General features: G+C 38.1%; 1 long non-coding RNA gene across 2 annotated transcripts; it reads left to right on the top strand.

Moving 5' to 3' along the window:
* Window positions 1-37,382: 37,382 nt before the first annotated feature.
* On the top strand, window positions 37,383-54,068 carry LOC124293576. 2 transcript variants are annotated; one of them, XR_006903442.1, is made up of 3 exons: window positions 37,383-37,440; window positions 40,199-40,450; window positions 53,954-54,068. It is a non-coding gene; the product is annotated as an uncharacterized LOC124293576 (long non-coding RNA). The 2 variants fall into 2 exon arrangements; XR_006903441.1 differs by lacking the exon at window positions 53,954-54,068 and adding an exon at window positions 43,583-44,116.
* Window positions 54,069-72,089: the final 18,021 nt, after the last annotated feature.

The raw sequence follows: 72,089 nt of genomic DNA, 5'->3' as shown, positions 1-72,089 counted from the left end.
CGAAATCTAGTAGATTCGTCCAATTTCGCTCTATGATAACTCATGTTATTTGGAAGACTGTTTTGTGCAGATTTAATGAAAATCTTTTTGTATATCACGTTAGCATCGTTGAATACTCGATAGTACAATATTCCACCGATGTTGATTAGGATTACCGAATCACAATGTTTAATCGTCTCCTAAAAGTAAACTTCCGTTTCAGTCATTTTGTCGGAAATCATCCTCTGAATAAAATGGATAATCGTAGAATGCAATCGAACGATGTATTAAATCTTTTTTATAATTTTGAAGCGATTTGAAATGAAGTATCAATGTCTACATTTTCATTTGGAGTTCCAGAACTTTCTATTTTTTGTATTTTTAAAGAAATCCTAGAGAATTTATAATGGGCGTCCTTACAGCTCTTTTTTACACCTCTCCTCTTCAACGAATTATTACTAACTATAAGGCTGATGCTTGTACAATGTTATTCCCTCAGCGGGTAATACCTGCGATTTTCAACGAAAAAGTGACGTATATCGCACGGTCACACTTCTGTTTACCGCAGGCCTAGAAATTCCCAACGACAGAAGATGTAGAATTGGAAAACCACGGATCCAGTCACAGCGATAGTTAGATTTGAATATTCAATTCACGGAACCATTCCGATACACCAAGGGAAGTTTTTCAAGAATGAATCCAAAGGCGGAATGAAGTCAGATTCAATTGCATCTATTCAAATGGTCGTATTGAATAAAAAAGGGGATGAACTGTCTTCAAATTCGAAGTAAATCGGTTGAGCTGTTTTTCAGATATTGTGGGCTTTGCAAAGGATATCACCGAGTAAAATGGTTGACGTTGTCATCGATATCAATGCTTTTCATCGACTGATTTTTCCGAAAAAAAGAAAAATCGTAAATGAAGCTGGATCAACGTACTTGTGAATAAAACAAACCTCAATCAAACAGAATGATCGGTTGTCGAGTCCGAAATTCCCCAAATACACCCAATTTTTCGAAATCCATAAATCCGTTCAGATAAAAGAAAAAAATAAGCACACATCAGAACGCTGTGTGATTCAATTCACGTTAAATTTGTAATTGAAAAGCCTCGAATTCCAACCGCGTGGGAATGCCAGGTGAAGCAGCGGGTGTAAATCATCGAATTAATATTAGCCGGTATATGAATACACCAGATCACCTAATTAGCGAAGCAGCGCGCGTCCTGAGCGCATAAAAGAAAATAGAATAAATCTTAGCCACCGCGCGCGTATCGAATGATTATAATGTTAATAACGGAAGGGTCTTAGCAACATGCGGTTGCCGAGTGCAGCTGCTTCTTGTGAGGTATTGGTTTATCACGGTTCTTCTCGGTATTATTACACACAAACACACACACACGCACACTTTATTATATATGGGAATGAAAGCGAGTCTTGTAGAGAAGATAATGCGCCGCGATTACATGTTATTTATGATTTTTTTTTTTTCCCGATGCATCACCTCTCAATATACCTTGCGCTGATATATTCTCGCGGCACCGTTTTTCCATTTTATTTATTTTCACTCGAGCTCGCCTTCTTGTTTCAAACCCCCGTTTCACTTTTATCGTGCGTTCTCCTTATTAGCCGTAGGTATACCTTCTCGATGTGTTTATTTTTCACTGCATCGAATCTGCACGCGAACCGAGATCCCGACCCACGCTTCGAACAAGGGAAATCAGCGCGCCGCAGGAACTCTGATTCTTGTAAATGATTTGACGGAGCTAATTTTAACTAACTATCTGGAATCCATTTCAATTAGGCGGGCAGATATTCCGCACATGCATGTATGAAGTTAACCTTGCCACTCGCCTTCCCTCGACTTATCCATACGACTTAACCGTACGAGGATCTGTTTCATACATTCTCGTGCAGCTTCGAGAACATGATCGCATAAACTTCACCTATACTTATATACTCTCTACTTTATGAAATTAATTTTCCTTTACTTTCGTTTAGTTCCCAATTTCGTTGCCTTATAGCGGTATTACTACTAAACTGCCACAAGCGTACGATTTTCAGCACACTTTTAAAATAATAGACTGAATCTGAATTATCTTAGCAAGAATTACACTTTATTGTTTAAAATTTTCCATTTGCTAGACAACCGATGTCGTGTCTTTTCTGAAAAGTCCGTGTAAGCACTGTACAAAATTGAAGTCAGATGAACTGTATTTTCGCGTTTCATGATAATTGAGTCATTTTGCTGAAAACGTGCATCATAATTCGTGTATTAAATGAATTTCAACAAGATTGAATTTTCATCGATTTATATGATCGATTTTTTCAACGTTTAGGCCTAACAAGTTGAGTATTCTGCAGAAAATAATTGTCAGGTACATAATTGGGCTCGTAATTCCACCATTTTCAAAAGTTGAATATATCAGCTGTTGTTGCGTGGCATTTTACCAAACTTGTTGAACTGCACGTTACATTCATTACTGTAACGATTATTTCAGTGAGATGAATAAATTATAAAAACAAAAGATGAACGTAGATTTTGCATCGTATTATTCTGGACAGAAATCAGCCTAATATTATGCAAAGCTCGCAAGAAATAAGGGCGTATGTTTCGATAGAACAGTAAATGATCAGTGAAATCGGTTAACGATACCGTCACGTTTTCAGCAAAGTCTGATCAAAGTTTCCGATCGTTTTACTTCGGAGCGAATGGCGGGAGGAAATCAGTTGCGTCAGAGAATTGTCCTTGTTAATTCGCGGTCGTTGTGCGGTGAGCCCGTTTGGACTCCTGGATCGCAAAAAGACCGAAGTAAGTCGTAGCCGCGGTCCAAAGGCAAGGTGGTCTCTTCTCGGTGGTTCGTAGTTCGCTCTTCGCGTCACGTCGGTGGTCGTTAGCAGGAGTGAAACGAATCAGGGGAATCCTGCGGAGAAGACCGGAAATGGTAGCGTGGACGTAGGTCCTTTTTCGTCCCGTTTCAGGCTTTACCTCCGACGTCAAAATCGTCGGGATGTCGTCGAGACTCTTCGACCATTATAGGTATATGCGATTCTTCACCGATCTGATCCTCGTATGGTTAGGCGCCGTTAAAGTTCCGAAAATCGGGCAGCGTTTTCGGAAAGCATTCGTCCGGTAAGGAAGACTGGTTGGCCAAAAATCGGAGCTTTTTATTGATTTTATTGAGAGATAATCGTACGCTGAATATATGTCAAATTGTCATATCTCCATGCTTTAGAGATTTCTTGAAATAAATTAGAAACAAGAGATTGATGCTTGATTACAAATCGCTTTCAAAACGATTGAAATCTAGAAGATTCGTTTGATTCTACTTGATGACGGTTTAGTTTATTCGGAAGAAACTGTATTTATGACGAGTTTACTTAAACACTTCTTCTATCTTACTGGCTCCGTTGAATATTTAATTTTAGAAACCTGTAAATCAACAAAACGGCAGTATGGAATTGCCCAATGAAAGAAAACTTGTTTCAGTGATCGTTGATTGTTACAATCGTTGATAATATCTTAGCTTGTACTGTTCGAATCTGCTGGCGTGTTGTTTCATTCGTGTTCACTATTAACGTCGCAAATCACATTGCTGGATAAATAATGGACTATTTATTTAAGATTTACGATTCATTCTTAAACATTCCGACGAAATCAATTACTGTTTTAAAAATTGGCTCTCCTGTTTCGAAGGTTTAGCTAGCTTTTTATCTGGTTTAGATGGATGATCTACGTTAATTGTATGGTGTAACGAAAACGATGCATCTGTTTGAAGGATTGTAAGCAGTAAGAAATTTCATAATTGCAATGTTAATTATTACTGGAAAATCACTCGTATTTTTTCAAGTATGAAGGAAAAGCGTTTGAAGTTATTGCGGACTTCAATTATGCACGTAACGATAAAAGTGGTATTTCATTCTTACGCCTTATGCAGATATCTGTGTACCACGAACCTACGATCATTAGATGACAACCAATGACGTTGAAATAGGTTTAAGGAAGGTAGAGTGTCTTTTCATATTCCTCATTTCTTTTGACGTTTCGAAAAATGAGTTTTTCTAGAATATACGTATTTTTCATATTTGTCAATATTTCTACATGATTTCCTGCACAGAAAAGCAGATTCATATTCAAACCTGGCATGTAGGATTTTCACATCGATAAATGTCACTTATACTCATACGGGTATTCACGAGTTACGACATTGGAAATTAATATGCAGAGTCCTTATCAATTGATATTGAGGAAATGTTGAATTTAAAAATAAAAAATTACTCGTACATTAGTTATTTGAAAAGCCTGTTCCTCACTGTTTCGCAGACGGTACTTTATAGATATTGAAATTTCTCAATACCGTTTACCTTCCAGTCCGAACCCAGGCTAATCATGGATTTTTCGGAGGCTGGGTCAAGGGGTCAAGATAGCTGGATCGGTGGTGTGGCGGAGCGGCCGCAATTGTGGTTGAATTCCCTTTCCTTAAACGGCCTCTGGAGTAATAACACGCGGTGTGCAGTTGTGACTAAAACGTTCATTACGGGCGCAGCGTTACTACAGCGAGTCTCGTTTCGCATTCACAAATGGAATATTTCTGCAAAGCAGCTGCGGTAACGCGATTTTAATGTGCTCAGTTAGACACCGGTGGATGCAGTTTCTTATTAGCAAGCGTGTAACGCGGCCGGAGTGGATGCAAGGAGGCCTAAAGTAGCTGGACTCTGGATGGCGGTGGCGTGCCGCATCAAGGAACACCTACACGCGCAGGATCAGGAATCGTCCACCCTAGGACCCGAAGGATCTCCCTCGGCGGGGTTTATTTTTCCCGATCGTCTGTATGATGCGCGTTTAATTATCCTCAAGCCGCTTCCTAATGAAGGGAATCAATCTTATTCATGCGTCTATACATGTATAGGTATCGGCGCGTGCATTCGCGCATTGGCGTTACATTCGCCGACTTCAGAGCATCCGGCGAACCCTCGGGAATCGTTGCGTGGCCCTGATCACCTCCCGACTTCTCCTTTCCCTGGAGCAATTCTCACCTTCAACGAACCCCACCCACGTGTTTGTCCACATCAATCTGGATAAGTGCCTGCAACGGACAACCGAGACTCGGACCGTCATGTGCGAGCAGCTCCTTCGAACGAGGCGAGCGTGATAACCGCGTATCATAGAAGATGCTCGAAAGAAACTGTGAGCGTGCTGTCCGGCATCTGCGAGGCAGGGCTTGGAAATAACTTTGACAAGATTAATCACCTCGGATCATAGAAAAATCACGTCGCGCTTAACGGCCTGTCGCTTATTTTTCAACGCTGTGCTGTCCAGGACTTGTTACTCACACATGTCCGGGAGGAAACGGTGAAACTTTGCAAATTAAGCACTAGCGCGAGCTTTATCGGATTTTCACGCAAGCTGGCCACCTCAAAATTCAGCCACTAGACGCGACTTACGGAGGTTATGTAGGCGACGAGAATTTTTTTGGTTCAAACGCATCTCGAATAGTTGACGCAGAGATTTGGGAAGGCTTGAAAAACTTTTATCGTTTCTCAACCGACGACTGTCGTGTGATAATTTCAATTCGTCATTTGATAAGGGCGAGTTTTTGAGATCTCGTGTACCGTTTTAAGTAAGTTGGCTTCCCTGATTTGCAGATCAAAATATTACCGCGGTAAGATCTCGACCACCAATGGATTTCGATTATTGCGGGCATGCGCGGTCGGTTACCGAGTCTACTTAGAATTAGTTTCGTTGTTTCCTCTCTGTGTATGCTTGTGCATTCTCTCACATTTCTGTGTCTGCGCGAAACTAGTGGGAAATTATGCCGGGACGTTAGTACGAATGATAATCAACAAGAAGAGTTCGTCCAGCGTCGCGCAGAAGTTCAAACGTTTTCGTAAAGATTTATTTTTGTATCGCGTAGAATATTTTTTACGCTTTTAAACGCTTTTAAACGTGCAAGTATGAAAAACCCTTTTATTCTCAGTCAAGCCAGTTTATTCGAGGCAGTTGTATGTACCTCAGCCGATATTACGATCGATTTTTCAGCGGTGGGTCACTCGGGTTTATATTCCCCGGTTTCGTGACTAACTTTATTCTCAACCATATGGCGACTAAATATACGTGACTTCCCGCTTCTTACGTCAGACGGTAAATTCCAGCTTTTATATCTTTCAGGCGTGTGCTTGCATATAGAAGAGGCTTTCCTATTACTAACAATAAACTAAATGTTTCGCCCATATTTTCGCTTCAACACGTCACCAGATGTTTCGAAATCCGATTTTACACTTGCCATTATATCTGTCCGTGTTTGGAAATCGCGTATCGTTGAAAATACGTTGCTGCACCGGCATAATACTCGCGTTAATAGACGCAATGTGTGTAAAAAAATCGCACGCTGCGTTAAACATTATCGTGTTTAAATATACAGAACTAACATGAGCACGCTTTGTAGAAATGAGGAACAAACAACGCGCCTAGTAAGTGTTTGAGCGTTATCCTTGCCAGTCTTTTTGCTGTTTGCTCGATCAACGTGCCTATTTAGGATACGTTACAGGTTCCGTTTCGCTAATGATGTACAAGAGAAAAACACCTCGTTTAAAATATCGCTTGCAGATGAATCATTGGGAAGTTTTCTTTCACGCACTGAGAGATATTTCTAGTTGTGCATACATAGAAAGATTTGTTGTATTTACCAAACTTGGGTGTCCAGTTCTTGTATGATTTCCGTATTTTCCCCGTCATTTTATAAAAATTCCCGGACATTCATAACGTTATTTCAAGCTGCATAATTGCTGAATATTAGTTGTTTTCAATAATAATCTTTAAATACACGTGATACTTATTGTAAATAATATGATCGTCGATGAACATAAATTTCTAAATCAGTTGAATTTCCCGAAAAAGTGGTATTGAATATCCCTATGCCCTGCTTAAGGTGGTCGATTTCGGCGTTGAATTTGATGAACGAATTCTCGGTTGCTACATGAAATTCCCGTATATTTCCCGGATTTCCAAGGGCACTTTCAATTTCTCGTATAATTCTCCTAGTTTTCCAGGAATTCCCGGACACTGGAGACCTTGTAAATATGGCAATCAATTACGGCGAAAGAAATATTAATTAGATTTAAAGAAATGTCATTTGATTCAAAAAAAATTCATTCGAATAATCATTTGATTTATTAAATGTAACCTGCACATTTATTTGAATCAATAAAACCTTTTCTTAGATAAGTTTGATTCCACAATTGATTAATTCGACATGTATTTGTTTATGTGTGATGTCTATCTATATTAATTTTTCACAATAATCTGAAATCAAAGTTATGGGTATAAAATGAAAATTAGATTTGTAGTTGTAACGATAAAATCTAGTACATGTCACTGTTATTTTTTATTATGGTTACTCGTAATATATTTTCTTGTAGCCATTGCGATAATTTAATATTAGTGTTGTGTAAAAATTCTCAGCAATTTTACGTGACTTCTAAGATCTAGAAATTAATTGGTCGTATTAGTTGGAATATGTGAGCTTACAAATTGAAGAAAAACACGCAAGCAGATTCTTGATAACTGTGACGGTTTGAAATCTGATTAAATGGTTGTTTTTTTTTTGCGAAGAAACAATAATTTTAAAACTCTTTTGTTTACTCATGTTATTCCACGAAAGATGAGATCAGTAGAAATTTTTAACCGAAGATTTCGTGACAACATTATAGGTATTTTCACACCGATTTTTCGTAGCAAACTACATCGCGTGTTTAATGGTATAAGGACGGAGGCACCAAACGGCAAACTTGGTGGTAAAGGGTGATTTTTTTCGCGGCATTCGCTCCGAAAGCACTCAAAACGTATATCTACCCTAAAATGAACCGAAAAAATAAATAAAGGTAAAATACCTTATGTTTGGCGGATACGGCCTTTCAGCATCTCAACATATTTTTATTGATCACTTTTATAAACGGTGTAATGTCCCATCCGCCATTTTCGTGGTTTTTTTCGTAAACGACGCAAAAACCTTTAAAACATAAAAATTTATCGATTACAGGAAGAATTCAAAAAATATCATACTATGTCAAAAAATAATATCGGACGTAATGATGTAAGGTCGTATGTGGGCGTGATTATTTTCCATAAATTTCGCGATGAAAGAGTTTAATCGACCTTACGACCTTTTACCGTTGATTGATCCATTTTTGATTTTCAACGTTTCTGAATGCATCTTCAGGTTTTTCGCGTAAATGGAAAGGGGGAAAAAATACGTCTTATTACCTGTCTGCGTGGTGAAAGGTCGTATAATGGCGCATACCTCCTTATACCATTAGACACGCGACATTGTATATGAAAGTAGCCGAAAACTGAGCAAAGTAAATGAAAGGCTAAGAGCTTGGCGTGTTTAAGTACACTTTTATCTTCAATGTACCAAAGAAATATACGAAGGAAAATGAATTGTAGGTGTTTATGATAATTTGATCAGGAGTAATAGACGTTCCCAGCTCGTTAACGGCTAATCTTCGGATTACGGGAAATAATCGTGCAGCCTTGCCCACGCTGCAGTACGATTGTTGCAATTTGTACGGTTCTGCTCGTCAGAACTCGTTGCAGGTCGTAAAGATATCAATGTCGTACACGCAGTGAAATTTCATCTCGTAACTCCCGGCGGCGGCAGTATAACAGCTGGTCATTGTCTGACACTTAAACAGAGCGGTGAACAACGAGAGACTGCACGCGTCCTTTGAGAATGCAAATTCTAAAGTCGCGCAGAGTCGTCGTGACAGTCACGTAGGCGCGGCGCAAGGACGATGCTTCACGATGACGGAATCCCGTGTAACCCACGTATTCTACATCGATTTGGATACATGACCAGTTGCTTCTTGAGGGAAGATTCCGGCGAAGTTTTGATAATACCGAGTTATTCGTTTTTGAAATGACTGAAAGAGATATCTTAAAAAAATTCTTCCGACGAAACTTAGATTACGGTATTATGTAAACTGAAAAATGCATTTAACCTTCTGCGATGAAAGTGTATGCGCAAAAAAAATTTTGGCTACGGTGGGCATGAAATGTATTGCCAAATATTAATAACAAATATCTATTTGGACCAACCTAACCTCCTAAGAGTATGCTATAGTCATTCTTTACCGACCGACTAAAATGTCAGTTATTTGAGCTATTTTACGTACAATGTCAAACGAAAGTACATATCCAAAGAACTAGTCTGTTGCATGCGAAAATAACATTTTCTGAATCTAGCGTTGCATGGTCTGAACCTCGCTGCGACTTTTTAGCGCCAACGATGCGTAGGCTTTGATATTAGGTAACAATAATAAAAGTAAGTGACATTCTACTCAGTCGGTAAAGATTGACCGCAGCATCGTTTTGAGAGCCAAACACACATACCCATTTTTTATTGCAATACATGTATACTCATTATACAACTGATATTTGTGGGTAAGATTTTCTGTTATTAAAATTGAGTTGAAAGTGAAATTATACTTCAGCAACTCGAGTCATCATTTTTTATATATAAGTTTTGAAAATGAGTGTAAATCGAAAATAAAAATACAAGTGTTTTTAACAGTGGCCATTTTGAATTTTGAATCCAAGTTTGAATCCGTCTAACGTCTACCGTAAAAAACAACGTTTTCCTCAATAATGCTAATCTAAAATTGTCGGACGTTATTTCATACAAAACATTCTCACCGAATGAATAAATAATGTTTTTTTTTTCTCAAATACTCGAATAAAATTCACTCGTACGTACGTAAACGTATCTCAAGATGAAACGAGTACGATTTACTCTTAAGGCCTGTTGGTACACCTTCGTATGGGATCTCGACGCCTCGCCGTCATCCCCAGGGACTCGAAAGACGCGGAGGCCACAGACCCCCACGCACGCGTCTAGCCAGTCACACTCAAGGTCGTAGCTTCGTTAATTAGCGAAGTCAATCTTTTCTCATTTTCCAAACTCGATTCCGATCCTTGCGGCACCTGCTTTCGTCGCGTCATCCTTCCCCCTCGGCAGCCAGTTTTTTGCCTGTCCGACGTCCATTCGTCATCGCCTCGCCTACCCTCTTATATGCAACGATTCAGCGTGCTCCAATGCATCCACGCGGTGTATAGCTGCTTAATTAATTGCGGCGAGGTTCAGAGGCTTCGTTATACTCGTGCACTGCTGCAGTCGCTTCACGTCTACGAAACGTCACGACGATTCGTTCATGGCTTTTATATTATTATACCTCTACTGGTCGTATTATGATTGCATGGGACTGTCGTTAATCCGTTAGGTAAACATCCTTATCAATGATCCTTAATCGAACTACTCTATGCAGAGGTCGTGGATTAATTATACGCTGCGTCAGGACTCTTCGAACGATTCACTACTTTGCGTCAAGTTTTCACACTCTATGAAAAAATGTTTGTCTAACTAAAGCTAATACCTTCGTCGAAATATATTTAAGCAAGTGTGTTCACTTTTGCGTCGTAATATTCTTTGAATAGGTGACTCTGTAAGAGTAATTACTTACCAAATACGAGGATGTGTAACTCAATCTACACATGCAGAGAAGATTTGTTGAATTTACCGAGTATGGCGAAGGGAATATTTGTTTCTTACAAAGAACAGTAATTGGGGTTATTCAGTGAAACCATGTTTATTTGGATTACCAAAAAATATCTATCGCCATGTTTGATCGCCGTATTTGGTTAATTAAACAAATAATTCCTTTCCTATGTGTATGACTACATGTCTTTCAATTTACCTTACGATCACTAAGTATATGTGAGTAATAGAAGGGGAATTTGACAGGAAAATCCCAAATTTGCCATGAGTTATATAGTGTTGTAAAGATTCACATTCGCCGTTCCCTAAGTACATAGTTGTTCATTCTGGCCCATTCAACTAACATAGAAAAAAACGTATGTACTGGATTTAAACCGGGATTAAACACTTAACAAAGAAATCGACGCATAATAAACGGCTACTACTAGAAGCGAAGCGCCATCTGTTGACGATTGTATTCAGAAACAAGGATCGCGCTCATCTAAAATCTATGTAGTTTAAGTTTAGTCAGCATAAATAATTCTAAAAAGTCATCCATATTTCGTCACATCTTTTCAAGTCACCTTTATAGATTAAATAAATATTACTTTCTCTTTCGAAAATTGTATTTTCGATCTGTGTATTTCCAACAACCTAAGACTAAACAGGCAGCTAGCACGCTGAGACAACGGAGAGCTTTCGACTACTTTGTATAAGGCTCTGAATCTTGGACGTGCGGTCGGTTCTCAGCTTATCGTTAACTCGTCGGAGGATTCTCTGACTTGCGAAAAAATTTGAAAACTATTTAAATAGGTATGCAGATACGTGTATTATATTCTGCCCAGGGTTGAGTATGGCGAGGTAGTGCAGCTCCAAAAAGAAATCAAGGGTTGCCGAGCTAAGACCGCCCACTTCCATCGTACGGGGAAATGTCACGGAATGATTGATAGATTGAGATAGCTTGGTGCACTTGGGTAATTCGCGATGAGAGTGATGATTCCGGTTAAGGTCGTGGGTTAACTGTTACCGCGTACCAGAAGAACTACCAACGTTACTAAAAGACGCGATTCGAAAACTGTGGGTATAAACGGGTCCAGCAATCCTTGAGGACGAATGAGTCAAAAGTTAGTATTGTAGGAAAAATACTGTTTAAAAAAACTCCCGCTATGTTATTTGCGCCAATGATAGCGAACGCAAATGAAATAACATCCCTGTTGTGTGACAGAAATGAATTCCGGTAACCTATTTTTTACCCCGAACTGTACGCGCTATTTATCTTTAACTCGGGGCCTCAAATTGGCAAATCGGTTCTCAGTGACGTCTGATTTTGTTCTGTGATATTGTTTATCGGGTTCAAGTTTTGAGGAAGGATAAGTATAACAGCTTCCACATTTCCATGGACATTTGAAATCACGAAGTTTTAAGTCAAAGAGATTGACATCGCACACATCTACGGTGTGTTGAGAAAATGTTCGTGCATATAAAGGACACGATACAGAGGTGGATCCATTAAGGACTGAAAATCGAAGCAGGATCAAGAATCGGATCGAAGGTTTTCGATTTGATTAGAAGTTATCTGATAGGCGTAGCATTAATATCCTATGTGGAAATTTTCTATTTTTCATATAATTAATTCTTGAACGTTCGTTAACTATCAATTAAGCAAATATTGTGATCGCATGTGGTCTTGGAGTTAAACCTATTCGAACGATACCACTTAATTAATTAGTCACGTGAGTTAATTAACCGTGAAATGTTAATCGTACTACCGTAATATAACCAATGACTCGCTCGATGACAGGCGGCGGTCGATGTTGCTGCCTACGGGCCTCTTTGGGGAGAAGGGAATCTGGGAAGCGATAGGGTGAACAAGGGACCCACCTGCAGGTACTTCCACCGAATCATTTCCACACAATGCAGACGATCGGATGGCTATTTTTGGCCGCTCATCGACGGAAACCGTGTCGGGAATTTGTCGGCACGTTGTTCACGTTTTACGATATTTTTTTCCCCCTCGTGAAAGAATATTCTAACCGTTACTCGCCGACTCCCACGAGGTAAGTATGTACCAATCGATAGACTAGCAGCCTTTGCCAGACTCTGTCAGGATCGCAATTAGAATGCCAAAGTTAATTGCGTAATGGCACAGAAATGCCCATTGTTTCGTGAGCAAGACGACCTGCTACTGTTGTATCACGTGGCTCGTGTATAGCGCTATTTACTCTTGTCGTTAAACTTTACGATGTCGAAGCGGAGTAAATGTTGTGTGTGTATAATGCCCTATACTCGAAAGAATGCAACCAATAATTTATTTTATATACCCACAAATCCCCTCCGCAAGGTGAGAGCAGTGATGGGAACAGACAGTAGCTGAACACGAGTTATCCCAGCGATCATTCTTATACTTGTATTCTTGTACGAAATTCAAGAGCCTATAAAGGTTGTCTGATCTGTAAATTTTCTCGATTTTAGACCGAATAGCACACAGCTGTAGCCTTATTTAGATGCTAGACTGAAATATCGCGATCATCTCAAGGAAATGAACACCTAAGTGCGCATGCGACAAGTTCTTCATCTTTTTAGACAGGCCGGCCAACTCCGTCTGATTGAAACTTGGTGGAATCTGTAAATACGCGCAAGTGTTTCAAGGTTGCGCTGAGTTGAGCACAGCTCCATTACATTTTGACTGTCTTAAATTCTCAACGCAACGTAACCTCGAGACACCTGCGAATTTATATAGCCAGCGTTTGGTCGAAATTGAGTTGGTCAACCTGACGGGCAGTCAAAGAAATAACGTAACTTCACGCATGCGCGTACGGTTAATCAGTTTCCTGAGACTGGCACGATACAACTGCAGCCCGAATTGATAGAAACGATTGAATTGTCGACTGTTGTACGTCGATGATCAATGACTTACGGTTAGATAGGTGTGGCGTTCTGCAGTGCTAAAACTGTGTTTGCTGTTCCGGAAGCTCATTCAATCATGCTTTTCAATTACGAATGTGATCTATTGTAGAAAAATTCTATTCGCACTTTCGATCAAAAGATCGACGTACGCCTTTCTGGTACCTTTACTGCTACCAGCTTTCGATCGTTCTATGAGTTGCTCAAAATCTTTTTAAGGAACAGGCTGCAAACCGGGAGTTCGTTGTATTCGTATAGTTTTTTCTGACTGCTATGGCAGGAACGTGTTTGATTTTATTCCGTGAGAGCTGAAAGACTTCACAACGCGACGAATGTTGTATAATGGAGCGTTGTGCTTCGCGTTTATAACGAACTACGAGAATCGAATGATGAGAACGAACAACACGCTGCAATTCATAAGAAATATCCACCTACCGAGGTTCATCCGAATTATCCAATGTTACGTGATTGTGTAATAGGCGCTGCTCCTTGGATCGCCAAACCGCGTCAATGAACTGCGATATAATACCGAGAGAAAGTTGGTATTTGAGTCTGGTGCGAAACCTCGAATCATATAAACGTAGAGTCATTTGATTCATTCGCAGATTGCCATCGCGTCATTATTGTTGTTATTCATCATCCGACACTTTACAATTTACCACCTACGTCCCGGATTCGAACATCCAACGCCCAGCACTCCTACGCTCGCTGCACGCGAAGCATTTTAGAACTTTTGCAATTGGACATACCTAGACTGTAATATATTCGTAACATCGCTTATAAGAGAGTGAAGCAATTTTGGAATACCTGCGTGCTCGTTATCTAAAATATTCTTCTCCGGAGCATTTCCTTGTCATCGTTTTCCTAATCAATTAGGATTTTTTCTTAAACAAAGCCATTACTTAAATACGTTCCTACGATGCATTAACCGTGCGCAGTCGCACTGGGTCGATTTCGTCCCAAGGGAAATTTTACTTGGGAATATCCGGCAAACCAAAAAGGAGTAAGGCGCGGATTCCTTCCTAAAAAAAACGTAGTACAGGAATGATCCTGCACGCGTCATCTGGCTACCCTTCGCCCGTTAGTCCTTAAGCTACAGCGGGTGTAAACTTGTCGAGCGAACGAAAGTGATTCAGTGTGATCGGTGTGAGAGTAAAAGTTGCGATTTAAAAGTTTTTTTCTTTTTTTGCTTATCTAAGGGGCTTCTAATCGTGAATTAAAGTATGTAAATAAGTATCTTAATTGTCTGATTTGCTATTGTCCAAATAAAAGTTACGAAATTTTTTTATCCTTTTAGTGGTAGTTTTCATTTCTAATCTTTTGTTTGCATAAAAATAATATTTTTTTTACATAATAAGGATCGTTGATGTATTTTTCATAAGAAACTTTGATTTTCCTCCCTTTAAAATTGTGCGTTTCCAAGCTATTCAATAATGATACTTTTTTCGGCAGAAACGATCAAAGCTCGGTTTTTTGTGAACATCAGGGTGTCCATTACCACAGTTAATAGTGATTTGTTTATAGCATAGCGCATTTTTTACTTGTTGAAATTTAGGTCAAAACACGTTTTTCTTGCCTTTTTGGTCAGATACCAATGTATAGTATAAGATATAATAACTTTTGTACTAAAGTAATCGTGGATTCACATTCTAGACAGATTCAAGAGTATCGCACGCATACAATCAAGACGATCGATTATACGAATGTCGAAAAACAAATTTCACGTTGAACACATCTCACCGTAATTATGATTGATTACTCACACATGCCAAGAATTTGATTGCCATTCGTTAATCGCGACACGTCCCTGAAAATTTTGTACGTTGCACAAGCATTCCGCGAAACCGTAATATATTACGCTCGAAACATTGAAACGGAAAGTACGGCTATAAATAATTGTATAATGGAATCTGATCTTGAGCTTCGATACGAAACATTTTACTACGCATCTCTTTGACACATGACAAGGAGAAAAAAAGTAGGAGGCAAACTATACGTGGGCTTAGGTGGAAACGGTGTCATAATGACTGTTGCGCAATCCCAGAGACCATGGACACCTTGAGTATTCGTACGTGTCTTTTGCCGCTATATTATACGCACGTAAACGAATATTCATATCACATATTAAACGTGAGCGTGTCTCTTTTGAGTGGACAGTAGCCGTTCGAGGTCTAAGCTAATGGCCGACTTTCCCCGCGTGAATGAGACCAACGATACTTGTTGCTTGGGGACGTTTCTATGCGTATGGGCGCCATATTCGTTCCACGTTTGAACTCCAAAAAAAGGAGAGCTCCGATTATTTTTGCTAAAGTCAAGAAGCGAAAGTATCCCTATCCCTCGTCACGATGTTGCATCAATCTAAAAATGAAGGTTATTTGCTCAGAAACGGACTGAATGAATTTTTGAGAACGTGAGGTGTGTGACTGAATGATTTTTTTAACTAGTAATCTGCTACTGCTATACTACTGTAGATGCAATTTTGTCTTCATAGATAAAGTCACAGGTGCGAAATACTCGGAAAATATTCCTTTTCGTCGCTACCATTCAAGTTAGAAATATATGGAAACGGAAACATGAAAAAATAGTGTAAAGGGTGCAACTTAAATGAATTAAATTTGATTTGATTAAAAAAGTCTCTGTGATCCAGAAGATATTTGAAAAACACTGAATTTGAAATATATAAACACATTCTTTTTAACAACGTCAGACATATCCATATAGTTCGTCCGATTCTACCAAAACAAAGCTGATTTTATTTATAAATGAACTTCCTACAAATTGTTTATGACAGATTTTTCCTTGAGTTTGTCAGTGAAAAATGAATACGTATCTGCAATAATTACAACTTACAGATAGGTTTTATACTTCAAATTCAAGATTAAATCTTTTTTTCCGTATTTCAAGAACTTTTTTGTTAGATATAACTAAATCAACTTCAGAAACACTGTCTAAAGCTCTGTTCTATCATATTTTTGTTTCAAGGATCTTCCAGCTAACCGTCCAATAGGTTCTTGACTTTGGATCTCGATTCATAACGTACACTTGAGTTTTATAACACATACAGTAAACCAAATTTAAAGTAGAAACAGCTTTACCATTTCAGTCAACTCGCATCTGCTTATCCTATCAATATCCGCAGGTATATAAGTATTTTTTTGCAATCGCTAGTCTTGCAGAGATTAATTAAGCAATGAATTTCATGTCGTGTCAGTGGTTCGGCGCTGGAATTTTCGGGGTCAAAGCTAGCGATAAATACTCGTGTCACGAACGAATTTTATCGGGAGGAGGAATACGGTGTGCGATGCTAGTTTTCAACTCTTGGTACGAAATTGGTAGGCAAAAAACGAGTGAGTGATGATCAAATTCTACGGACTAGACGCTAACATAGCGCGGGTAAATGGTCGAGTAAAGGCCGCCGCAGTGACTGACTGTATTAATAACTCGGGTTTCTCGAGATCATGATGCCCGTTACCAACCGGCTCACCGATTTCAATGAACGCCATTTGCTCAAGTGTACCTCATATTAATGGCGTACCTGCATTTAACAAGTGAATATACATTGCGAGACTCATCAACGTTTGCGGAACTATTCGTTAACCGTATTCTTATAATATTATGTAGGTACGTGTTACGAGTTATATTCCGGACTCGTTACACGCCCTTTTTATCTTTGCGAATGATAGCATCCGCCGCTGGAATGTAATTGTTAAATAAATATTGTTGCTATGCCACAGTAGATAAAAAGTTTCGCAATTGTTGCATTCACATGATTCACAGGTAGAATTTGTACTCTTCTTACTGGTTTACTGCGGCAAGTTTATGAGTTCTTGGTTCGAACCTGATCGTTCAATTTTCAAAGAAAATTACTTCCTCTGAATTGGTTGATTGCCTCTTTTTACCGCCGTACAGTATTTCAGAGGAATGCTGCTTGTAATACTGGCAGGATCACGTCTTATACATATATACTTAAAAAGACTGACTTGCTGAGCAAACGATGATACGGATCTTTTATAGTAAGTATAAAAGCTTTGGGTATGGGGAACTTAGCGCCATTAGACCAAAAGGTTTTATACGAGATCTCTATTCTGTATAAAATGTATTCAGCATTATTCGTCACTTCATCAATGGCACTTGTTAGAGCAGCTGATCGCGACTGTAGGGTCCTCGAGAGATTAAATACTCGGCTATTTTTTGTACCGACAATCTGGATCCCATAATGGTACATTCCTTTTCTTGATTTCTGAACGGAGAATCTGCAATTACCTTCGTGCCTGCTCGCGGGTCAGTGGACACGTTAATGATACATGTCGTGAGCACGTGAAAATCGCATCTTATAATCGGCTCAAGTCTGAAAATTGCAGTTCTTCATTATTTTCCCGTGCAGAATCGCGGTGTGTCCATTATTCAATTGATCCGACTGTAAGTAACGATCTATATTTAAAATTGTCCCAGTTGAAGTAAGATATTGAAATTACGAAATCAATGGCTATACGAAAGTCATTGTTTGAAATGTTCTGAAAGTATGATAACGCTACAGAAGCTTGTCTTCGAAGGAAGAAAACACGACAATAAGGCGATATAACGAGAGGAAACGGTGAAACTCGGCAGGTCGAATGATCGACTGCGCACGCGCACAATGATTCTTGTCTGCAAGGCAGGGGAGCTTATTTACTCGAAATGGTGTACATGAGATGTCAAACGCTCCTACCTCAAATCAAAAATAAATGATGTTGTTTTGATGATTCTTTATCAGTCGTCAGTTAGTCAGCAATAAAAGTTTGCCAAACTTTTCTGAACGATTGCCTCAACTGTTTCAGATCTGCTTAAACTAGAAAATTTGCATCACCTATGTAACCTCCGCAAGTCGTGTTTGACGGGTGAAGCTTGAGGTGGCCAGCCTGCGTGAAAATCCGACAACGCTTGCGCATGCGCAGTCGGACGCTGAATCTGTCAAATCTCAACGTTTGTCTTCGGCATATGCGACGAATATTCCGAGACATAGGTCTTACTATCGCATATTTAAAGCATAAAATTTTTGCGCTGAGAAATGAATTGTTGCAACGAATAAATATTGAAGTGAATTGCCTTACACTAGTAATACGGGTGACATTCGAGGAAACATTTCGATTATAAATTAAACAGGTTTCAATATATGGATATTCCATCAATTCCACACTATATCATTTTCCCATTACCCTCGGTAAGCTGTAGGTAAATTATTCCACGTCGAAGATGCAATCCCCTAGCTTTCACGCGTTGGTTTAATTATCCCGATGAGGCCGCATTGATCATAATTCGTTAGTCGATGCGCATTCGTGGGATTTCCATCGGCTCCGCATAGGACGAAATCGCGTGGGTCGCATTAGTCAGTGTGTATTAATTTGCGTTCCTGAACCTTCGGTGCATGAATATGCAAATTACGTCCACAAGCCGGCGGTACGCAAGTCGTGCGCGTATGAGAGTGCGTGCAGTTTGTGGGGCGGTAAGTACGGGGTAGACGTTGCGTGTTGACAGAGACGTCATAAGTTTCGCCCCGCTTCGTCTCATGGCATCATTCGCAGACCTAAGACTAGTGACGCAGGTAAACGAACGAGCTGTTTGATCTTTCTTCTTGCAGGTCTGCCAACACTAAGATTCTGTGTTGCAGTTCATTCGATCAGATTTTTGAACAGCCTGTACCTTCGAGCAATAAACAGAATCGCAGAAAATCATTTGAAAACACTTATACAGAATCACTTGTGTGATTTGGAGGCTTATAGTTGTTCAGTCTGTCTCAATAGTCGCTGTCACTGAGATCGGATTTCTCTGCATGAATGCAGGCAAGTCTATCACTGTCAAGGAACATTGTCTATTGAGGCCAAAAGTACACCTATTACGGGAGTGGCCTCGGCAAAAAATTTTTTTTTTCCTCACGTAGGACTCACTTTGACTCACTACCTCGAAACCATTTGGCACAAATAGCATCGTTACATAAATGGCACAAATCACTTTTGCCAAACGCACTAGCTTCAGTGTACTGTATAGACAAGTGTGCCTATATTTATACTGCTGTATGTTGTCGCAAAGGCTACATTATGAATTCGTTCAGACGTTTGAAAAAACAAACAAAAGACACTTATTTACGACTTTATTTCTTTTGCTACTCGCGTGAGGATCATCAATATCGCCTAGCCCAAGTCCATCTCGGATAGCGACGATAAGCTTCGGAACATCTTAACCTTATTCTATTTGCATAAAGATATTAATCTCCATGCAACTGACCAAGTATATAGTATCGTATCGTAGTACTATCGTATCGTGTCGTTTGACCCTGCTCGATTGATGTTATCTAATGAGGCATCAGACGTCGCGATTACAGATAGAGGAAACACGTTATCATTGTGCCTTGTAACTTTGACGATTGGTATAAGAAGAATAAAATCTTGCACGGCCCTTCATCAATTATCAATCAAGTGCATTTTGTTTATTACACAAACACATTTATTAAAAATTTCATGAATTGTACTATGTACATAACACTCCAACGGTTCTTGCAATTCTTCAATTTTTTATTCAACAGGTTTTAATTATAATGTGACTACCCCGAAGGTTGAGCTAAATGGAAGAGAAAGAAGATCACATGGAAAGAATAGGTTTGAAAAGTTGGCGAATTGCTGTATTCTAAGAATCGGACAATTCAGGTGAAACCTGACGACCATGTCACCAGAAGCGCTTACGAATCTTAGACGAATAATCGCGGTCCAGGGAAAATCGTCGTCGAAGAAATCATGGTGATCAACACATGACGGCACCTAGTCGATGTCTCATCGATGACGTTACTTTGCGGTAAGTTTCGGACTCGAACGGATGCTGCGTTTTGGTATTGCACATTCAGGTCCACGTCGACTTCATTCCGTGGCACTCGACTCGACTTGACACCACTCGGCTGGTCCTCTTTCTTCTTCTCAGTTTCTTCGGACGCTCGAGAGGACCAGGGAAGTGTCGTAACCGTAGCGTGAAGTAATTCGCAAAGACTAAATCAGAAGAAAGGTTCGACGACCTCACGGTGTGATCCACGCGGTCCATTTGGAGTTGGCTCTCTCTGTTCAGCCTCGGAGAGCGCGTGTTCCCCGGTCTCTCCGCCTGTACTTGGCTCTGGTTGCGAGGTCAATGGACCAAGGCCGGTCCTACCTGTTGTCCCTTTGTAACATCTCCCATTCCCCGCCGTCGTTTCCCTTCCCCGCCGCCAGCACTCACCTACGGGGTGTCCGCGGATGTCTTCTCTCTTCTTGATCCTTTCCCTTCTTTCTTTTTTCTCTTTTTCTTTGCGTTTCTTCCGTGCTACTCCGAATTCAAGAGTTACGCGTATCAGGAGGTCTGATATTAGGTCCACGGCAGAGCAAAATATTTTTATAAACGCATTTGAAATATGAAATGAAAATTCTTCTGAAAATGTCATTTAAATGGTCAAATGGAAACGTATTCTTCAATTCTATTCCAAAATGCGAAATTAATTATAATATGAAAAATGGCATACAAACCGTAAATATTTATATTTTTTTCTAATAATCGAAATATGCCTTGTTGCTTGACAATTTTTCTGTAAATGCATTGTTTGTCTTAGCCAGCAACTGCACTTGTTCATATTATTTTTTGTCGTTAATGTGACTGTTACTCGGCATTATTATCATTCCACCGTACAAATGACAGAAAACTGCAGTTTTAAAACTATTTGCTAGATCTGGCTAGTCATGGTTATTGAAAAGACATCGCAAGCGCTGCAATCACACGCTGTTGATTTGCGGAAAATGACTCAAAACGCTCTCATCTCTCTAGAAAGAGAAGCTATATGTATATGCAGGCATGCTTGATCTTTATCCACAACTTTGTCCAACCAAAAGGATCGTTGCATTGATAAATATATTTTCTGTAAGTTAAAAAGTATAAGTAAAGTCTTGGCTGTTCTAACATAACAATTCATTTCAATTGGAGAGATTCGCTCTGTCAATTGCTCATCAAATAAGAAAAATCTCTTTGAACAGAAGCATTTGTGAAATGGCCAAATGCATACGTTTTACTATTTTAAGTAAAAAATGAAAACTGCATTTTTGAATTGATTGAAATGGAACACGCAATAAACTGCATTTCAAATTTGAAATATGCATCGTTAAAACGAAACAATTTCATTTATAGTACTCAGCCCTGATCATAGTATGTGTGTAGTATTGACCGCCGATTTTTTTTTTTTTGTTTCTATCAAGTTTATCAACCTCGAAGTAATACGTTTCTCAACAAACTGGGATCACCAACTTCGACATCGTCTTACGAGCAATCTTGCTAATCGAAAGAGTGCAATGACGAATAGGGGAGAAGTTTCGGGACACCCAGTTGTTGGCGCTGCTTTCTCGACTCCGGCATCTGTCTTACAGTACACAACAACCCCATCCTTCGTTTCTTCGTCGGTCCACGGAACTCTGGAAGGTGTTTGTCTGTATAACTTTATCCCGGAACGGTATAGGCAGATACTTGCTCTCGAATTCTTCGGCCCAGAACACCGACTCTAGGATCCATTTCCGATCGGAGCGTGCGACTTTCGCTTTCTACATTGGTTGCGTGTATTTATTATTTACACTTTTCTCACGACAGACTTCTCACTAATAAATTTTTCTTTTTTTAGAAGTGTAATTTGCGGGAAATTAATTCTACAAAAAAGGTTGTCAAAATTGGCCGGTGAGGTTTTCATTGAACAATTTTTGTGGTCGAATTTTTGTGGCATCACTCGAATCGAACCATGTAACGGATGCAGATGTATAATAGTGAAATTTCACAGATTTCTCCGATCGCTTGACCGGATGGATTAATTAATGATCGCTATTTTAAATCGCTTGCAACTTCGATTGGAAAGAAATAGAAAAATTAGTTTGAACTTGGCTTAGCGTTCGTAGATAACATGTGCTGTCTTCTTTAGCAGAACACCAGTAGTAGGAAACGTCGCATTGATTTAGTTCAAGATGTGCTACGTGCTTCGCGAACGAGCTTCCGCCTCGAACGAGACAACGATAAACAAAGAATTGAACCTGCTACTCTGAGTTAGAAGCTGCAAGCCACCTGCAGTTCTTATAAAAGCGAGTACACTTATCATGCAGATGAATTGATGCGTTTTGCAATAATCGAGAATTCCAAAAAGATATATAGAAAGTGAAATTCAATAGGTGATAAATGATGGCTTGCACTTATCAAACTACTTTTATTTATTTTTCTGGCCAACAGCTTTGTTAATACCTTCTAAGAAATGTTTTGAAACGTATCATACAATAAAGCTGTCGAAGTATCGAATTCTACAATCGAATAACAGCTCGCTCGTCACTGAGGGATGTTTTTTTCTATCAGCAGACGATTTAGTGTTGATATTCGTTGGTCGTAATCAACATTTTAAAACAACTTAAAATTAAAAATTATGCGCACGTGTTTGATTCGTGCTGGTAATAATAGCGCCACATATCGGTTAAAAGACGTACGGAAGTGGTGGAAGACGCAACACCTATAAGTAGATCTGAGTCATAAAATTCGTGCAAGTTAGCAGAGAAGAAAGTCCAACTCCGGAAAGGCCAAATTATTGCGCTCTTATTACGTAGAGATGTAATTGTTATTCATTTTTCCGATAATTCCTTCAAGTCGGCAGATGACTTTACGTTACGTGATTGGTACTTCTTTACGACACTTTTTCGGTGGCTTTGGATATGATATATTATATTATATCCAGCTTTCACATTCAAATTAAATAACCAATTATTTTGGCCTCAAATTAGGCTGAAGACATTGCGTGAGATTGCTGCTAGCTTTCTCTCTCAAAACTTGAACGTTGTCTCACTATTCTTAAAATTGTTTAACGCAATAAACAATTAAAATATAGTTTATGTTCTAATTATTATAATTTATAAGTATTCCGAATGACATATGAATTGTTGAAATTATGTTCTCGTGTAAATTCAGCATTATGTAAAATTATTTGTAAATAATTCATTCGCATATGGTATGATCGTATCAATATATCCAATATTTGATGTTGTTTATCGCGTTTTTGTTGTACGTGAGCATTCCAGCTAATTTTCCAGCAATGAAATTCCCAAAACGCTGATTGTAAGGTAATTAAACCACACGTTATCCTCAACTGTGATTCGTCATCTAAAATATTAAAATCACCGGTGGCAGTGATCTAAAGTATCCGATTATATTAAAGCCACAGATTCAATAAACTACCGATTGTGATTTGTTTACATTGTCAGATTTAGATTCTAACATCTCCAGAGATCGAGGGGAATGAAACCCCTCAAAACTACCTGAGGTGATCGATTGGACCAGGAATCTACCGAATGGAGATTTAGGATTTTGAAACTTTGAAACAAATTAATACGTGTTTGCTGTATTATCATCAATGTTCATTTGGTATTTAGCCTAAGCTTCACACCCACATAATATAACGAAACGAAATGTTATTGACCTAACTGAAATACCTAAACATTTGTTCCATCGCGCCAAATTGATTAAAAAAAACATGAACGCACGCGAGCCGACCATAGAGCATAAAGACATGGATTGGCCTTTCCTATATAATGAATTCGCGGAGCTACGCGTGGCTGACTGGATCGAGAGAGAGGTAACGATTCTATCTCTTTCATTGTTACCAGGCACCAGACGCGCATGCGTTACAGATAACGCAGGCGCACGACCATTGTTTACAATCGGGAAAAGTGAAGAGGTTCTGGGTGGTCTGTTGAGGTTGTCGTAAGTGTATCATTGCGTTTGCATATTGCGGACGTATGAAATGGGTATACAGTGTTTAATTTGTCATTGTCGTTATTAAAAAGGATGCGGCGAATATTGATAACCGTTTTTCAACTATTATATCGAACGTCATTACCTGTATTATTTTATTATTATGCTTGTTACATATTTATAGGTACTTGTCTTTGTTTCTGCGTGATTAAGAAATAAGGAAAAATACTAAACTTGAAATGTTTACAACGATTAACGAATCTCTTTCTCAGCTAATTCAAGTAATAGTGCTCGAACGCACGCGCAATAAGCGTCCGGCATAAGCGAGAAAGTCAGAATATTTTGCTCTCTCTCTCACTCTATCCAACCTGCCACGCTGTTCGAGTGACCAAGGCCCCTCCATGTCCGTAAGCTTTATAGAGTACGTACAAAATAAGTTTTCATGTAGGAAACTGCCTTGTGGACGATTTAAGGGCTCACATTTGTCCGGAAGTATTCAGGCACTGCTATTGTAACGAATTTTAATTTCAATTTTAAAGAATGTTTTGTGACGAGCGTTACATTTCATTTGTTGTGTAAAAAAAAGGGACTCTCCTCTTTGCATGAGCGCTGCACACGTATGACATGGGTCAGGAAGAAAGGAAAAAAAAGAAATAAATAATAAAATGCCAACTATCTAACCTAAAATCTAATCGCCAACGAACATCGAATGTTCAAAATTGTGAATATGAAAAACCAAAACCAATAGAGTCCGTACGGAAAATTGAAACTAAATAAATATCAAATAAATTAAACATGTCCAATACATGCATAGATAAAATTTTCACAAAAGAGACGTCCTACTAACAGGAACAAACATATACTAAATAAATAATAAAAGGGACAACACAAAACAACGCACATCTACTGGGAGCGATTATTATTATTATTATTATTGTTGTTGTTGTTGTTGTTGTTGTTGTTGTTGTTGTTGTTGTTGTTGTTGTTGTTGTTGTTGTTGTTGTTGTTGTTGTTGTTGTTGTTGTTGTTGTTGTATAAACTTCAGGAGAATCATGCAATTCTTGATTGCTTTTGAACGTCGAACAAGTATGTAAGGAAAGGAAAGGATCACGTTACTACATGCCTGATGATAGTTAGACCGTGTGATTTTGGACAATTTACGAATAAGTTAACGGCGCCATGAGAATATCAAACCTGCACGTGCCGATAGAACGAAATGTAGCCCCGTATACTTGTAACGACCGAATGAATGTTTCGACTGTAAAGTCTCAGAATTGAATAATATTCTACGTATGCGATACGTAAAGAAAAAATTCCGACTTTATCGGAGGTCCTCAGATCGAACGAAACTTCTGGAAAGCTTTCCGGAAGTCATTCACATATTTCGAAGTATTTGTCTCACCATTATCCTTGTTTCTCAGGCTCGTTTTTCCTCTCTGCGCTCGGTACGTTACGTGCGGAGACGTTTCGACGACTCAACATTCGTGCTTTTCGAAAAATTTCGCTACCTGCACCTGAGATTAGTTTTTTAAAATGATTCGTGAGTATATTCGACGACTTAAAGTAGGGAAGTGAATTCTACTTGTATATTCAGGGCGAAAAGCTACGAGGCGAGTAGAATTTTTTTTCGTAAGTACGTTTGAGTCGGATCTCCTTGCCATGACCGGATCTCTCTTACTTGTTTTCTGCTCACTGCTGTACAGAAGCACTTATTGTGCGTATATGTATATATATATATATATATATATATATGGGTACGTCCAATACTTTTCGACCACAGCCTGCGGGCGAGGGTCAGCTATTCGGCTGCTGATTTTTTTCAAGAAAGTAGGTTATAAAAAAAGACGATTTTCCAAATTTGAGCTTAATATAAGAAAATCTGGTGGCTATAGAAATTTTTGAAGTTTCTAATAATTCAATTTTTTTGTTATTTTCACGATTTTTTCATGGGAGCTCTATGAGACTTAAAGACTTGAATCAAACGGCATTCCCCTTCTCTGACCTTGCATTTTTAAGAAAAAAATAGTTTTTCACTCCAAAGCAAAATCCAGTTTAATTAGGACCCTTTTCATGAGCTACTATTTTAGCAAAATTTCGCATAACTTTGAAACGCTGCCAAGTCAAGAATTTTCCAAGTAGACGGCCAATAGACGGCTCAAATTTTTCGTCTAGGTATACTTTATCACTAACTACACGAATTATTATTAATTACCACGTTCCTTTTTATATACGGCCTCGCAAAACCAACTGATTTCTGAAAAATCGCTGTTTTCAGATAACTTTAACTTTTTTCTGTCAACTCGAAATCGCTTGAAATTTTCAGGGAATATACTTCATTCTATCCCCAAATAACGCTGAAAATTTCCAGCTAGGAGTCGAAGTTGTTAACGAGCTGCGAATTTTCAAAATGTTCAAGATTCCTACATAATATTTCGTATTTCATGGCATTATCAACTATGTAACAATTATTGAGTATGACTTCATGGGACAATGAGAAAAAAATATTTAATTTCAAATAAATAATTACAATACGAATGATAAATAAAAATATTTTATACTACTATAAATATTCTATTCTAGCAGTCAATGTTTTTTTTTTTTTAAGGCGATACAAATTATAGGGATGTAAGCCATATTTTTATAACATTACTTCAGTATGTAGTTTTGCAAGCTCTTCATGTTTTTTTTTTTTATTTAGGTTAATAATCGATAAGTGTAAATTTTCTACGCGCAATTCAAGAAGTCGTTGATAATGCCATGAAATGCGAAATATTATGTGGGAAACTTGAACATTTTGAAAATTCACAGCTCGTTAGCAACTTCGACTCCTAGCTGGAAATTTTCAGCGTTGTTTGGGGATAGAATAAAGTATATTCCCTGAAAATTTCAAGCGATTTTGAGTTGATAGAAAAAAGTTACAGCTATCTGAAAACAGCGATTTTTCAGAAATCAGTTGGTTTTGCGAGGCCGTATATAAAAAGGAACGTGGTAATTAATAATAATTCGTGTAGTTAGTGATAAAGTATACCTAGAAGAATAATTTGAGCCGTCGATTGGTCGTCTACTTGGATAATTCTTGACTTGGCAGCGTTTCAAAGTTATGCGAATTTTTGCTAAAATAGTAGTTCATGAAAAGGGTTCTAATTAAACTGGATTTTGCTTTGGAGTGAAAAACTATTTTTTTCTTAAAAATACAAGGTCAGAGAAGGGGAATGCCGTTAGATTCGAGTCTTTAAGTCCCATGGAGCTCCTATGAAAAAATCGTGAAAAATACTAAAAAATTGAATTATTGAAAACTTCAAAAATTTCTATAGCCACCAGATTTTTTTATATTAAGCTCAAATTTGGAGAATCGTCTTTTTTATAACCTACTTTCTTGAAAAAAATCAGCAGTCGAATCGCTGATCCAAGCCCGCAGGCTGTTGTCGAAAAGTATTGGACGTACCTATATATATATATATATATATATATATATATACATATATGTGCATGACACAGTTCCAGGATTTCGTAAATCTATAAATATCGTGCCAAAAAATGTAAGACGGTTTCGATGATCTCACGACAATTCTGAACAACGCTCTTCAGATTTTTATTGCCCACGAGTTGATCAGTCTGGGTGTGAATTTGGCTAGAAAGATTTTGCAATACAATATAAATGTTTGTCAGAAGTTCGTTCCACTTTTGTAAAGAATTAAACATTTCGCTTCGTGATCAATCCTACCTTGAAAACTGTGATGTAGCATTCTCACTGTCACTAGACACAAAGGGAGAGTTTATTTTAATTTTATTTTTTTTTCAGCAGTCGAGTGAATTAAGTGGATTACTATCCACTAGCAAAAGTCGGGTGCATGAAAATCTTTCGTGAGAGATGATCATTATAGACGACAATAACATCGATAGCGAGGAAGCTTGTAAGTCCCTTTGCAAGTCCCAGATCCACCGCAGCGTTGTTTTAGCTGCCACGAGAGGCTTTGAAAGATGGTTAAATCAAGAGAAATCATGAAAATGATTGATTCAAAACCAGGTTCGAACGAGACGTGGACTCGACGTCGGTACGTCGTAAAAAATCGCTATGTATTCATCTAGTCTAGCAGAGTAAAGTCGCTGTCGAAAGAACGCACCAGCACTATTGATGATAAAAACCATCTACCTAGTTTGATACGTCAGAAAAAGTGGAACCCGATCGCTGCTTCGTTGTACCGGAGAAGTTGGAGAATATTCGCGAAGAGCTTACGAGTAATGAGTATTCCGGAAAAAAATCGGATCACAACGTGGTAGTTGGTGACGATGAAATGAGTCTGGAAGACTTGGAGATTTGGAAAGACTTTAAAATGGAACCCTGCCGTATTTCAGGCGATTTCACGGTTTTTCAGGAACTTTTAACACGTCCTAGAAAGTTGGAAGGAAATGTTGAGAAAGGCTTGAGAAAAATTACTTTTTTGTAATGAAAGTAAGAAAAAAAAAAAAAACGTAATGATACCGGGAAGCGTCTTTGATTGCGATGCTGTGATGACCTCTGACAGGATATTTCTATAACCGACAAACAAGTTACCGAAGTTTTCGAGAACGAACAGACTTCGAGCCTCGAGGTGAAACTTGAAGGGTGATCAAACCTTGGGGAATGATAGTTTTAACGCTGTTTGATAAAGGGGTCAAGTTGTAAAATAAACGGGGTTAAAATCGTGAAAGGTTTTAGTGCCGAAATCGCTTCACGGTAAAATATAACGCGAAAACGATCATGGAGTTAAAGTTTTCCTCAAAAACTTTCGTAATTTCCGTTCCATCGGTATAATTTACCTATTTTATTATTCGACTTGACATCCGCGGTTTTTTGCACACAGCATCACGACGAAAGATATATTTTCGCCTTTTCGGAAGCAAGAATGTTTGATGAAGTGCTTCAGGGCGATTCTCAATTTTCAGAACTTTCAGCCTGGGTCGACATACTAATGACAATGGTGGAATACAACGTCAGAGATGCTTGGAGATTATTGTTATACCTCCCAAATCCAAGGGATTCCACCTCCGCAGTGATGTTGCGAAGCCCTGCACAACGGAGAATAACAAACCCCAACAACAAGAATAACGAGGATGTAATGATGAGATCTTTATCATCGTAATTTGACGGCGAAAATTTGACGTTCAAAGTGATTAGGAACGGCTGTATGTATTCAATTAATCGAGCTTAGAGAAGCTCAATAAATGCCGCAGTTGTACTTGTAAAGCTTTACTACATCGTCATGCGGCAGAGGGAGCTTTTTTCGTAACACGGTGCGAAAAACTTGGACTAATTTCGAGATATTAGAATATTTCACTGGGTACCCAAGCTCAAATCTCACGACGTTGTTTTTAAAAGCCAAAAAATCTATCGTATTGCTATTTCCATCAGTCTCTATGCTGCGGCTGCAACTGAATTCGTCATGACGCAATTTCACGCCTCAGTTTCCTCCCCATATTAGAAACTACTTTTCAAATTCGGTGCGGATCTCAAGTATTCATTACAAACTGAAATTTTATTTACATCCTACTTGCTCTGTAATATTTGGCAATATGGTAATTTATAGACTGTCACACCATGTTCGACCGTGTTTATTTAATATCATCATCGTGTCACTGGTTAGATGAACATATATAGTGACGACCTATGATGATGTAATTATGTTCCACATGGCACCCAATGCAATGTTTGTAGAATCGTACGCGTGTTGGATATGTTGAATAAAGGACCCCGCATTAATCTCATGAGAATTGGGTTTGAGTGAAATCGTCTGAATTTTTGATACGTTGAAGATTTTGGCATTCTGAACAAAAATCTCTACGGGCACGACTTTCCGCTATGAACAGTTTGGGCGCTAGAAAAATGTTTATCCTATACCCAGTATTCCTTTGTGCAAGAAAAATTACGAAAAAATTATTATTTCTTATAAATATGCCTCAGGCATGTAACCGGAAATGGCCACTTCAAGTCTGTGGACTTGTCCCCTCCTCCAATCTCAATAACTTTACCTGTAGACAATGTTACCTGGTGGGACCTGGTGCAAGAGACGTTTTTAGTTTTTCGATAGAAAAACGCAGATTAGAGAATGCAGATAACCGATAATACAATTACTGTTACTGTTATTGTCCTCGTTATCCTGATTATAGGTATACGATTGGATTGTAAATGATATGGAGATTAGGAGGTACATTGCATTCAACTATTTCTTTGATTTGATCTAAAAAGATGGAAAGTAGATCCGTTAAAAAGCACCACTGATGTAAAAACCTTTCGCGAAGTACATTAAAAATTTAGTCATTACTGTTTCGGCAAAATAGCGATGTTACAGTTCAAGTGAAAGTATTATATCATGCTCATTGCAGTTTCATGTCAATCGCTATTTCAAGTCGTCCTCATACATGTACTCACACTTGCGTGCAGTGTTTACCAGCTCATCTCTACCTAAAATCCTGCCACTTGCCATGTCGCGCCACGAAATAGATCGGCTATGTATTTCATGCGTCGTCTACTGTCTCATCAATATCTTTTACGTGTATCATCTACGGAGGGTAGAGGTTAGAAGGGCGATGTCATATGGGCTTTCGACTAGAAAAGTAGCCGCGACAAAGCAGCAAATACTGGTTCGATAAGTCACCAGAATGGCGCTGATAAGCAATAAGGGTTCAATCTGAACTTGGCCATTATAGACGACGTGAAGTATGTCAAAGGGACGTAGCAAAATATAGAAGTAGTTATAGTAATTAGATTAGTTGATAAAACGTCTTAAATGCATGGTCAACTGCTAACGTAGTGATATGAAAATATACTCGAGATAACCTAAAAACTTGCTACAAGACTTTTACGTTATTGATACCCAATCCTGAATTTCAAATTGTTTAACGATAGATTTAATGAATGGAACAAATAACTTTATCTAATCGGAGCGTGAAAATATCATTCAATAAGTTTTTTGAAAGTAGCGCCTTCACAAAGCGGATATCTATCTTCTTCTATTGAATTCTGTCCTGCTCTAACAATTCTTGGCGCTTTCTTTCAAATGTTTTCCGTTTGCTACAGCAACGCGATCTCATATTTACTCTACTTTACGAACACTTTCTGTATAAGGACATAGTCCTTCTTACCTCTACCCTGCATAATATTATCTAAGTATTCTCTGGCTTATGTCAAACCTCAAACCCCTTTTTTCAAATATAATATCCTTTATCGTTAATTAATCACCAACTATCGTTAATCATCATCCCGCTTTACTCACTCCTGTCCGTCATCACTAATTCGCGGATCCCACGTCAATGATCCAGTATCTATCACTATCTCTCTAAACAATTATCCTAAAAAAATACCTCCTCTGTTCAAAAATATATGCATATAATCATCTTATAAAAAAAAAAAAAAAACATTTCACAAAATACATAGCATACACAAATATTTTCATCCTTTATGAATCCCGTACTACTGCTAAATACATATCTATTAATTCATAATAAAATCATGATTGAAACTTGACCCTTAGCTTCTCATAATAGTATTGAAGATCCAGAAGAAAACATTAAATTAGTACGCGAAACTTGGCGTGCCTCTTTCAAGGCATGGTGCATACATGATACGATAATAATAGAATTTGATTTAATCCTAAAGTTATTTTTATAAAAAGCACGCCAAGTATTACTTACTAATTTAATTGTTTTTTTGCATTTTCAATACCATTATGTAGCAGTTGCCAAATCCTTCACTTGCAAGTACGCAGCGGCAGCGGCGTTCGGTACCATACTTACAATTGGGCGTCAAAAGCACAGACGATATTCCCTGCTTATCTCTCGGTCGGAAAGTTTTATTAACTCTTGACCGCCACACTGAGTTCTAATTGAAACCGCCCTATTTTATCTGTAATTGAAAGTATGCCAATTTATGAGTTATTCTCTTTTTCATTCACACTTAAGTATCCCTTGTAGTTCGATAAGTTTAGAGTCAGTATCGCCCCAGTGTGGCAGCAGTGTGATTCCAGAGAGATGTAGAAGCTAGGAGTCAAGTTTCAACAATGCTTTTATTGTGCATTAACACACATTTACTTGAAATGTAGTATGTGATTTGAATGTTTTTTGATAAAGGGTGAGAATGTTTATGTATGGTGTGTTTTTGTGAAATGTTTTTTTTGGCATAAAGTGATTACATGCATACATTTTTGATCAGAGAAGGTATATATATAAGTAATGACCACATTTTTAATAAACTTGACGAAAGGTTTTTACACCAGAGGTGCTTTTTCGGGGGATTTGTTAGACTTTAGAATGTACAAATTTTGAAATTTCGTCTTGGATTTGGGCTAAAAATTGATATCGATTTTGTTGAACTACTCAGCAAAAATTTTAAAGAAAATCGACACTGTACTAATATTCTAAAAAAGGTTATTATCTGTTAAAAAAAAAAAAAAAAATGTTCACTGCAAAGTTCAGTTTGAAAGCGATAATTTTCATTCCTTATCAGGAAAACCGTATTTTTTCCAAAAACGAATACGTCTCAAAGGCTTTCTGAAATGAATCTGAATAGAAATGTGAAAGCGTACTTCGGCTCTAATTGTAAGTGTAACGATATAGAAAAGAAAAATAAAAATTATTACGAAATCGAAACACTCTAGGGTCACGGAGTATATGGCTGACCTGGGCTGAAATTCTACATTTGGATCTTGTCTTGGCTTGTTAAAAAAGCAGTACTTAAGTCTCCGTTTCTGCCTGTCTATCTATTCAGCCGTAATTCGTTGATCCAAAGCGGTGAAGTGCTGAAGGATTGCGCGAAAGATGGACAGGAAGATTCCTCTTCGAGGTGTATTTGGGCAGCGGAGAAAAAGAAGAAAGAAGAAAGAATCTGGCGCTTGTACCGACGAAACTCTGCCCCGAGATTCGTCTTGTTTTATTTTAATCGGAGGTGGATGCGTAATTGAATTTGACCAGACGAAAAAGGTCAGAAGTCAGGAATCAATGGACGAGAAACTGCCAAGCGCCGGATCCAATCGCTGGCGGTGATCTCACGCGTAAAATATAGAATCCTCGCTGGACCAGAAAGAATTTTCAAGAAGTTTGACGATACCAGGAGGTATCTTCCTTTCGCAGTATTCGCAATGATTCTTTTCCACAACAATAAGCTGGAATTTACTAGGCTAGAGTAGTTCCAATTTTGGCTAATATCACTTTATATAATAGCAAAATAATTATCTGCCCTTATAATGATCTACGATTTTTGTTCGTGCATCAATCATTTAATCCAACTGTAGAAATTGATGGTTTATGGAAAATTACATGTCACGTCAATCAATTTTGACAATTACTGTTTTTGATCCTGTCCAAAATTTTTTAGGTGATATCAGCGTCCCTGAACAGCCTATGAAAAAAAAAAATCAGTGAAATCACTTTAACTTACAAATATTCAAACCCCATGTCTCGTAATATCCTCCAAAAATCTAAGTATTCAAATTTTCTATCGCGACTATTTTAGTTAAATGGTCCCGCAATAGCATGTTTTTTTCTGTATTTTTTAAGCCCTTGAACAAATATTTAATTATTGGAACTGAATTTTTCGGTCTCTTTCAAAATTTTTAAAAGGTATACGCTAAACTGGATTTTCAACGCTGAAAATTACCGAAGTGTTCGAAAAAAATTAGTAATTAAATTTATGGCAAAGTTTTTCGCAAATTGATTGAAATATAGAATACAGTTCACGTGGGTTGATTTAAAATTTTCGAAGATATATAAAACAAATCTACTAACTCAAAGCAGGTACTTTAGGAATGCTGTTATCACTTGAAAAAGTTTCACCAAAATCGAAAATCACGAGGGTCAGAATTGGATGGATTGGCAGGGAATGCACCGTATATAACCGATACAGTAAATGGCCAACAACACTAGCCCTATGGGCGTTAGGCTTGCACGAACGCCTTTGGTAATCGATACATTAATTGGTCAACACGAAAAAAATAAGATGAAAATAATAAAAGAAATGAAAATGAACACGGTGTTCCGTGTAACTTGGCGATACATCGGCTTGCGGTTCACCGCAGATAGCAAATGAATCATTGCAAGCGATGCGCGGTTATATTGGGTAACGAATTTGCGCAGGCGTTCTGGGCGCTCGGCTAAAACTTCTCGACATCGTCTTGTCGAATGCAAGTATTCGATTACAAAGTTTTTCCAATTTTGAGTACCTACCTTTTATCACGGAACTATTTAAATGTGTAAGAATTCAAATCAAATAAAAAACTATCGATTTAAGGAGTCTTTTTGTCAAATTTTATACGATTTATTAAAACGTATTAAAGATCTATATTTGATTCATAATTTTATTACATTCATTAGCTAGGGCGTTTCCCTTAATAATGCATTAAAAAAAAAAAGTAAGAATTATATATGGACAAGAAATTTGGTATCAATTAATTATTTCGAACCGTTTTAAAACGGTGCAATGTATAGTAGACTCGTTCGATTTCACTATACGATGAGTATTTTACTCACAATTAGAAAATTATTTTCCACTATCGTGGCAATTATGACAATTTTTTTCACCGCATTAGTAACATTGAATATTTTATTATTCAAGGCTGCATTGATAATGAAGAGTAAAACATTTGGTTTGACGAAATTGTGATGATCAGTTTTCTGAATGAAACGAGCCATAGTTTATTGAAACTCATGATTCTGCTAAATTTTTCATCGTTTTTTGAACAGTTTCGAAAAGAAAATCAATGTCGAAGCTCTTGTTCATAATTTTAATCTTTTTTTGTCACATTTCCAGGGCGAATATAATAATTTGATCAACACGTGACGTAGGATAATCTTAAAAAGCAAATTAGCAAAAAGTATTGTCTCTTAACTTTACAACCCCCTCAAATAAAAAATTCTGAGAATGTATAGGACTATGGTGCAGTTTGGTCGGAAAAAAAGTTGAACAAAAACGTAATGCAACGAAGATTTAAATAGTAGGCCAATCTAGTTAAGTACATCCGACTAAAAAGATTTCCATGATACAGCAAGAAATTTTAAGACACTGAGTGCAAACCGTAAGCATGGCATTATTTTATCTACATCAGAGAAATCACATTATTATACCTTATTTTTACATTCTTAAGAACGTAAGGTTTCGGTACCCTATCATTAATACCTATTTATACACCGTATTATAAAGTAAAGTATATAAATATCTTACAATTTGGTATTTTTCAACTACGATGATCAATGGAATGGAATGGAAGCGGTGGCCCGAATGAAATTGTAACAATCAAGCGACGTACTTTTGGCCGGTTTTAAAAAGTGAAATTTTTTCAGATAACAGATTTTTCTTCCTTTAAAAACTTGGCGTTGGATGTTGTTTATTGATCATTGCGTGATACGAACACGGCAATTGGAATTGAAGAAAAACGTCTAGATAATAAGTAAATTATGCAATCGTGTTTCAAAGCTGTTCCGAGCGTAATCGGTCGATTAAAAGACTACTGCTGATGCTTGCGGGAATTAAATACTTAATCGACGTATTAACTACAATAACGATTGGAGGTATCGTAACGAAAGAAAAAAAATTGTGCCAGCAGGTATTGTAAATTACGTGATTATAATAATTTCCGTCAAAATTTTACCGGAGCCCATGATTAGTATTGATCCGAAACTTTACTCTGCGTGTTTCCTCGAATCTGTTTATCTATGCGGGGAACACTTCATTCATATTTACATCTAATGTCTGTACATGCATGATAAATACGTTATGAGTATTCGATGAGAATTACACAGCTGCGTTTGACTGATAAGTTCCGTTATGTTTTTGGGGCTTGAACGAAGCTTGGAAAATAATTCGTGCAAATGTTGACTATGATACATTTTACGACTGCATCAAAATTGACGGGTTTTCCAAAGTGCGTTTTGTACTTCGCACTTGCACGATAAGTTCCTAAAATGTATCAAAGGATAAATTTAACGTACATTAGAAAATTTTAACTCCTTATTAGTCGAGTATTTTACGTCTTTGTTGCTATATTGAGTCGACACAAGATACGAGTAATTAAAAAATATAAATTACAAGATCTCTTCAGAGATCACCCAGAAACCAGTTTGACTTTGAGTATTTTGTTTTATTTCTTGCTGCCTATTCAGCTGCAAATAGGTTCTTAATGAGCATTCGTTTCTTTCTAATAGAAATTATCTTCGAACGAAACATAGATTAACATTATTATGACGAAAACTCTCCAATATAACGAATACCGGTAGCTGAACCAACAATTCATTCTCATCGTTTCAACTTAGGAAATTATTCTACAGGTATAACGTACACTAAAAAAGTGTTTTTTTTTCCAACAATGAATTTCGACAGTTTAATGAAACAATCTGGCTGTATCTGAATTGCAATAATTTTATACTTAATTTAAATAAATTGTTCTCCACTTACTCAACACGCCAAACAGTAAATGAATTTTTGAAATAACGAACAGTTTCATTGATCTCATAAAACAATATCATTGGACGAAAGAATTTCGCTAACCAGGTGATAAAATAACGTAAAAATTTCTTCAAGTCATCAAAATTTATGTCAAGGCAAATCAGATCAAATCACGTGATGACAAAACCAATGAATCACATCGTGTATTTGAATTTGTTGTATAGAAATGCGAATGAAAAAAAAATTTACACAAAGTTTGCATGATCACGTCAATGGCTTGGTATATATAATAAAACGTATTACGTAACGGTGGCGCAGCTGCGTTTACGCTAAAGCAGAATTGAATTTACCGGAGATATGAACGCCTGGATCGGAAATGGCCAATGCCACTTACAATACGTGACGCTTGTGCATGCTGACAAATGATGTGAGCAATCGAGGTGGAGGAAGATGAGATGATGGTAATTAGACTGATGAACGGATATGTTCGATTATACCTATACATGTATGTAGATTGCGCAAACCTGCAGCAGCGAGAATTGGACGATGATGTAATTTGCGTATGCTAAATGTAAAAGTCTAGCTTACTTAGCGACACGTCCTGCGGCGTGCGAGGCGGAAAAGACGCGTGGAATCCATACTTCTGGATCGCAGTTACGTAAGATACGCGTTCGTTTCACACCACGTGTAAGGTTGGATAGAGTGTATGGGGCATTCCATCTATAATCTACCTCACGAAGACCTTGACGAAACTTGTTTTTGTTGGTTGACAAGAATATCCACGTTTAGTGCAGATTTTTATTCGCAGACGTTCAGTCGTTACAGCTGCCGATAGAAAACGTCATCAATCAAGTGTTCACGTAGGTAATATAAATTCAAAAATATAGGTAACACGGAAAGGAATTGAACAGAAGATAATTTCGATTTTGACTTAAGTTGGAGTATGATGATAAATATGGAGGATCCAAAAAGATTACAAAAAAAAAAAAAATAAAAATTTCATGGCTTGAGGTGAAACAACGTGTGTTAATCCCTTTGTTGGATCGGATTTAATTTGAAAGGTTTGGAAATTTGATAGCTTTAATTGACAATTATTAATATCATTGGTCGTATATAATCGAATTATACAATATTTTTAATTAATGTATATATTGGACGGGTTTAAAAAATCGACTATTTTTTTTAAAGTTACACATTTAATAGACGTAGGAAGAGAAAATAAGACGCCTGTGAAAATTTGAGTCCTTAATGTTGATATTTAGTGGTTCCTGAACGTCATTCTTCATTTTCCATTTCATTAACACGTGAAAGTAGTTTTAGTTTCATTTTGAATTTTGTAGCTCAGTAACGAGGCAATCTACATAAAGTTCCGATACATTTTTTTGTAGACAATTCAACGCTCTACAAGAATGGTCTCTTATAATTTTTCGATATCGCAACTCTTTCAAAAGATACTCAAAGTTAAAGTTGAAATCATGTAAAAAATCCCTTTTTTTCGATTAATAGCGAAAATACTAGAGTTATCACAAAATATTTTGGGTTTCTTTTGTGAAGCATTTCAATCACTATAAAATCATGTCACGTGACATTGCAGTTGTTACGAAAATTCGGAAGGAAAAAAATTTATAATTTCCAAACTAAATCTGATCCCATATTGAAATTTACACACGTTTTTTTGAACCTGGCACTGAAAGTATTCTGTAGAATGTTGAGTCGAAAAAGGATATGATGTTTAAAAATCCAAGGAACCAAAGTTTAAAAAAATCTTTCATGTATTCGGGATCCTTTATACTTTTTTGCATATTATAACTGCTAAACTGACTATAAACTGAATTTTTTTTTTCGAGCCCAATTTTTTTTTGTACGATATACGAGTTTCCGAGCGATATTCAACTGCAACTCCGACATTCAACGTTTTCTCGTATATTTCATCGGCTGATAACGTTCAAATGTCTTTGAATGAAAATTTACAAAAAATCACGCATACTCTTATCAATTATCACAATAACATTTCACAATGTTCGAGCCTGCGCTAATAGAGTGCGGTGGCATTGTTTCGGTCAGGTCGATTATCTGTAGAATGTCCCATACAGACACGGAGACGAATTTGTGTTTTGGACTCGAATCTGGCGATAAAACACGCGGTGAAGTTATGCTTGAAGTATTGTTTTCAGGTAACAGAGAGGCGCGCGTTTAGAAATGGCGTGCGAATTATTTCCCCTGGGGTTCTGTTCGAGAAGAGTAACGTTGACTTATCTCGAAAAAATCTCCTTTAAAGGACAAACATATATATATGTATATATATATATATAGACATTTAAATATATATACAAGATGGCAATTAGCATAGAACGGACAAGAGTCGACGGAGATTATTATGGCTGAAGTCTGCTTTTTACGTGGCCAAGACGCGCGGAATTACCATTTATGTTAATACCAAAAAAGAAAAAAAATGTACTATTCGTATATATCCAGCACTTTTTATGGATATATATTCTCGATACGTAGCGCTGCAGGCTTCCTCCGACTGAAATATTTCGGCGTTCTTGAATTTCTGAGGTAGATCGACAACCGATTGTTAGTTACGACCTCTATGAGATGGAAAAATTTCGCATAAAAAATTGCGCTAGGCTTGTAGTGCTAATGTTTACACATCTACGCTGCGTACACAATATTCTACGTTTGCCATGTTAGTTATCTCTGACGAGAACAGTTTCTGCGAATATATTTATACCTCACACAAACAAGCATCTATCGTAGAATCTTATCATGCCGTCGCCACGTGGATAATCGCGCCTTAATACCGCCGGTTAAACAAATCACGGCTATGAGAACCGTGAATAAATTCCTATGAAGGAAACTGATTGGCCAAAAATGGATTCTTTTCATTAATTTTAACAGTAGAATAGTCGTATATTCGATATGTACCGATTGTTCAATCAGTAGTTGCAAAGATCTTATTGAAAACACGAACATAGGAAATATTGGAATGGCAAACTGAAGGTTATAGATAAATGCTTTCTCAAATCCTTTTAAAATGGTCAGAAATATAGTAGATTCGTTCGGTTCCACTCTACGATGGCTAATTTTATTCACAAGATCTTGCTACGAAGAACCAAATATTTTTACAGCGGTCTATTCGCTATTGCATCTATTTATTGATCATAATCAATGCTGAGGCAATATTGAAAAATTGAATAATTAACGATTCCAACGTGATAGGAAAAAATTGTTGCAGTGAGTTCGGAGAAGATAATCTTCTGCATAAAGTGAGTCATCGTATGGTGAAATATAAAAATGAATTTATAACTAAATTTTCAACCATTTCGAAGCTTTTGCTTATAAATTCATGTTTTCTATTTTCATGTTCTTGAAAAAACCTCTCCAGCATACGAGTATAACGATTAGACGAATATTCAATGCGTGACTATCTCGAAGTAAAATTAATCAGAAGTATCCATTTTTAGGCAACTTGCAATTTCCTTAAACGGCTGGACGATGAATGAAAAAATGAAGAAAAAAGTAACCAGCCCCGTTGGAATTTGGTCTCCTTGATTCCGTCGCGCGGTTTATCGCATCCTTTAATCAAGAAAATTAAATTTTATATGTTTTATTCAGAGCATTAAAAAATCTAAACGGGCGCAGACGCGTGACGATAATGCCAAGCATTAGAGCTGTGCCGCCGCACTGTATCAGAGCCATGTGATCTTTGGCGCCGGAAATGGTTGGGATGCTGCGAGTATAATCCAACCACAACGCCGGTAGGTACCTGCAGACCAGCTGATGTTACGTGCGCTGCCTACGTAGCGTGATTTTGCCGGGAGAACAACAAGAAGTAAATCAGAGGGACGCTGACCTTACGAGCGAAGGGTGAGTTACCGTTGCAGGAATGCTCTCACCCACGCCTAGTTAGCTGTTCCAGGCTTCATTGTGCAAACGCCAATAGCACCGAGTTGCATCACTGCAGCTAGTGCAGGCGCAGGCGTAGGTATGCCGCATGCACATCTCTACACCTACCGCATTCACAGCCGCCGTGAATAGAGAACGACCCAATACCTCACGAAAGGACCTGTCGAAGGGAGATAGTGAGACTTATCGTTAGCGGATTGAATGCTCTACTGCGCGTGCGCGAGCTTTGTCGTCTTTACGTGCAGGCTGGCCAACTTCAACCTTCCGCAGTTCTCCAAGCGTCAACCGTCGATCGCGGCCTTTGGAGGTTATGTAGGTGATCGGAATCTTTTAAGATCAACCCCAGGTCTCGAATGATTGATGCAACGATTAGAGAAGATTTGGCAGTCTGCATGATAATAATGTAATTTCAATTCTCCCAATTGACGCAGGAAAGTTTTCACATCTCGTATCCTGTCTTGAGTAAGTTGGCTCCCTTGACTTGCAAACGAAAATATTGCCATGATACGATGGCGTCTCAACCGACTCGATGAAATTTTTTTTTTTTGCATTTGTAGAGAGTCTTTGCTGGAGAAAATTTACTTTTTTGTTGACATGCGAATAGTTTGAATTAAATTTTCAAGCACTGATAGAATTCCATATACATTCTTTGAATATTGACACTTAAATATGACGAATATCAATGATTATTTCTGCATTTTTCTACAAATAGCGAAAAATCCTCGTCGTACCCAACGTTTTTTTGACGCTATTAAATTCGGTGAACCAAAATCATCCCGTCAATTACCAAGAAATAATTTCTCATTACGTGGTGTTAATTGGTCACATTGACGGAACTATTCAGTAATAATTGAAATGTAGAAACAGAAAAATAATTCAAAAAATTAAGCTCAATTGCATTAAGGTTCCATTGCCATCAAAACGGTAAATTTCCTTGCGATCACATTTATGATTAATTAGTGATTGACTCTCAACCGCCGTTCATTGGAACTGAATGACATTTCGAGAGGGGAGAGTACAGAAAAAATAAAAAAAAATTCGTCTCTCGCAGCCGGACGATTCCACTTCTTAGTCGAACGTGATTGAGGATACATGTGTGCATGTCACGCTGCAGATTGCGATTGCGGAGAACTACGTAGTAAATTATAAAGATACCGGCACAGACGTGACTAATAAGCTGATCGTGAATTAGAGACGAAGATTGATTTCAAAAGCATAAGCATATTTTGAATACCTACTCACGCCATCTTTGTTGTGCGCATGGCACGCTGGTCTTACGTGCATTCATGCTATATGAACGTATTACACCTGTTTTTTCCTTATACGACTCTGCTTGTGTTACGTACAATTATGTACCTACACTGCGCTGCATGTTGGTTACGTAATCATATGATGTATAGTTTGTGGCAAAATTTAAATATTTTACGACGACGCGTTCGGAGTCTGCGGTTGTACCTTTGCTGCAATGCTAATCAACCTTACAAGTTTTGCTGGTAATATATTGTACATGTACTCATTTTATTTGCCACTGAAAAAGACGGACTCGCCTCGCTTCAAATCTCAGACGTTCTTATAACTAGGTGTTGCTACCTATATGTATAATATACGTCATTTGTTATTTCACCCTGGAAAACAAAATTATTTCTTACAAGACCCTCATGGCCTGTGGGTGCTGCGAAAAGTATAAAGAATTTTAAATATATAATCTTTTTTATACTATTGTTATTATAGTCTTTTTTTACTATTGTTATTATAATCTTTTTCTACCTGTTCATTTGTTTGAAACTTTTTTATTAGATAGAGAGATTTCGTACCGAGAGAAAACGGTCAAATTTGTTAGCAGGCTGAGCGAGTGACTGCGCATGCGCAAAATAATGGAGATCTATTGGTCGGCGAAATCACATCGCGGCGATATTTTCGTCAGCAAAGTAGGGCAGCCAACTTACTCGGAACGACGCATACGATGTCAAATTCATTGAATTGAAATTATGTTGTTATATTTGAGAACGGGTAGAAGTAGTTAGTCAGTTGATAATAAAAATTTGGCTAGTCTACTCGAATCGCAACATCATCTATTTGAGATCTGGTTATCCGACAAATTCGCCTCGCTATACGTAACCTTCATAAATCGCGTTCGATAATTGAAGTCTTAAGGTGGCCAGCATGCATCGACTTATTAGAGGAATATTGTAAGAAATATTGTAACCCATGCCTTGTACGTTGCATGTTGTATAGTCTATGGTTTTTTGGCGTGTGGTAGCAGCCCTTACTTGTGTGTGAAGCCACACTGAGCTTCTTCGTAATGATAAATTTCCAAAATTTACGTTAAAAGAAGACGTGAGAGTTTCTTTTCTGATCTATACCTCTCCAACAATTATGATCGCAATCCGAAATATCGTATTTTTCACAGCTTAGCTGGTTGTATAAAAATCTAAACGTTTGTCCTTTCTTCAGAAAAGGATCGGTAACCTTCTGAAATTGACTCACCCTTACATTGATTTGAAGTATCTGAGCTCTGAATATGAATCAGTTGAATCCTACTGATATAGGCGAATAACTATTAATTTCTGGTTACAAACATATGCAACAAGAGAAATTTGTAATTGTAGTCACTGTATATTCCGTAAAATTATTTTAATTTTTTTCCCAAACCGTAAAAAACATATGGTTCTGGGTAAAAAATAAAATGATTTTTGAAACTGTAACCACCGAGTCTTACCGTTATGGCTACTCATACAATATTTTGACGTAACTATTGTAACAAGTAATTGTGGTTGGTGCAACAATAAACTGTCGTTGAGACTCTACTTATCTGAAAAAATGTAGTGAGCTTTAACAAACAGATTTAATGCTGCAACAGCCAAGAAATGAATCATCGAAAATTATAATTATACATTGAATAATTGGGTGCCCAAATTTTCTTTGTAATTCGAACAATACTTGAACCGTTATTGTGACGATCATACACATTCCGCTAAAATTATCTAACAAATGACATTTTTCTTAGTATGCCACTGACTTTTCCAGCGGTACACTTGTAACCGAAAACCGATACCTTTCCCTGATATCGATGAATTGAATTCATGTTTATAGAGCGAGTTGCGACGATGCGTCTTCCGCTGCAGAGCAACTGATTGTGAAATTGACCCGCAGTCGTCACTGCATTTGGTCCAGCATAGCCGAGTCAGTCGCATACCCAGAAGTCGTTCTCGGGATGTTTACTCTCGTGATGTAAAAAGCTGATCTTCGGGCTCGAGTCTCATGCTTCTCACCGCCGTCATAGCGATCTCGGAAGGGCTTTGTCTTTGCTCCATCTCCGTCTCCTTTTCTTCTGCACCTCACTTAACTCTCTCTTTCACCGTCTTACGGCAGAGACAGCGATCGTGATCATATTCTCCGTGTCCATTAGACGTTTCCGTTGTACGCGGAAGCGCCGCGCCGCATCGGCCGCCTGGTGTCCCCGTCAAGGGAGGAAAGATTCACGGATTGGAAAAAATCGGTAGACGATTTGAGTCGTCGGCGTTGCTTCTGAAAAAATTTTCACAAGTTCCGTCGCACTTGATGAAGCGGCTGGTTCTTTTGGATCAAAATAAGCCAGAAGTTTATGCATCCGCAGTACGGCGAACATTCAATTACATTTTGTAACGAATTATTTTTAGTTGAAAATCAGCTTTACAATTGACAGTTATTGACAACTTTTACTTTTTTTTTTATAGAAACGAAATCAATTACAAAACACTTTTGGAAGGTTTGTACCTTTGTATATTGAGAAAAACTGAAAGTCAATTATTTCTGAAAATTGTAACCGATTTGATCGTTTCAGTTAGATAGTTTTGTAATCTGTAATTGTAAAAGAATCTAAAACCTTATTATTATTGTAATTGGTAATCGTATAAGATTTGAATATCTATAATTACTTTTCTAATTTGTATAATGGAGCAAAAAATTAATAACAAATTACAAAAGTGACTTTAAAATAATATTCGGTTATTTTTGAAGATTGCAATTGATCTAGTATGTGATTCGTTATTTAATTACCGAATGTGAAAGTAATCTGTTATTGGATTACAAAAGTGATTTGTTATTGGAATAGAATCAATTACAATTCCAATTAATTTATGTAATTTGTAATTGAAAATAAAGTGATTACTTTTCGTGATTTCTGATCGAAACGGAACCAATTAGAAACGTAATTTGTAATTTTTGATTACTTAGCTACAAATTTGCACAATATTGCGCTGCTAATGTAACCATAAATCGATACCGAATATTATCGTAAAGAAAACAGTGTTAAGATTTCAAAATCGTACGACGATGCGGCGAACGCGTGCCACTTTTCCTACATGCAAGTTAAATTTCTAGTTATACAATACGCGGAGCATCCGACGGTGTTCACGTCATGCGGATTCAGGAAGCAGTCGCCTTGCGCAACCATGCGTTTCAGAGATGCTTCACCATCGGAATGGGAAGGATCAGGCGTGTAAGTCTGCGGGAATACATGCGATGACGGTTGCCGAGTGAGAACACAAGCTCGTTTGACGTATTTGTGTACGTAAGTCACTTCGCTCTGCGTTGTTACTGCTCGATAAGTATAATGAAGAAAGTTGCTCAGGAATTTATAGCTTTTAGCGCCGACTGTTTTCATCTCGTAAAGTACGCATCGACTAGACATAACTTGTCGAAGATATAAATTTCGTATTTGCTACGTACGTATCGTTATGAGTTATACGTAGGTATGCGAAAATTTTCTCGAAATTCTTCGGCACCAAAAATCCCAATGGCGAAATTGAAGCATTTGTCAGTATATATGAATGAAACACATGGCATTTAAAACTTGACAATCAAACTCGTTTGACCGGCCTCGTTTATGATATATCCACAAAATACTAGTTTTACCACGCACGTAATTTGACCGTCACATTTGTTTCAGTAAAATTATATCTAATTAGGTCATTTTTCTCGTAACAACAAAAGTTTATAGTTGCGGTTACTATGTAACGTCCTTCACGTTCATTTTTCATCGTATCCGCAAAATACAGTTCTGAGTACAGAATGAAAATGAATTTTGCTGCTGTAACTAAAAAATCTAGTCCATGTCAGGCACGATTCTTTGCGACTTTGGACACTCAAACTTTATTTTCTTGTAACTGTTTCGGTAATACAATCTTGATATAACATCAAACATATTTTGAGGTCTATTAAATTGAAAAAAATTTCGTAAGCCAAGCAAACAGGGTTTGACGTTGCGTAGGATGAAAAATGTAATATTCACAGCTGTAATCCAATATTTTACAACAAATTTCGTGATTCTCTTGTCGGTATGAAGTTTCCTTTGTAGCGAAATGATAGTCTCTAATCTTCGCGATATTTCCACGTCCCACGCCTATGTGTGTTTGTGTTTGAGAAGATGTATGAAATCGCAGCAGCACACAGGTAGAGACGATGAGAGTATATACGATTGTACGGCGAACGAGTCTGACTACCGCGTCGTCATCCTCGAGAGAATTATCGTAAGATTTCCTCCATCGTCCCTCCCTTCTACTCGTACATTCTGCACCACGGAAGCTGATTATTATTTACGATTGTCATTCGTTCGTCGCGGTCGGGTAATAAAATCGATGACATAAGCGCAGAGCATTATAAACGGTGATTGTAAGAGGAAGGGCTGAGCGAAATGAAATATTGACAAACGAGAATACAAGGATAATGTATAAAAGTCACACAAGCCGACTGGAACAAATCATTCCTTATCCGGCTAATTAGTCATTACCAAATAATTGCCTGATAATTATTCTCTTGCCGCTTGTATATCGTATCCCCCAGCCTCGAGTGTATGTTGATATTGCACTTTTGCCACTGCACATGCAGGTGATCGTGAGGCAATCAGCTTTGGAAATGATTTGAAATTTTTTTTTAATTACAAGGTATTTGCTTTTTGATTTAAATCGTCGGAGTGTTTTCCTATATCAAAGAGAATATTGTGTTTAAGAAGGCCAAAAAGCATGATTCCAGAAATCAAATCCAGATGTTCAATTTGACAGAAATTTGGTTCAGACGTTTTTTGAGCTAGTGAAATACGTTCGGTATTCGTTCTATGCCAAAATGCAACGCACAGCACTGCAGATTCGTATAATGCCAATGCTTCCTCGCAAGATTGATGGTGATTTTTCCCGAGAGTTCCTTTCGTGATCATACGTCGAGATTTGAATGTCACCTTGGAAAGGACGTTGCAGCGTTCTTAGATATAATCACTTGTTTGCCAGAAGACTAGGTCACTTGCGTAATGGCCTTTTCGTTATTCCATTGTGTTATTATTCTTCTTTCTCTTTTTCGCGGTGATTTTAATTGAAACTAAACGATATTGCTGCCGCATGTTGACGATGTACGGAAAGTGACGTGACTAAATTCAATTCTTTCGTTTTTGTAGGTTATGTATAATTTGGCACGGTATGCACTGTGTAATTTTATAGATTCTCTATGTACGTTATACAATATACACATATTATGTTATTTTATGAATTTCTATAGTCTATAGTATATCATGAGAATTAGGATTAACAAGGATTAAAACACACGAACACCAAAAATCGAGTAACCCAAGAAAGGGAAAACCTTGTAAAGAAAGATATATCGTTATGCCTCACTTTACAGACAAAAGATATTTTGAAATCATGTTTTTCTATGTTTGAATAGTTATACAGTACACATCAAGATATATATGTATATTTATACATATATTGACATAATCGCGAACTGCAATTATAATAATGAATCACACTACTGAAACATCATTGGATTGATCATAAATGACCGAAAAGGACGTGATGGAATTTGATAGGGTTAAATCTTATTGAAACAGTACCTATCCATTCAACACGAAGACAAATTAAATACCGTGGAGGTAAAATTATCCCATCATCTCTTACATATAGTATCAAATGTAAAATAAACTATTCCACTATTCGGTATAGTATCAAGTATATATTAATTGTTTCTACAAGTTTTTAATTCGTCATAGTTCATTGTATTGAATTTTTTCCAAATACCCCGAAATAGATTTTAACTACATCTTTGTAATTATGTATTAAATAGTGGGTAATTTATGTCTGAAGCTATTGGACGTTCCAAAACACGATAACTTTGGGGTACATTAAGAATTCGGAAATTTCATCAAAAATATATATTTTAGTAACCCCATATAATTAATTTTCCAAATATGTCAGTATGGAATAAAAAATTGGACAGTATTGGGATGGAAAATATATTGCTGTGACATCTGGTGGAAAAATAATGCCTTACTCTAAGTGGGCTATATTTACTTTTAAAAGCTTCTTTCATCGTATTTTTTGCGGTACATCGATTTCTTGCCAAATAACTAAGGCTTCATAACTTGCACCGAGTTCCCTGTAGTTTCATATTCGCGTAATTGACCAAATACAATTTGCTCATAGCCCAGTTCTTGTCGCCATATTGCTAAGCTACGCTTCTATTTTCGTCCTCAATATCAAACTTCTTGTTGTTTTTCAGTCTGAAATACATTTCAATATTTTACCAAGCTAAACTCATTTGATTTCAGTAGCATGAAATTTCCATTTTCCATTACCTATATTGAATCACTTTCCTGTTTACATGGCTGAAGAGTGAACGGCGCAGTTGTCGAACACACATAATATACGTACGATTGGTGAATAATATTCAAGCACACATGTGTCCCAAAACGGCGTTTATTCGAGGTTTTATCTCGCGTTTTCAAGGTCTGCGGTGTACGACGCTGGTTCAGGCTTCCAAGCCTGCGGCATTTCTGACCGGTCCGAGTTCAGCTCTGATCAAGGGGGCTGGTCACGAGACAAGCAATTTTCGAATTTCCGGAGATTATCGAATTCCTGTATACATAGAGGTGGGAGTTTGCGTATGGCGTTCTTCCAGTGAGGCTGCGGTAATCTTTGCTAATTTCTTCCTCGCGTAACATAACTTGAAGACTCCCCCAATAGAAAACAACTTTACGTCAATTTAAAATACGTGCCATAATAAGACTGTTTTAAATTTGGAAATTATATATTTTTTTTTTATCGAATACAAAGTAGAGACATCAATTGTTGTAGTATATAAAGTAAATCCGAGTTATATTAAGATTTTCAGCTCAATTGTAAGAGGTGCGTCATAGCATGTGAAAATAATTATACTTACTTATTCTAGTTTCTTCGCAATATTAAAATATGATAAGTTTTTGTTGCGTTGGAATAACCAGAAACTAGATATTAGCAATATTAGAACGTTTGTACGTTTTATTCAAAATCACGGACTAAAGTTGACTATTCGAAGTCTACGACAAGGAATATGTTATTACTTATATTCAAAAGAAGTGACTTTAATTACTAGCAAAACGAATATTTTGGAAATTGTACAAAGAAATTAGAATAAGTGTACTTTTTTTACTCCGCGTTATTCAATATACTTTAAAAGGATTTTTAATTCGGTAAAAACTAAGGTTCGGACTTTTTACAGAAATACAAGAAAAAAAAAAATATATTGCCCTAATCTGGAACAGTTTTTACCTAAATATTACAATGTTCCCGCGACTTTTAAATTGGGAATTCCGATATTTTATTCAACAAGGCTGATTTCTTTTGTGCATAACCTGATTTGATTACTTTCGTCGTTCAGACAGCGCCGACGTGAAGAAGCGATAAAAACTTTTAACGCTGCACGTCACACGGTTTTTCCAACAAATTTATACTGTGTAATTCTGAGTGTCTAGTTTTTGTCTTCAGCTACAGAATTTTTGTTTAGGAAAAAATTATTTGAAGAATAAAAACACGGTGAAAAAAGAAACAACAGGAAAAGTATTACGCAAGAAATGCACGTGAAAGGAGAATCGAAGTACGTCCCAGACATCTGTCGTAACGGTGGCGTTACACTTCTGAAACAATTCGTCGCATCTGAATAATTCATGAAAAATTTTTGCTTACGTCATGGTTTAGATATACAACACGAGAGGCGTAAGTACGTGCAGCAAGAATGATATCGTGCGAATTCGTTGACTTGAACCAAACTCGGTTGAGGCTTATAAATTGCAGATCTGTAGTGTAAAATTAAAATACCGCAGACGGTACTGAAAACACACACACACACACATATATATATATATATATTAGACTGGGCCAAAAAAATTGACTATTTTTTTTTTGAAATGAATGAAATTTTGAATGAAACTTGAAATTTCAATTTTTTCTTCAATTTTAATTGAGAATAACTTTTGAAAAATTAAATTGAGGCAAAAATATTAAGAGATCTTTCTTGTAGAACGTTAAATTTCCTTTAAGAATCTGTCGTGATCTTTTTTATACATTCATTGATTCGTTAGTCACGAAATTCCAAATTAAAAAAGTCAAATCGAGAAATTATATCAATTTATTAAGCTTAATTACTCGGAAACGGCTTGTCTGACAAAAATCTATAATCAGACCTTTTTTGTAGGGAATTTAATTTTATAAAGGGATAAGTGAATATAAATTTTTTCACTTCAATATTTCGACAGTTCTGACGTAAAACATCAAATTATTACTAAAAATCAAAAACAGCGATGATAGACCTCTTAAAGTTAATATTAAGGGCTTAAAATTTCATGAAATGTTTTTTTTGCCATACTGAATGATATTCTCAATATATTTTTCAAAAAAAAAAATAGTCAATTTTTTTGGCCCAGTCTAATATATATATATATGCATCTACTTTTACATAAGTTTTTTTTTCGAGTGACTCGCAAGCCGCAAAACAGGATCAATTCGAATCTGCCACCTGACTGCAAGAAATCTATCGTGGGTGGAGAAAGTTGTATAATATAAGGAATAAAAAAAAAAAAAAAAATCAATAAATTTCGAACATATTTGTAACGCAACAACTTGTTTCATTATGTAATAGAAAATCGAGTGGTTTTTTCTCACGAGTTGGACGCTTTTTATTATTATGACAAAATTTCCGAAAATTCTTCTATAAAAATGAACTGCAGTACCAGCCACGACCGAAGATGGATATTACTTTTGAAACGTTTTGTTGAAATAGCCAAACTTTCAGTTAATTATTTATGGAATGTGTGCCACTCCAGGGTACTGAATCTTTTTCACCATTTTTCATAGTAAATTGGTCCGTGTTGCGGCAAAGATAGCACAGTTAGAAGAGAGGCCAAACGCAAACTAAAAATAACAAAGTCGAGTGGCAATGGCAAGAAGTCGAGAAAAAGACTTTCACACATACTCTGAACCTTCTTCTTATAATTTCTTGTGCCAATGATCAAACAGTACAATCATATTTTTTTGCGCAGATAATTTTCGAACGTCCATTTTGCTTGCTTATTTTATCTAATGGTGTCACTGCATATGGGCGTCTAATGTATTGCGTCATGTATCGTCCACAAATGGTCGCCAAAGAAGCAATAGAAAATGATTGCGTTAAGATCCACATATTTCAAAATTAACGACACGATGTCATACATACATAATGAATTTAAGACTTTGCCAAAGAAAAATATTTCGATTGTAACTTTCACCATAAAATGAACTCTTACTGAAATCTGCAGGATTGATTGTACTTGTTGCAGATTGTTAAGTTTGAAATGAAATTCGGTAAAAAGAATTGATAGAAAAAAAAGGCTCAGCTTCTGGAAATCTGAACTTGTGAGCAAACAGTTTCAAGTTGGTTTCAAAAAAAATTCGTCACTGAAATCCCCGTTAAAATATTGTGATACATTCCTTGTTAGACTTTACGACTAATAAACTACGCGATGGAAATATTTCATTATTGAACGTTGTTTGAGGCAACTGCAGCAGCGCAACTCTTATACGCATGTATAGATTTCGCGCGGCGTTTCAAAGTAAATGGTAACCTGCATCCAGCAACCGAACTTGGTTGGCATAAGTGCCAAGCCACGTTTAGTTTCCTGCAATCCTCGCGCGCCGCAGTTTCCAAATGACCAATTAAATTTGCATATCAGCTACGTTGATTAGTTTTATTAACGGGAAACTCGGTATGTCCGTGTAATCCGATCTTTTTCGAAGAAAATATCTCTTATAAAACCCTTATTTGACGACGCTATAGAGGCTTCTACGTAGGATTTGCACGAGTTTCTCGCTACATTGAACATGAGAGTAAAAAAAAGCAAAGATTTATATCTATTCCTGATTCCCAAACACGTTTGTACACACTAGATCAGTTCATATTAGGATCGTCGGTTTCAGTCAAGTGGATGCTGATAATTCAACTATTAGATAATTGTGATAAGGATGCACGGTAACTAGGGCTATTCAATCAGGGAATTAATTATTCGTAGGCTCCTATCAGTTATTTTATCAATCAATTGATTCATGGCTAAATCGTTCTTCCATCATTTTTAATGAAAAATCTTTTCAGACACATAACTTTCACCGTGTAAAAATGTGCCACGTTAACAATATTTCATAACTCGAATACCTGTACATCTGGTTGTTGGCGGTATCACAAAGAAAGAATATCTTCGTAATCGTTGAAACCGGTTAGAAGTTTAGTGCCTTGGTGGAAATATGCCCAGAGGAAATGGTGAAACTTGGCAAATTGAGCGTTGCACTGCGCTTGCGCGAGTTTTGTCGTCTGCTCCTGCAGGCTGGCCACCTCAAGCTTCAGTTGCCGAACGCGGCTCGTTGAGGTTATGTAAGCGCAGTGCATTTCTTTAAATTAAGTACTTCTAGCAGTTGCAATGTTTCGGAAAGATTAGACAGGCATTCATTATCAACTGACTGGTGGCTGATAACTGCTACCAGACATCGTAATAATATAATTTTGGTTCGTTAGCTGACGGAGGTGTGTTTGACATCTCATGCCGCTTTTTCAGAGAGTTTGCTCCCCTGGTTTGTGAAGGAAAATATTGCTTGGCGACATTATCTTATACGCGCGCAGTCGGTCATTCAGCCTGCTTAGTTTCACCGTTTCCTTTCGGTATGTGTACTTTTTAACGGTTTCCGCAGGCGTCGAACCGCGTGACAAGCGTTCGCCACAAAACGCTTGCATCTCACTGTAATGACTCGAGAATATAGTGAATTTGAAAATTATACGCCAACGGTACTCGTCGCGAGAACTAGGCTAAACATCTGTATGAACCTGAACTTAATTTGTCCGCGCATTGTTCTTCGGTCGCGACCCGGTGAATGGAGTGCAGGGCGACCGGAAATAACTCGACTCGGAGTTTTACTCCGATTGGTTAATCTTCTCCTTTCTCCATACGTAGAAAACCGCAGACAAATTCAATTGTCAAACAGGATTTTTCCGTCACAGTATAATAACCAACAGTTTGGTAAAATAATGCACCTTAACATTGCTTGTACAGTATTCAACTTGAATGACAAAAGCATTTCATTTGTAAGCATATTTTTTGCAAATATGCTCCAGAAAAAACAAGCCAAACAATTGCGTCATCGATTATTAAAGTAGATGATGTACAGTCAGCTGAAGTTGGATAAGTACAAAAAAATGAAAGAAAATAAAAGAAAAGTTCAACAATCTCTTTACATTACCTTCATGCAAAGTGTAAAGTGGCCAGAGTGTCCCTGCACAGTTTGCGAATGCATCAACTCCGTTGAAACCATTTTCAAACATTATTTGCCTTGTTTCTCCCGGGCCAAAGTGCCAAACAAATGTAAATACATTTTCAACTTTTATTCGCCGATGTGAATTTAACGAAACTACAGCCGGGATATGATCAAAAGTCAGTTCAATATATCGCATTAGAGGATCGAGTAAAAATAAAAATGTGGAACAGCAAAGTCTTATGCGAAAAAGTCATAATTTACCATCGGTTCAATTATTATTCGCGCCAAATCAATCAGACCCGTTCAACAAAGAACGTAGTTTCTCTACTAATTGTAAGAACCCTATTGTCTGATGAAACAGCAGTAAAGAATTTATTCACGAAATTATTTACTTTCCTCGTAGTGACAAACTTTCGCATTGTCGAAGGTTTAATGTTCCATGATATGAAATGAAATAGTATATGATGCAAGAAGGGAATAAAGTCGAAGATTACTCCCGCGGGTGGCTTTATGGCCGAGCGAAGTGATCCCTCCTCCCCCACCAGAATAATATACTTTTTGAAATCGAAATAAAATTTCTCAAAATCTTTAAAAATACAATGAAAATAATTGGCTGGCATTTATCGAAGCAACAGTTGACAGCTGCGTCTTCTTTCTTTTTCTCCCAGGCCACACCGAAGAATCGTATTATAGTAAATTTAGTAGAATGCGCTTCTCCCTACTTTCTCTTATACAAATACCACATACCGATAGCTAAGATATTACATATCAATCTGTAACATATTCTATCAATATTTGCCGCAAATCTCATATTTCGCGCAAAGTCGGGAGAAAAGTGCATATTTCGTCCCGCAGATGAGGAAAAAATGAAGAGGGAATAATGTGACACTTTTGTCTCACTTTTCAGATCAAAAAAGTTAAGATTATGGTTGAGTAGGGAGAGAAGTAAGTTGACATTGAAATCTGAGGGAGATACCTGCAAGGCGGGTCTAGAGGGTTCGGGGTGTAATCGCCCTATCGTCAATTCATCCCGATGGGAAAGAAGAGAAGTTGAATCATCAGGATTATTCCGAGAAGACATAAGCTGTAACGAGTGAGGCATGAAATGTTCTGAATTCTCGGGTTCTCGTAGCTGCATTTAGAACGCAGTGAAAAAGACGTCCTCGTTCCTCCAGAGAGAACTGGCAATTTACACCTAGGGCCAAAAAAAAGTCATCGGCATCCGCAAAGACGCGGCTAATTGATCCGAAAGAGAAGCCTCCGGCCGTTTTCCAGACTTCAGGCAACGGTCAAAAGCCGTTCCGGAATCACGGGAGTCTAGGAGATCAAGTGGTATCCGAGCCGATTCCGAGGGACCGACCAGCAACTCACCGCCATTAGGACCAGGCGCGGTGCACTGTAATCAGGGACACGCGCCCGATAGAAAGGACGGCTTAACCCAACCTTAAAGGTTAAGTATAGCCTTCCTGCGGCTGCCTCGAGGGCGGCAGCGAGTGTCTCGAGCCGCGGATGTAAGACGCATGAAAATTTCGGACCAGTAAAAGCGAGTGAGACATTGGGGGGAATCGACGATTAAATGGACTCGTTATTTTCCGAGTGTGTTTGGGTAAACGTTGGAAAATGAATCGACATGGATCTTGTTCAAAGAATTTTGCTACCGCAGGGATCTAGAATGAAAAGCAGCCAGTCGGTCGGAAATTCTCTTCGATTTTAAGAACGGCAGTGTCCGATGGTCATCACTGGGTCAAACAACGTGCTCGTTCGTATCTGACACTTGAAGGCCAGTTGTAAACTCGAAAGAGTGGAGCGCAGTGATCTGTTTGCGCGACTGGCTGGTGTCGTAAAAACTTTCCTACCGACTCTTTTCTGAAGGGACGAAATATTAGGACGAAGCTATACCCGCCAATCACTAGGTACAAAAACAATTTTTTTCCAATGAAATGAAATGCTTGGGTGCATAACTCGAGCTGCGGTTAGGGTATAAAAATGCTTTCGCGTCTTTTAACAGATTCTGATTTCAGTTGAAAAGTTTCTCAATAGCTCGTTACTGAGACATAAACGATTTCAGATTTTGGGTTTAAGGCACGATGAAACAAAACCGATTTCCAAAGATGAAGACGAGGCTCTGATTTCATTCAGATTTCTTACAAATTATGGTTTGACGCTGAATTCATAGAAGTAGTAAATATATTGCAGTCAAGCCCTACAAGTAGTACTTTTGATGGTACCAGAAGCGGATTCAACGTAACAGCTCCATCAGGTTGACATACACACGCGATGTGCGCTGTACACTTATGTACTTAGAATCACCGACTGTATGCTTTTGCAATTTGATGTTTTAGCGGTCTGACGTCTTAATGATCATCCAAGTTAACGAATGAATGTATAAGGTATGAATCTCCGTGAACTCTGTATTCACTTAATTTCGACCCTCGTAGACATTTCCCATTCCCAACCAAACGTTTTTTGTGGAGAATTTTTTATTTGGAATATGCCACTTTCTAAATCTAAAAAATATGAAAAATGAAATGCAACTTCTAACTGAGTCAATAATAAATGTCTAAAAAAATCATCAAATATACTTTCAAGTAGATGCCGAAAAATCCTGGAATTATCTACTATCAACGTAATTTCATGGTAACTGGATTCTCTCTTGTTTGCTATCCATCGATATGACACCCGTGTTTGTAAGCCTGTTTACTTATTCATTTATTTAAATACGGTAATTGGTCCGCTCCGTAACCATCCGCCAATGGCAACTTGCACGTGCTGTTTTCCTCTGAAAATAAGCATATGACGTCTTCTTCTTCGTCTTCTCAACATTCCTCTTGTCCCTCTCTTCTTCCCCCGCGGCCAGAATTATCATACGTATTCAAAGCTGAGAGTAAAGACGCTATTTTTCGACCTGCAGGGAAATTGATTTTTCAAACTGGGATTTTGTAATTGCAGAAACACGAGTAAAATAGTGTATTATAACTGTGACTAATTCACCGGTAACTGAAACAGTCCGGGAGCTCGATGAACTTTGAAAAAAAAATTTACTGTAAAAATAAGAATCAGAAGAGTTGAAACCGTCATACGAGCGGGATAGACGTGTTCAGAGGTGCAGGCATGTCGGTCATAATGACAAAATTACATTATACTACAGCCTGAATGTGAAAAAGACAGATTCGCGTCGTGTAAAAAATTTCCTGATTACAATCTTTTCCCAGTGCGTTTGTTTGAGGTAAAACAGTAGACCGCAGTTCCAACGGCGCCACCGGTCAGAATAATATTTGGTCACGCTGTGCGAAATTCTTCGGTTCAAATATATGGCTAAAAACGTGGAAAGAGACGATCAACTGCATAGTGGGAGACGGGACGGCATAGTAAACGCGGGCATGATTAATCAACAAATAAAAGATTCGAGTGAAAGAGAAAAAAAAGTCGATTCGGGTTTAAGGGACCCGTCCGCGATGCGATGCGGTGGTGGCATCTCTTCACGGAGAGCAGGGACGAGAGACTCCTGGTGGAGGATAATCAGGAACCGACTACACTTGGCAGAGAAGCTGAACGACAAAAACACAATAGAACGGCGACGGGTAGCGATAAATTGCCGAAACTAAAATAGGACAGGAGCTTAAATTGGTCAGCTAGGCATCGGGCCATTAAAGATTCAGGAGATGTGTCTGGCCGATATGCGCTGCTGCTGCTACCAGGAGAGCAGTCCTGCTCCAGCCGGTTTCTAGTTCGCCGGTAACCAATTAGAAGGATCACTTCTGTTTTTAAGGACGACTAGGGGTCATCGGTGAAGGAGGTCGTTAGCGATCGGCTTTTTGAAAGAGCCGGGCGCCTTCGCTCATAAGGTCCTGGAAAGGAAACGACGCGGATAAAACGAATGAGAACAGTAATTAGAAGCACACGCATGCATGGAATTCTTGCATGAAATAATTTTTCAGACGGTTTAAATTTAGGTGTCGAATTCCTCCAACCAGCGAAAAATAAACTGTAGAGAAATCATTTCTTCCTCTGTTCCGTAACCGAACTCGTTACGCCAGTTTGCATCACGCAAGATAACGCTAATTGTTCACTCACCACCTGAACTGACATAACAATAAATTATCCTCCGCTAAAGTGAACTCGGCAGTTCAATTTCCCATGCTCCGTTCCGTGTTCGACACTCTTCAATCACCCGCTGCATCAGTAGAGTTATGGGTAGCAATTTTCCACACCAACAGCCCCGGAAGTCTTCCTACCAACACTGCTTCTCTTGCCCTTGGTCCTCTTGTATAACTTGAGGTTTGACGTTGAGTCAAGACTAGTGACAACCGATGTGCATCGAGGCAACAGCGTGTGCATCAAGTTTCAATGCAATATTATTCGGTAATCCCGAGCACACTTACGGCTTCGACATTTGAATCCTCTGGTGTTTCTGCACCGTAACACTTGCATCAACAGTTGCGAAGTGGAGTCGTATACAGTAGTGTTATTTCGGTGTCAAAGGTCAGTTAGAGAAACAACAAGTTTCATTTTATGTTTCGGCCATTTGAGGGGGGCCCTTCTCAGAATTGTGAATGCGTATTTATTTACAATAAAGTTAACATTGATAAATATAATTTCAACATCGATGCGAAACGAAGAAGGAAATAAGGCTACAATCTAATCAGGTTATTTACACTAGGCAGACATAGAAATTAATTTAGGTAGAAAATCAATTCAGAAGAATGAAAAAAGTGACGGCCATCAAGCCAATTCATGTCCAGGAAACATAGCCGGATCGTCAACCACAATGACGAAACGATAAAAACTAGGCTACTTTCATCGTTCCTGTCAATCTGTGTCCAATCATTACACATAAACTTTATTGTTAGCACCAATCTTACCGTAGAATTAGGTGGTAACCCTTCTAGTTGTCTCGGTCCTTCGGTACCATGACTTTAAAACTAGATCTTTCGAAATGGAATCGTATATATTGGAAATAGATAGTTACATATCTGCAATTGCGAAGGTAATGATGTCAAGATGAACTTAACGATACCGGATAATTCTGATTCTAACACGATTTCGGAGCCCAATGAAAATGGGCGCCGAACTCTAATTCGAATAACTGTGGGTTGAAAGGTGTCAATATAGCTGTTATTCATGAGGCAATCTCAAAATACTTGTAACTCATTGCCACTGATTAGTAATGACTAAACTCTCACTGCCCGTGAAAACAGAGTCCGTAAAAACTCACGTATGTTCGGATCAAAAGCAGGAAGAAACAATGATATTTATTAACAAGTTTCTTGAAAATTGCATATCGTTTCTAAATTTTATTTATAACTGTGTGAGCTATTAAATATGAAAGTTCCAGTTTGTGCCTGTTGTGAGTTTATGTAGGCGTTTTTCTCAGTGGTGCATATGAAATGTATTCGCCTATTGTAGCAGGTGGAAGCAGGTGCCATGAGTTAGAGAACACTTTGGAGATGGTCTAATAGCAGCTTTTGTACAACAATTGATGATTATATGTCTTATTAATAACGTCGAATTGAAATTGAACATGACAAAGTTCCACTGCCGTCACTTGCCAGCCTGTCCCTTCCCTCTCTGCACCTTTTAGTTTCCGCCAAGCTTCTTCTGCAGAGGATAAAAGTAACTTCCAAGAGTTACCGTTTCCTATTACTTAACAATGAAACGTGAATTCCGTTTGCCGTAGGTGCGAATTATTTGCGTCGCTGTTGCAACCGTCGCGCTGTTCTCCTGGTGGTTTTACGTTCGCGTAGGTGTCTGCCGTAAACCAGACTCGCATCGATCGAACAAACCATACAATACCGAAGATACTGGTAGTATGGTGGTTGGGAAATCCAGGTCACAGCTACAAAGCTGTTTTAATAAATACTAGATTGACTGGGACTATGTGGCGATCAAAGAGGAGGCAATCGTTCCATAATTCTGTTACGTAAGAATGGGCGTCTACTGTGTTGGGAACCGGATGTTTGTCAGCAGGTACATGTGTAAAGTGTGCACACATTCCATGATCCATAGCCCGTGTATTCGGCAGCAGATATCTTGCTGTAACGCTTAGCAAGGCACTTGTCATTGTACGAATACTTCTGCACATCACTCATCTCGTGAATATCTGCATATTATTACAGCCTGCGGGGCATCGTGTCGCATAACAACCTCTGAATGGTTTGATACGCTGGTCTCATGTCTATTCATTCGGTGGGATAAACTAAATTGAAATTAAAATGCGAATGGTTTATCGATGTAAATGAATTGATCTACTCTCATGACGAATTCATTTTTTCTCACCGCTTTTGGTAAATCTTTAAACAGGTCGAGTGATTTCTATCAGCATCTGCTATTGCATTTACAGTGACTACTTACTTATGTTTGGGATTATGAGGTCCAGTCGAGGATCGATGACGCCTAAATACTTTCTCGTTAGGTCACATTCATCCTAGAGCCGGAATGAGGAATGTAGTATATCCGAATTCCAGGATTTATGGTATTTTTAACGATGTCAAAGGCTTGATAACCCGATGGACTATAAAGATTCGGTATTTGGTACATGACGTAACATTCCTCGCAACGGCAAAAGTAACAAGAAACCAAACAACACGAAGCGTCAAATAATCGATCGCTGCGCGTTCGAGTTCCAAATAGCACTTGCGGCGTGCCTGCACTACTTGTCAAAAGTTGACGTGATCAGCTCCCAGTAGAGTCCAGAGTAAACGTGAGCGCGCGTCGACGCAACGACAAGAGGTTGACGAAGAAACGATATCTGTCATTTCTACGCTCCTGATAAACAGGAAGTTCAACTTGGTGCCTATCTGGCGTACCGGAAATTGAGCAGCCGGGTCCAGCCACCATCGGTTAAGCGAACCAGAGTGACGTGTGGACGAAGAAACGACGGCGTTCAGCAGCATTCGTCTTATCCGCTGAACCGACGTAGCGCTTCAGTGACGCTTCGCCGAGTGAAAGTCTTATTATGCTGATACGAAGGCAAGGATTCCGGATTCCGGATTGTGAATTGCGGATTGTCGATTGTGAATTACAGGCCGTTGATCACGGATCGTGAATATCGTGGCAGCCAGCCACCGCGCGTCTCTCCTCGGCTACCTGTCGACCGCTCTCCATACCCGCTTCCTAGTGCGCCGCTCGTGTTTACACGCCGGGTTGAGATACCCGTGGTTTCCTTGTTCTTGAGCCCATACGTTCGACTCCAGAGTAGATGACAGTTCCCGAGATGCTCCAGTCGTCCTCCGCTTGATGGCGTGATGACTTTGGGGTATTATTTTGTTTAGTGTATTCATTGAAGATACCGAAGGGAAATGGCGAAAATTATCAGATTGAGCCTCCAGCTTCGCATACGTGAGCTTTGTCGGATTTTCACGCAGGTTGCCTATCTCAAGCTTTAGCTATCAAATACGGTTTGCGGAGGTTAGGTTAGGTAATGTGAATATTTTTCATTTAAGCAAAAATTTTTGTTGTGAAGGAACCGATGGCTGACTACCACAATGAATTATCGTAACGACGTAATTTCGATTTTTCACTTGAAAATTGGAACTCCTGTCTTGTAGACGAAAAGGTTGCCTCGATACCATTATTGAATAATCGAGACCACTTCCGGGAACTCAACCATTAAGCACGTAGCATATCGAGATAAGTACCTCTCGTACATTGACTGTAAACGAATATTTCTTCGACTCTTGATGTGTAGTATACGAAAACGACTGACGAAAATTTGCCGTCCGGTTTCATCGGAATTGGATGATTTACTTGAAAGTTCAACTGTTATTAAAACCGCTCTGGTGATTCTGAATCTTACACAATGAGCAAGTGACCTCTTATTCCGGTTGATCATCGTGTTTCTAAGTAAAAAATTGTCAGTTCCTCATTCAATCCCACTGATGACCTTCGTAGCCTTATTGTCGTGAGTGTAGGTCGCAGCTCCTGAATGATATAATTCATGATTTCTCTTCCATTTTCATCAATTTTCTGTAATAGATTAAGATTGAAAATGTCTGACGGCTGTTTGCCGGTTTGGACTCCTATATTGATCAGAAATGGTTCACCTTATGAAAAGTATCCTAACCGATTCATCCGAGGATCAAAGGTGTATTGTGGGTTGGTAATTGTTCTTTTATTTTTGTTTAATCTAGTTACACATTTGACGACAAATCCTGTGTTAACGTATTTTCAGTCATCTCTTTTTGGTTCAGCAATACATCTTCAAGTCACTTCAGGCCCAACTACTTCCAGACCTTTAAGACCATCCGTAGGTGAGTTCATCGTAAGAATACGTTCTTTTTCGAGGTACTTTTTTTTGTGAAATTCGAACAGGAAATACCTTGAGTGGAAGGTTCTGCTTGCATCGGTAGCGAAAATTTAGGGTGAACCTCGTTCGAATTTGAGCAAACTAAGCGAAGCGAAGCTGTGATGTACGTACTCGTTACCTGAAACAGAGTTTAGAAATGCTTTCGCCGTGGGATTTTTTCGCGGAAATGGCATACTGGGGAAATTGAGAGAAATTGAGGCCGACGTGAAGAGGAAAGGAGCCTGTCGTGCCGAAGGTAGTAGGTAGTAGGAACGCTGGCGTTCTTTCGAGTAATGAATAGTTGGGTCGACGGGGTCGGTGGGTCGAATGAGTTGGATGGGTCTGAGGCTGGCGGCTAGACCCTGTAACCGCTATATAGGAATTAAACGCCTGCTTCTTGACATTTCGCCAGGAAGATGCTCTCTCTTCCAGTTTAAGCTTCGTTGTGTGCACGATGGAAACGAACCGTGCAACGAAAACAGGCCTTGCCAAATGCCACTTTACGGGGGCATCCACACAGCGCGTCGCACAACTTCACCTTTATTCGGATTAAAAAGACTGGAGCTTCAGGTTGAGGCCGTTAATTTGCCACCTCGAGTCAGCTCTCACACGGCCCAATTAAAATGTTGACTCGGAATTATTTACTCAGGGAACACTCTGCTTTTTAAGAATTTAAATATATACTCGAGTCTCAGGTTGCGAAGAACTTGAGTCGGCCTAAGAATGTTGAAAAGAAGGAGTAATGTTATTTTTAAATTTACCATCACAGCTGGATATCCTTACGTATAAGCAGGTATCGTATAGATGAGTTTTTGGAAATGATATAGAAGAATCACATGGTTTTATACAGATATAATTTTTTTTTCAAATCCATTTTTCAGCGTGGAAGAAAAATTAACGAATATATTGTCGCGTGGAGTATAATTTGGGTACTATATACAGACATAACGTTCCTTTATGGATTTGTTGTAAATTTCGAGAGTATAATAAATAAGGTTGAGCTTTGTACAGCTCGGATGTTCCGCGAAATCCTCTGCCAGACTTCAGAAGATAGTAAAACGCGGAATTTCACGGAATTGTCAGGTGGGTATAAAAGTATTCGTCGTATTTTTTAACACTTCGGAATTTGACCGTGTGCATAAATTTTGCGCCGTTGTGTTGGAATTTCGAATTAACATATGCGAAAACCGTGCACGAGAGAAACGGTAAATATTAATAGTCGAACTACAGAGGCATGGAAGACTGAACGACGTGACATAACGAACGAGGTATTTCAGGAGAATGAATCCATACAATGTTAAGAAATTTGCAATTCGTTCAGACAGGGTGCTTTACTGACGTTTCATTGGTCTATGATGACGCGGAATTGAAAAAGAACAAGACGAATGAAAAAATCAGCGGCTGTGACGAGCCTGACTGAGATCGCCGCGAGTTTACTCGGGTTCATTTCCTGCGGCTAATCGTTTCTGGCAGGACTTTCTCGCCGTGCAAATATTACATCCGTGTAATACCTCTGACACGTTAACCAAACACATTATACACGCCGATCGTTGACTCGAAAAATTGCTCTGCCCGGCTCTCTCGAAGCCTGCATGTATAAGGCTGTTGTTAACTTCTTTCACGTCACGATCGACTGGACAAACCAGTGGCTACGTTTGTTTGCATATATTTATAAATAATTTTCCATATAATTATTGACCCATGTAGATATTACATAAAAAGACAGGCAGCTACTTTTAGCGTATTTGAATTTTTCCTCGCTCTTTAATCGTCCCCTTAAAAATGCAACGGCAAAATTATTTTTACGACGGTCCACAATTCAATGCATCGAATCCATGATGCTGTCGTATTTTCCTTCTTACCTCTCGATTAATTGTTGCAAATTTCGATTTCTACGAGTAGATTGAAATTACGAAATACGAAGAAGAGAAAGAGACTGTGCTAAAATTGAGTTAGGTAACAACAGTAGTAAGAACTATGAATTTCTGTATATAAGTAGTTGACAGCTTATTTTTCAGAGCAGCAAAGGTATCGTAGATTTTATATGAAAATAACCAAATTTATAATCACCCAAAAGAGAAAAGTTGAGTGTCTCTACGTGTGTGTATAAGTTATTTGAAATACAAAATTGAAGAAAAAAAATTGACTTGTCAATGTTTTTTTTTAAACGCTTCCCAGTCCGAAGTTCTTAGGCATGATCCACTTGTTTATTCAACAAATGAAACAATTATGTAACATAAGTAAAAGTTCAATGTTTTTTAAAACTGTAGGTGAAGATATTTCGACCTGAAGTTTTGGCGTCGAAGCTCTGTGAAAAATATTTTAAACTACACACCTTATCGTCACGAAGATAATTTTAGCGTTTATATCACACAGGCTCTAATTTAGTGACTAACGAATACTAATATGCGGTTGAATTTACGTCGAGAGAATTTCGGTTGCAAGACTGATCAGAGTTGGGTTCTACGACGCGGAATTTTGAATCGCGTCGACAGTAACGTCAGATTTTGCAGATCTTTGGTAATGAAACTCAAGATCCAAAGTATCGTTATGCATAATTCAATCGCGAGCGGTAGCCAATATTTAAAATGCCCAAACATTTGGCGAAGGGAATATTGTCGCACTGACTAATCACACAGGTCTGCAACCAAAAAGCTGCAAACGTTTTTTATGCTGGTTCTTATGGATTTTTTTTATTGAAACCGAGAACAATACTCAAAAAATTCCATCACCTCAGGTTTTTTCTTGAACTCGTGTTCGTAGTTTCATTTAGAGTGAAACTCCAGTTTAACTCGAAATCTGGTATCCTATTCTTGATTCCTAAAATCCTGTGCAAAATTCACTCTTTACTTTGATTTAATATGCCTTAGAGTTTCAAACGAAGATGGGACATGAATACGCTAGCTGACTACCGTTGGATGCTCAAGCGGGAAACAGAAACTGGAAAGCGGGAGCGTGTTTGGAGAAGTATCAAAGAGAAGAAGAAAAGGTATCATAGGGAAAAAGAATGAACACGAAATGTTGTGTACATTTTATGAAGAAATTGTTTGCTTAATTTTATAAGAAACATTCCTTAGTTCATTGTAATGAAATGATGGTTTTTTTTTCTTATTGCTATGCTTTTTTTATTCAAATACCTTGTATCTTGCGAAAACAGTGTACGTGATGGAGGGAAATGGCATTTTTGAATTCAGAACACTGGAAAACATGATACTCACCAAAAACATCCTTTGCAACTAAGTACGAAATAAAATATTTTTTCACAAACCTGTGTCAGCAGAAACAATAATCCCACGCGTAAGTGGACAAGTTTACTTAACTACGACGGCGTTTGATCGTTCGGCTTCTCTGTAATAATGGACGATAAGTGGTGTTATCGATTGCCACCGTTCCATGAGATAATTGAGACACCCCGTATATGGAGGATCGAGAACGCACAGATCGTGCGTGTATGCGTGATGCGTGTATATATTACGTTTACTTAACTACATTATGGATGCGGCTGCATATTTGTGGCCGGAGATGAAGATGCACGTAGGACTCTAAGGCAAGGACATGCCTCGTCCTTTCAACACTCTTACGCGAGTGAATGTCGCTAATTAAAATGTCTATGCAAATTCGGCTAATTGACGGGCTCTGTGAAATTTATTCGCTACGAGTATAGTTTTTCAGTTAACCTGCGATGAAAATCTGGGTAATATCGCTGTTAAATTATAGACATTATTTCCCGTGCCATTTTGCGGGTTGTGATATTTATGTGGCATCTGATGAGAAGGGACAACAACTAGCCTGAGAAATTAATGTTGGTAGGTGAGTAATTTAAGTGACATAAGGATTACATCGTGACTCTCATTAGCCTCGTTAACGCAATTCGTGGACACTATCCTCGCAGCGGGTCCCATGGGATTCTGGATTTTAAAGTCAAGGCTGGTGCGCAAGGTTCTTGGCTGCATTGGTGTTGCGAAATTTGGGAAATAACAACGACTGAGCTTTGTTTCACTCCACGAAGTCTGACGTCAATCACCATTCGTTGTTTTCGTCATTTAGATGCATAGGCTGAAACCGAAGCACTGCACTGAGAGAAATTTCTACAGCCGTTGTTACTGAACAGCGCTTAAATATCATCATTTTTTACTATAACTGAAAAATAAAGTTCCGAGTTACAGATGGGAATGAATTTTGCAGTTGTGATCCGAAAATCTAATACGTATTACTATTATTTTTATCACGGTCAACCGCACAATATTTTCTTGTAAGCACAGCGATAAGCTAATGACGGTGCAGCATGTAAATATATGTATATATTTTTTTCATCTATTAATGAGATATAGAGATAAATGTATACAAAGGGGAGGTTGAGAATTTGAGCCTGTAATCATAATAAAATAAGCAAGAACGATGATGAGTACGAGAGTTACATCCGACATTGAATGAAATAAATAATATACAAATAACAATTGAAATCTTTTAATAAGTTATTATCTTGAATTTCAATTTTCTACTTCCATATATCATATAGATATATGCGCATTCGACTCGTACGTCATTACATTTAAAATTACACGCTCATGCATTCATTCACACAATCATACACAAAGTAAAATACGCCGTGGAATTTTATTACAGTTAATGAAGTATCACATAATCATAATTCAAATTTGGTAGATTGAGGGAATTAACATGGGTCAGAATACAGAATTGTCGTTTATAATAACGAGAATGGTTTAAACGTTAGAAATAATCTAGAAATCACTCAGCCCTTTGTTTCATATTTGGCAGCATCTCCGTCGTGTAATGAACCAGGTGTTATTGGCGGTCGATGGCATCGGATGATTTTCGATATCGTTATCGAAATTTTGAGATGAGGTCAACCATGGTTTTTTCATGTCGTGAACTTGTTGACTCAGCGATGCGAAAGGTTTCAAAATTCACGACTACTTTATTATTCGTTATTATTCACCGAGGAGTTTAAATGGTGATGACGATGTGTTAAATTCGATGAAATGGTATTAACAATGATTATGTAACTGCTACGGGGAACTCAAGATCAGTCGGCAAAGCGTCTTCCCGCAGAATGTATATAAATAAATATTCTCGGCCTTTTCTTCCGCCTGACGCATTAGTCAACATCAGCTATCGTTATGGATCAAGTTTAGCGCCCACTTTCCAGATTACGTATTATCGACGTAAGCGACAAATTGATATTAAGGTATTACTGACCTGAAGAAACGTAGTTAAGACGACAAGCAGATTTGCTGTTGCAACAACCAGAAAATGTACTACTGAAAACTTTGTACAATCACTCTAAATAGTTGCTTGAACCACATTTTCTTACAATTGCAACAAAAAACTATTGTAACGATAACCATTTTCCTGAGATTTTGTAGTAATTATAATAAATTCAATTCCTCTTAAGATAGAATGAAGGAACTCTACTTATACATCGCTGGACGGGAATAAACGTGCTCAAGACTTAAAATCGTGTCAACACAAGACTCGCTTCAATACTGTCGCGTTACAAGTATCCGTGAAGTAATGACGTAAAAATATTTCTTGCCGTTACATAGAATTGAAAAAAACACGCCAATTAATGATAATTATTTCCGGTTCAAACAGATGTCCTTTACTTGTGAAATGAATATGCATGTTTTTTCCTGATAAGAAGTAGGATTTTGTCAGCGTCGACGAGTCTAGGCTTCTACAAAATATTACGTCGTTTCGTTCAAGAGGTCCTCGTTTCATTCTCATCTGTTTACTCAGTTTGATACTTTCGAAGAAAAACTTTTTCAATTATGCAAATAAGAATAGTATCAAAATCTGACAATCTCGCGCAATCATGAATCAGATTTATTATAAGATTTATCAATCTTGGGAATGTCAACCCTTCTGTGTCTGTATACCTGACAACAAATGCATATAATATCTTGAAGAAAGCAATGCCTTTTAGTTGGCGAGAATTATACCGTAATCGCAGTTCGTCGGTCTTATGGCGTATTACCACATTCTACTTCCGGTTGAAATGTGAAATGTAATTGAGAGTTTAGCGATATACCGATACGTGTTTGAAAGCCGAGAGAAAAACGATGACGGTGTGTACCTGTTTTGAATTGCAGGATAGATGTGCACGAGTAATGGGTTCGGTTTGGTTTGATACGTGCAAGGCTGTTATCAGGATCAATATTTCAATACTCGTGGTGCATAATATCGAACGGACAGAGATATCTTATTTCAAGAAAATATAGAGAGGATAAAGAGGAGTTATTGGATCCCATGATCGAGTTCTCGTGGCTCGACTTAATTAAATTTGCAATTTTCAAATGGGTGATTAACGAGTTCTATAATTGCGCCTGAGATAGTCGCTTAAATCAACCCAAGTCACACCTTGCCGGTGGTTATCACCCTGTAAAAACAGGGAATAACGAGTTGTAAACGATTTTATCGATATTATCGTCACAACGAGACGTGCTCGGGTATCATCCACACCCGCCTCATGTATAAGTATGCAGATTAGAATCGCAACTTCTGTAGAAGCCGTTCAGCTGTTCCGCCGGACGTCAATATAAACGCATTATACTTCGTGGTTAGAAATATTTTTTATTCACACCGGCCGGGGCTTTCGTTTGGCGTTTTAGCCGTCTGATAACATCGGCATCCAAACGGCTTGGCAGACGAATGACGAATTATGATAGCCGAAACGACTGACAGCTTAGCATATACGAATCGCCTGTCGATGACGGCATCTCAAACTTGTCTATTTTCTCGTTTTATAATATCTCGGTGGTTTCATTCCTCTTGTCTTTGTTTATTTTTACTATTTCTCTGACTATTCCTCTCTGATTTTTTTACCTCGGGTATTAATTATCATAACAGTGATATACGCTGGTGATTCTTCGTGCCGATGATATTCGCGGTGGCTTCTTCGTTTGATCGAAGAATTCTTGAACATTGAATGACCACATGTACACAAAAAGCCTGTATAACGGATTATCGTCTGTGATTTTAACATACCCGATGACTCCGCGAGCACCATTCGCGTTTGATTCCTGCCTTTGACTTTACTGCATGATATATCAATGTCGAATACGATGGTTAACAATAGGAAGAACTCTTCATCGAGTCATAGACGTCTGATCAACCGATTCAGGTTGCCCGTTAAGTCGATAAATTAATCATCATCTCACATCTATCATGGACAAAGAAAAAAAAACTCTCAACTTGGGCGTAAGCGCGTACCCTCAACTCATAAGCAATGCTAAATTCCCGTGAGAACAAAGTCGAGGGTACGAATTTACACCTCAAGTTGATGGTTTTCACCGTGAGGGCTGGAATTATAATATCCGAGACCGTGACAGTGAACGAAACAATTTCAATTGTTTCGAAGGGTGAAAAATCTGGTCACCATTGGCTCGTGAAAAGACGAGTAATCGTACCGCCTGGCGCGGTTTTGCAACAATTATAGGTACATATATGGAACGACGGCGTCGAGTCGAATCATAATTGTATACGACAGACTTGTTGACTCCTCCGAGAAAACGAGCTAGTGTCAACGACGTAGGTGCTTGCCTGTATCCGATATTCCAACAATGTGGTTGCAGTGAAAGTGCTGCGTATATATAACCAAAGGACAAGTCACGGCCTCGTGTGAATGTCTCGGGGATGCCAATAGAGGTTAGATACTGGATGCCGAATGCACTGGACCACGATGAACGGTGGTCAATGCTCGATGATTGTTGACGAAGAGATTACGATATACTTTTACTTCAACGTTCTCCGCGTTATGATGCCAAATATAGTATTTATCGACCAGGTGAAATTATTCTTAGTATTATATCTTACCAGACCATCTTTGGATTGGGATATTCGTAGTACTATATCATTGTCTATAGTGTGTGTAAAGCATAATTTGGAAACGGAAAGCTGCCTTGATGTTTAAGTTGATTGATATTGGCGCCGAAGTAGTGGATTTGAATTCATCTCATTTATTTCTGTATGACTAGGATCAACGTTGAATTGAAATCCATTCGCTGAATCATTTCGTCAGAATTGGTACTGCGGTAGATATGTCGACTTGAAACTTGTAGGGAAAATGCGTTTTTTATGGTATCAGTGCGACGTATCTAAAAATAACATGTCATAAAAGGTTTGGGTCAACATACTGTGACAAAAATGCGATGTGGGCTTTTATAGACTATAATTTGGTCTCGCTCTGATACTGTTTTCAAATGTCAATCTGCACTTATAGTAACTGGAAAAATGTAGTAAAACAGGTATCGCTAAAAATCTGTTTGAATATTGTTGGAATTTCGAAAAACGAGGTACACGTAACCATTTGACGCTATTGTCGATCCTTTTTTGGTAATTGCAACGCAAAATTAGTTCGTTCGATTTACTCTACTTTTTTAGTTAAAGAAGGTTTTAACATCAATTTATCGTCGCACCAGCATTAAATTTTCGCAACAGTTACAAGAAAATATAGTAACAGTGATCGTGATGAGAAAGAATAGTAACATGCAGGTACTAGACTTTCTGGTAACAGCTACAAAACTAATTTTCATTTTCTACCTAGAACTACATTTTTCAATTGTGGTAAAAAATGAAAATAGTTAAGGACTGAAGGGTAACCGGAACTAAAAATCTCTCGCAGTGTGGGACTATATGATGTCAAATTTCTGAATTGACGAGAACAATGTTTCTGTAGCAGTCGTCACTTTTAACATCATCAATTTTTACAGTGTAGGTATATATACAGGGTATCCCGTTTCAACTTATACAGCTGAATAACAAAAAGTAATATAACGATTTACCGGCTTTCCTGCACCAAGCGAAAATTCGTCTTTTAAATAACCCCCAACATGGATACCTATCTGACTGCAGAATTTCGTGCCCTTTCCGAATCCGAGTTTAAAAGTAAGCGTTGCCGTTTGAAAAACAAAAGTCAACCTTCAAATAACCTTAAAAATGAAGGTCAATGCCAAAGTTAAGGTCATGGTGGGGTCAGCCTCTCGATACCCGACAACTTTTATTTGAAAAATTTTTCGATCGATTTGAAATGTTTTGAGTTATTCAGCTGTATACGTTGAAATGGGACACCCTGTATTTATTTTCAAGGTAAAATAATTAACTGTTTAAGAAACAGTTCATCCGATTGGCAATGCAATGGCACAGCGTTCCGTGCGCATAAATGTTCGCTCTGCGGAGAATTGTTTTTGTCGAACAAAAAGATCCGATTGTGAGTTAGCCAGCCGGAGAAATAACTTCTGCGGTACGTTGCGGTATGGTGTATTAACAGTCTTTGAGACTAGTTAAACTCTGGGAAGAAAGGTGATGCGGATGAGGCGGTGAGCGAAAAAGCGTAAATTATCTAAGTGAATACGGGTCCCTCACCTTTCGCGGTGATGACGTGACCAGAGTAATTGTGTGGGCTATGAGCTGAGGCAGATACGCCGATATAGACGTATTCAGGATATCTATCCTCGCCTCATTCCAACGCAGTAGGCAAGCCGTGTGTATCCTACGTACGCATTATATATAAATAAATATCTATGTACTCATCGATGGTTGTCTGAGGGCTAAGAGTATAGATTATGGAACAGTCCGGTTCAAAGACTAAGTAGGCATTGGCGAACGAACGGTGCACGTTGCGTGGGTCGCGGAGGGTAAGGTGGGCGATCTACCTACGTTCCTTGAATAATAAATCGTCGGACCGTCGTCTATAGCAGGAGTTTGCTTCGATCCAAATGCATTCATACCGAGTGTTTACAAGCTTAGACCCAGTCCCAGATAACTCCGGATTTACCCTTCGAATCGACGAGCACATAGCTTCAATTAGAAAATCAAAAGGAAACACTACGAGGAATATGATCCTCGTGGTACAGTTTCGCAATCATTTCTGTTTTACGGACAAGTCAAACGCTCGGCATGATCTGGACTCATTGTTCCCTGGTCTGTCACATCGTCTTAAATTCATTCAGCAAAATCATATGTGGAATAAAGGTACTACGGTACAATCGTCATCGATCTACAGTTACCTGCTTCAACCTTGGTTCATAGTTTGTCTGATTCGACACATCCTCTTATGGTCAAAATGACGCACCATACTGCTCTTTAATTGTAGCTTTTCTTTTCAGTATCCGGTGAAATAGAACAATTCGCCAAACGTCATCGACAAGAAAAGTCCCAAACCTTTGAATCATGGACTCTGTTCAACCATCTAGGATCGTTTCCTTGATCTAAAACGCGGGGCCTTTGATTTTCTTTCACTCCAGTCACGATTAATTATATTAGCAATTTGATCAGTGAAATACCGTAACAAACGGAACCTGTCTCGTATTTTTTCCTTGAATATTAATTTCCATTGTCCATTGATGAAGTTTCAATAAAAGGATCTCCTAGATTCAGTATCAAAATATGTCAACTCAAAGCAATAATAAAGTAACTTATAAGAACTTTCGAACGCTTATCAGATGAAACTACACATCGGGAGCTTAACCCTAATTAGTCACATTTCGCGGCTTCGGTAGAATCGCAAAACGGGGTGAAATTCACCCCAGCTCAAAAAAAGTGATATCTTGCCTCAACAATAAGTTCTAGAAATCTAAAAAAACAATATCTAGGTATTGTTTAAGGATCGCAAAAAAGCTCTTTCAGTTTTCCTAACCAAAATTGATTGTTTAAATATTGTGAAACGTCGGAAAAGTTGAGGATTCAAGGGATTCTACGAGGAGTTTGAAAAATGTGTGGGACGATATTCACCGTAAGT

This window comes from Neodiprion lecontei, chromosome 3 (assembly GCF_021901455.1).
Source record: "Neodiprion lecontei isolate iyNeoLeco1 chromosome 3, iyNeoLeco1.1, whole genome shotgun sequence".
NCBI classification, from domain to species: domain Eukaryota; kingdom Metazoa; phylum Arthropoda; class Insecta; order Hymenoptera; family Diprionidae; genus Neodiprion; species Neodiprion lecontei.
The sequence above is the reverse complement of the archived record's forward strand: the minus strand, read 5'-3'. Positions and strand labels throughout refer to the sequence as shown.